Source organism: Prenolepis imparis, unplaced genomic scaffold (genome assembly GCF_030444845.1).
Source record: "Prenolepis imparis isolate NDT839.2.m4 unplaced genomic scaffold, iyPreImpa1.0 SCAF_3, whole genome shotgun sequence".
NCBI lineage: Eukaryota > Metazoa > Arthropoda > Insecta > Hymenoptera > Formicidae > Prenolepis > Prenolepis imparis.
In genome coordinates this window covers 806,995-876,889 of record NW_028141161.1, presented here as the reverse complement: position 1 = coordinate 876,889, position 69,895 = coordinate 806,995, and the positions used below count along the sequence as shown (strand labels likewise).

General features: G+C 41.7%; 8 protein-coding genes across 8 annotated transcripts; 4 read left to right on the top strand and 4 right to left on the bottom strand.

Annotated features, from left to right (window-relative positions):
• Positions 1-932: 932 nt before the first annotated feature.
• On the bottom strand, positions 933-2,138 carry LOC145933829 (uncharacterized). The gene has a single exon (XM_083033825.1). It carries the CDS (start codon positions 2,136-2,138, stop codon positions 933-935), a length of 1,206 nt encoding a protein of 401 aa, XP_082889951.1.
• Positions 2,139-3,569: 1,431 nt separating this feature from the next.
• On the bottom strand, positions 3,570-5,168 carry LOC145933826 (uncharacterized). The gene has a single exon (XM_083033824.1). It carries the CDS (start codon positions 5,166-5,168, stop codon positions 3,570-3,572), a length of 1,599 nt encoding a protein of 532 aa, XP_082889950.1.
• Positions 5,169-5,292: 124 nt separating this feature from the next.
• LOC145933825 (uncharacterized) lies at positions 5,293-5,811 on the bottom strand. Its single transcript, XM_083033823.1, has one exon. The coding sequence runs from the start codon at positions 5,809-5,811 to the stop codon at positions 5,293-5,295; it is 519 nt and encodes a 172-aa protein (XP_082889949.1).
• Positions 5,812-10,492: 4,681 nt separating this feature from the next.
• Positions 10,493-11,626, top strand: LOC145933824 (uncharacterized). Its single transcript, XM_083033821.1, has one exon. It carries the CDS (start codon positions 10,493-10,495, stop codon positions 11,624-11,626), a length of 1,134 nt encoding a protein of 377 aa, XP_082889947.1.
• A 17,050-nt stretch (positions 11,627-28,676) lies between these two features.
• On the top strand, positions 28,677-33,939 carry LOC145933822 (uncharacterized). Its single transcript, XM_083033819.1, has 2 exons — positions 28,677-29,197; positions 32,952-33,939. Exons 1-2 carry the CDS (start codon positions 28,677-28,679, stop codon positions 33,937-33,939), a joined length of 1,509 nt encoding a protein of 502 aa, XP_082889945.1.
• Positions 33,940-40,656: 6,717 nt separating this feature from the next.
• Positions 40,657-61,532, bottom strand: LOC145933819 (uncharacterized). The gene is made up of 2 exons (XM_083033816.1): positions 60,447-61,532; positions 40,657-40,752 (listed from the first exon to the last, which is right to left on the bottom strand). Exons 1-2 carry the CDS (start codon positions 61,530-61,532, stop codon positions 40,657-40,659), a joined length of 1,182 nt encoding a protein of 393 aa, XP_082889942.1.
• Positions 61,533-66,211: 4,679 nt separating this feature from the next.
• LOC145933818 (uncharacterized) lies at positions 66,212-66,730 on the top strand. The gene has a single exon (XM_083033814.1). It carries the CDS (start codon positions 66,212-66,214, stop codon positions 66,728-66,730), a length of 519 nt encoding a protein of 172 aa, XP_082889940.1.
• Positions 66,731-66,854: 124 nt separating this feature from the next.
• Positions 66,855-68,453, top strand: LOC145933817 (uncharacterized). Its single transcript, XM_083033813.1, has one exon. The coding sequence runs from the start codon at positions 66,855-66,857 to the stop codon at positions 68,451-68,453; it is 1,599 nt and encodes a 532-aa protein (XP_082889939.1).
• The last annotated feature ends 1,442 nt before the right edge of the window (positions 68,454-69,895 follow it).

Sequence of the window (69,895 nt, the reverse complement as noted above, 5' to 3'; positions counted from 1 at the left end):
AAGCAGTGGTATCAACGCAGAGTACTAGAGAGAGAGAGAGAGAGAGAGAGAGAGAGATAGAGAGTCCGCTGTAATCGCGTGGTTTACTGTCAATTCACTGTCCGTCGGCACGAGAGATATAATTGTTCTTTGTAGGCTGCAAACTCACTCGTGAAGCACTTAATCCGGCTCGAAGGACCAAACAATGTCCACGTGCCTTCGATATTTCGCGCGGACACCGCAATTATTTATTTATGAGCTGGATGCGGGAGTGTCGGTCAGAGGGAGTAACGGCAGTCGTAATAAGTTTAACAAGCGAATTTATTTTAATGAAAACGACGAACCAGTCACTGGACGCGATTATCTGAATCGATATCGTTCGACACGCGACTTATAATAATCTTGCTTTATATTCTTTATTCTCTCTCGAAAGAAGTCTTGTCTCACACTGAAGGTAAAACTTTCGCTCTCGCCGCTATCACGCAAAATTGGGGGCGAAACAAAAAGTCTCCTGATTGGTAGCAGCGATCGCGAGATCGATGCTTGCCAATCAGAAACGGCCACGAGGGATGCCAAAAAACCTCGAAAAACGCTTGGCTGTTTGTGTCGAAGGTGACAAAAAACGCGAAAGACCGGAGCTCGCGACGCAAACACCTTTTGTTCGGTTAAGCAAATATTTTATAATTTAACATTTAGGAACAAATAAGCCAGTCGTTCGAATCTTGGCGTTAAATGTTTTTTGACCTTTCTTTTCGCGATATTTCGGTAACGATCTTGACGGTAGATTTCTAAACATACCGCCCGTCTCGTATTCGCGACGTATACGAAACTAATGATGTAGTCCAGTGCTGGTCATTTACAAGAAGAAAAAATACTTACTTACTAAAGCACATTTACAATAAGTGATCTATTGAACATAAAATAGTACTCAACAATAATCTTCGAGATTCGCATTAATGTGACGCCGTCGTTTTTGGCGGCGCGTTCTCGAGAGCGATAGGCAGTCGGCAGATCTGAGCTATCGGACGTTTGTAGGTCGATCGTGTAGTTTGAAGCGTAACCACTCGAACGTGGCCGTCCGCTCCCGGGTGAGTTTCTTTCACGCGAGCTAGTTCCCACTTCGAAGGAGGAAGCAAATGATTTTTTATCAGAACTAGTTCGTTTGTTTTGATATCCGGTTCGCGCTTAGACCACTTAAAACGATTTTGTAATGAATGTAGGTAGTCTTTCGTCCAAGAGCGCCAGATCTTCTCCTGCATCGCGCGCACAAGCTGCCAACGCGATAAACGATTCGGATCGATCTCGAGAACGGATTCTTCCGGGGTCGAAACTATCGGACGGCCGATAAGGAAATGACCCGGCGTGAGACTCGAGAAGTCAGTCGGATCATCGTTTAGAGCGGCGATTGGACGCGAATTCAAACACGCTTCCGTCTTACAAAGCAAAGTCATGAATTCGGCTTTCGAAAGCGTACGTGGTCCCACTACGCGTTTGAAGTGATGTTTAAAACTTTTCACGCCCGCCTCCCAGAGGCCGCCGAAATGAGGAGCCGCAGCCGGTATGAAATGCCATTGAACGCCGTCGTTCGCTAATATTTCGCGTAACTCGAGATCCGTGCGTAAGGCGGTAAAACTTCGCTGAAGTTCACGATCGGCGCCTTGGAAGTTTGTACCGTTGTCGCTGTACATGTGCGACGGTAACCCACGGCGACTCGCGAAGCGTTGGAACGCGGCGAGAAAACCATTGGTGGAGTAGTCGTCCACAGCCTCTAAATGAATGGCCTTCGTAGACAGGCAGACAAACAAAGCGACATAATTCTTGAAGGCCTTTTGTCCGCGGCCCACATAGGGGGTGATATTAAACGGTCCAGCATAGTCAACTCCGGTATGCGAGAACGGAGGAGATGGCGTGACGCGAGAAGCGGGAAGATCTCCCATAAGTTGTGTCGGCACGATAGCTGAGTGACGAGTACAGATCACGCATTTGCGGATATTTGTTTTCACAAGATTGCGAGCGCTTAGTATCCAGTAACGCTGGCGGAGCGTACGCAGCGTTAGTTGAGTGCCACCATGAAGCGTAGCTTTATGCGCGAGATCAATAAGAAGTTCCGATATTCGATTTTTCGGTAATATAATCGGATGTTGCTCTGAGTAGCACATAGTCGAGTTCTTTAACCGCCCGCCAAGGCGGAGTAAATTGTCAGTAGTGATACTAGGCGGGTTCTAACGCAGTTTAGGTTAGGTTCCGCAGCCGCGGGGGAATGACGTCACGCGGGAGGGGGAATGACGTCACGCGGGGAGGGGGAATGACGTCACGCGGGAGGCGTCCGCGATGTACCGCGATGTAACGCGAGGGGGTCGCGGGGAGGGGGAAGCGTCCGCGATTTTGGTACCGGGTCCGCGAGGGGTCCGCGGGGAGGGGGAAGCGTCCGCGATTTTGGAGCCGGGTCTGCGAAGGGTCCGCGGGGAGGGGGGAACCGCGAAAGACCGCGTGTAGCTTTATGGGTGAGGGGTCCGCGGGGAGAGAGGAACGCGAAGGAGAGCGCGAGGCACGCGTGAGAGAGATGACGCAAGCGATGCGTATATGCAAGAGCGAGAGAGATAGTGCGAGATGGTTAGGTAGCGAGATGACGCGAAGGAGAGCGCGAGGCGCACGCGAGAGAGATGACGCAAGAGCGAGAGAGATAGCGCGAGATGACGAGGCGATGGAGAGCCCGAGAGCTGATGCAGCGAACGAGAACGCAAAGAGAGAGGCGTTCGTAAGAGAGACTTTTTTTAATAATATTTATAGTAATTTTTAATTAATATTTTTAATAGGAGGAAGGGGAGAGGACTTATTCTAAAATAAATACATTTTTTTTAATATTTAAAATAATGTTTATTTATAAAATGAGTATGTGTGTGTGTGTGTGTATTTACAAAATGTGTGTGTGTGTGAATTTAAAATTTAAAATATAATAATATAATATGAATATAATATAAAAATATAATAATATAATATGAATATATAAGAAAAAATACAAATAATAAGATAAACAATATAAAATGTAAAATATAAAATTTAAAATATAATACAATAATTATTGATAGGGGAGGGTATCGACAATTCTCCCCTTTGCAAAGGTTTAAGCGATAAAGCGAAATAAGCAAGGATAAGAGACAAAAATTAAATGAGCGCGATATTGCTTTTTTAGCATAAGAATTATGTTCTCATCTTCTGCAGGCTACGAGCCTCTTCCACTGAGTGCACGCTAGTGACTATATCGTCTACATAGAGGGAAGATGTTAACGCAACAGACGCCTTAGGATGGCTCTCTCTGCCGTCCTTTGCCAATTGGAGCAGGCAGCGAATCGCCAAATAAGGAGACGGAGCTATCCCGAAGGTGACCGTTTTTAGCCGGTAATCGGATATCGGGTCGTCTTCCGAGAAACGCCATACTATCCTTTGATAGTCGCACTGTTTAGGCTCGAGCCATATTTGTCGAAACATTTGCTTTACGTCAGCGGTCAGAGCCACGGATCCGATGCAGAAGCGAAGCAAAATTACCATTAAATCTTGCTGTAATTTCGGTCCACTTAACAAAGCTTGATTTAGCGAAGAACCATTAGTGCACCTTGACAAGGCAAGGAATCGAAAACCACGCGTAATTTGGTGGTTGCACTGTCAAGTTTTATCACCCCATGATGGGGTAAGTAATAAATTGATCCGTCTTGAGGATAGGGCTGCTTAATGAGCTCCATATGCCCACTGTCGAGATAATCCTGCATAAACGCGGAATAACTTGTTTTAAAGTCAACGTCCGTTTTGAAGCGACGTTCGAGCGAGCGAAATCTATTGAGAGCGATTTGACGAGAATCCACAAAACAAGGGAGATCCTTCGAAAAGGGATACGAGACAATGAAACGACCGGAATTCTCGCGACGAGTAGTCTGCTTGAACAATTCCTCGCAGCGCACGTCGTCTTCAGAACTCGAAGTAAGATCCGGAATTTCCTCTAATTGCCAGAATCTACTTACGGTGTCGTCAATCGATTCCATGGTGGTCACGAATGAGCGCAGGTTTCTCGGAGGATGCGAGGAAACCGCACCCATTAGGACCCACCCGAAGATAGTGTTGAAGGCATCGGGTGCTCCGAGGCCTCCTTTGCGACAACCATCACGAAGTATAGAGACAAAGACCTCAGCTGCCAGTAAAATGTCGATAGAGCAAGGAAGATAGTAGTCCGGGTCGGCCAATTGCAACCCTTCCAAATGCTCCCATGATTTTCTCTCGATTCTACTATTCGGTAAGGGAGAAGAGATACGCGACAACACTGTAGCTTCAACGGGCAGTCGAATATCCGTCCGATTAGCTACTTGAATAACAAAAGAGGTTCTACCCTTAGCGGTAGCAGCCTTGACGTCATTCACTCCTAGAATTATCATACGATGCTTGGTGCGATTGAACCCGCCTCGTCGCCAGCAACTCTCTGTAATGAAATTCGATTGGCTAGCGCTATCTAACAAAATACGAACCGGGAATGTATTACCGTGAACGTCAAGGATCTCGGCCTTTGCGGTAGACAGCAATACGACCGGGCTGGATTCTACCAAGCTAGTCATCGTGACGAGCGATTTACTAGTTGGCGCCGCGGGCGCCGACTCAGCTTCCTGTGGCGAAGAGGCCGGGCCTACCGGAGCGACCGTTGAGGACGGAGTAGAGTTTTGTTCGAAATGTAGAAGCGTGTGATGTTTTGATTGACACGAACGACACGTCCAAGTAGAAGGGCAGGCCTTTACATTATGGCCTAAACGAAGACAATTGATACACAATCTTAATTTCTTTGCGAGAGAAAATCTGTCCTTGGCCGCTGATTTTAAGAACTGAGGACATTTTGTAATGGCGTGTTGCTCCTTGCAAACAAGACAAGATGCCGTATTGGTCACAAACGATGCGACCGAAACATTATGTTTTGAACCCTGCGATTGGGATTTTGTGCCCTTTTCCACCTGCTTGCTCGCGACATCCGACGAATTTGACATAGAAGCGAAAACCTTGCAGTATTCCTGCAGAAATTTCGTTAACTGCTCGTAACGGGGAATCTCGATCTTCCTATGTTCCGCCTCAAACTTCTCGCGCAATGACGTGGTGAGCTTATCTAACAATACGTTAAGCAAAATGAAATCCCAGTGCTCCGTCGGAAAGCTCATCAATTGCAAGGCTCTAACGTTCTCATTGAACGTATCCAACAAGAGACGTAAGGAGTTTGCCGAATCTTGCTTGAGTGATTTCGCGTTGACGATGGAACTCCAATAATGGGTGGCTAACTTCCTCTTATTTTGATAGCGCCCCGTCAGTGTATCGTACGACATTAAGTGCTTCCCCTTTCAATGACGCTAACAAATATTGGTATTTTTCCATTGCGGAAATCTGCTGATTGTTATGAATGGATGTGTTGTAGAGAGCGATGAAGGAAGACCAGAGCGATAAATCTCCAGAGAATTGAGGTAGCGAGATCTTTGGCAATTTAATTGTCGAAGAAGCATTCGGGTTACGCGATCCCGACGTTTGAGGAAACGGATCAGTAAGCGCATAGTATTTAGCCTTTATCGCGTAATGCATAGTGTCGAATTGAGCTCTGACTTGATCCTCTTTATCGAAATCACTGGACGGATCTTGAAGCAATTTCAAATGCATATGTTCGAATTCCTCTATTATTTTTGTCAAACCAGGATAACGAGCGAGAAACAGCGATTTTTCCAGCGGACCGGACTCGGCTTTCAAAGAGGCTTCATGGATCTCCTTGACTCTCCTTATACACAGCTCTCGTCTTGCTTGAGAAACCTTCGCCATGATGAATCGCTAATGGCACAATAGAGCAAACGAAAGAGCAATCCAGAAAGAAGGGGAGTGAGTGAAAGCAAAAGGAGCCCAAGGGAAAGAAAAGGACGAATAAAGTAAGGCTCAAATAAGGCAACTAAAACGATGACCAAGCGATAGAGCGACAGAATAGAGGCAATGGACGGCGAATTCTCAAACCCGAGGAAATGATAAGGTTGCGAGATTTCAATTTAATGGTCTCACCGTATGTATGGCGATGATAACTGACAATGATTCCGAGTTTAAAGTAATGCGAAGTCAAATTTCGATACAACAGAAACGAAAGCGAATAATATAAATACGCGCGGCTCAACACCCGAAAAAACGTCCTTGTAAGAGAAAAAGACAACAACCCTTTTGCTACCGCCGACCGTAACCAACAACGTAGGGTTCAGCAACCCAATCCTTGTAATTCACCTTGCAATATAATAATACCTGAAAGTGTGTTTAGAACGTTCGGCTAACAATTAACTTAAGATCATTAACAGTAATCGATAATCGCAAGTAATAATCGCATAATAATAAACGCAAATGATAGTAGCAAAGGATGGCAAAATATAATAATAAGGAAATAAATAATCAATAGCAGTATCAACAAGCGCAAGCTAGTAATAGCAAATAGTAATCACATACAATTGTAATAATTGATAATAACAAGTAATAAATGAGAATAACAAACGGTATTATCAACTAAAGATAATAACTGATTAATTTTCAATTTAAATTGAATGCATAGAAAATAATAATAGCGAAAAATGCTAATGTCAGATTGTGTTATTAACTGCAAATATTAATTAATTAATGTTCGAAATTAAATAGAATTAACAAAAAATAATAATCGTGAAAATAATAGCAATAATGAGTGCGAAATAATGATTGCAAAATAACAAAAAATAATCACAAATAATAAATGCAAATTAACAGCGAAAATAATCGCAAAGTATGAGCGCAACTTAACAATAAAATAAGCGCAGACAATAAGGGCAATTAATAACTAAAATTAATCGCAAACAATAAGAGCCAATAATAAGAACAAAATATCTCAAATGTATAACAAACAAAATAATAATGAAGAATAATTGCAAATAATAAGTCGCAACTCGTACCGAAAATGATCGCAAGTACGAGCGAACGAAATAATAACAAATAAGATAGCAATAATAAGCGCAAATAATAGTGAGCGATAGCGACAATAAGCGCAAGGTTAAATAACAAAGGCAGCCAAGAGTTGTATTAAATGCAAAGAGTTATTTCAAACGCGATCAAGGTTAGCAAGATTTCAATGTTAGAGCGAATTGAGTATAGCGCTCACGAAATACCGGCGCGGAGACAAACAAGCAAAAAAGGGACTTTGGAATGTCCGCAAAAAACGAGAGAGAGAGAGAGAGAGAGAGCGAAAAGTAGCGAATATACGAGAGAGCAATATCGAATAACGAAAATTAATGCTCGAAATCTTGCCAACAATTGAATATTATTGCTAAATTATATATCCGGCTCGAAGGACCAATGATAGGGGAGGGTATCGACAATTCTCCCCTTTGCAAAGGTTTAAGCGATAAAGCGAAATAAGCAAGGATAAGAGACAAAAATTAAATGAGCGCGATATTGCTTTTTTAGCATAAGAATTATGTTCTCGCTAAAGCCGCGTGGATAGCGAAATTATAAAGAGAAGGCAATTATAATAAGCAGGCAATCGACTTACCGCGCAATACGTGCCTCGTGCTCCCAAAGCGTGGAGATCCTCCAATAAAAAACTTCCTTCATGCAGCCGTAGCAGAGAATGTTGCAAGCAAGCGATAGGATAGAAGGAGAGAGTGTAAGCAAGCGTGTCACGTCTAATCATGCAGAGTCTGATTGCGTGCAAATTCCGTCGTCCTCTCTTCTCCTGTCGTGGTCTGTCTCCCATGAGATATCCAGAGCAAGTGGTTGGGAGCCTTCTCTTCTGTAAAGCACGGCAGGCGAGTAGTCTGCTCCCACTTCCGATCAATAATTTTGATCGATGGATAGCGATGGCAGCACCGTTTAGTAAGTCGATTACCATTGAGCGCCAATTCGCTATCCGTCGGCAATGCGTTACAAGGAAAAGGCTCGATTGATACAATTAATAAGCTGCTAAATACAGAATAAATTTTATGTTACAAACAGCGACAACTATAAACTAACAACTAATCTAAAAACACGACAACATAGATGGTGAGCGCCAAACAATTATAATATATAAAAATATAAAATATATAAAGCAGCGCGATGGTGGCTGCGAGGTGGTGTCGGCGGTGGCTGTGAGGCGGCAGGGCGAGGTGGATGCGGTTTCTGCATAACAAAAAAAAAAAAAAAGTTTTTTTTTTATTAATTTAATAATTTTTAAATATTTTAATTTAGTTATTATAAAATTAATGAGACTTACCAAAACTCGTTTGCCATACAACCAGGATTGAGTTCTGTTATACAGAAATTTTGAACTCGCCAATCAAAATAGTCGAGTGGAGAATGATACAAATTATGCGTAAAAATGCAATCATACAGGTTTTTCGTGTGACGTTTTTTAAAACCTATTTCACGTCCGTGTATTGCCTGCACGATTGAATTTACTGGAGTGTTTGTCGATAGTGCTGGAACATTGGTATCTACGCTTAAGTAACGTCTGCGTAGCGATCTTCTTATTTCTTCAAGTCGCGCGATTCGAGCGGTCCGTGACTGCAAATTTCCAATTAATAATTTCTTTGGGTTGATTTTCATTACGAAAATTCTCATTAGTTCTTGTGGGCATTTTCCTTCTAACAAGTCGATACATCCATCGCACTCCAACTCCCATTTACTATAACTCACTTTATCACTTTCAGTTGGACGCACTGCAAAATTTTTTTTTTCAAACCGAGCAGCAAATTTTAACACATCTTTTTCCAGCGATGCAATGTATTCCTCCAGAGTTCACATCTTTACAACATGTTTTCCCTTCAATTAGAGTATATCTTACAGTTTCATGCAACCGCACAGCACGAGCATGTGAGTATAAGTCTGCTACTCTATGACACGACACATATATTATAATGTTGCTCCCCTCTTGATTTTAATTCTACATCTCTCTTCATCTCTCTGTTCTAACTGGAGTATCATCTAGCTCATCATTTTTTTTGAAGAGTTTTGCTGATAATGCATGTGCACATCATACTATTCATATACATATAGAACAGGGGCGGCAAAGAAATAATTAAACACAGTTTAACAGTAAAATAATTTATTTGTTGCAAGCATTATAAATAATTTTATTTATAGCACAAGTTATCAATTCACAATCTATAAGTGATTCGCTATTAAACATATTACTATCACGTATCGCCTTTGCGGCATTGCTCACATCGTGGATATTATCACATTGTAAAATATTTACAAATTGCTTAAATTTTTCATTAACACTATGAGTATTCTCACACAGCCAGGAATACATATGATCAATACATTTGTCGAAATCGAATAAATGTAGTAACGTTGATGGTTTCATGTACAAAGAATTATCAGATGAAGTAATTTTTATAATTTTTGAAGTATACATGTTAACCGCTTCGAGTGTTAGATCACTAATCCATAGCGGAGTTTCAGTTAGCTGCTCAATGTCTGCTCGTTTCCGCATTAGAGATTTCCATGTTTCAATGGGTAATATTATTTGATTGCCTCGATTATCACCGAGAGCCAATTCCACATAGGATATTATTCCGACGCTGATTCCTATTTCCAAATATTTGTATGATGTTGGGGTTAAGACGTATCTTCTTCCAAGTATACGAGCCGCACGATGAGATGAAGCGCTACAAAAATTTTATTGAAAATAATTATTTAACAACAAAAAAAAAGTTGTTTATTGAAAAATTCATTTAACAGATAATATTGAAACTTACTTGTCACATTTCTTCTTGTACAAAACATTGCTCTCTTGTACTGGAACGTAATAATTCATGCTGGTGGAGTACATTTTAAAAGAACATTTTCAATCGAGTGATTGATACAATACTAAATCATTATTACAAGTTTTTATTGATACAAAGCAATGGGGTGGGGATTATTGCTGACGCAAAATTATTTTCAACCAATCAAAGCGCCGATGCACAGCTGCTGCTATGACATCATCCTCAGATGAAATATTAGATGTAAAATAATGCAACATATCCAAAATTTCAAGCGCCAATGTACGGCTGCTATGATATCATACCCAGGTGTTCAAAACTTACGTAACAAAATCACAAGAAAATGCAACATAATTAAAATTTTCAAGCGCCAATATATGACCGCTCTCATCTTGAGATGAATCTCGCGAAATGTGCAAAAATGTATCAATTTCAAGTGCCAATGTACGGCTGCTATGATATCATCCCCAGGTGTTCAAAACGTATGTAACAAAATCACAAGAAAATGCAACATAATTAAAATTTTCGAGCGCCAATGTACGGCTACTCTCATCTTGAGATGAATCTCGCGAAATGTGCAAAAATGTATCAATTTCAAGGTCGATGCATCATTCGTACGTAACAAAATCACAAAGTTAAGTGCAACATACTTGAGTGCCAATGATCTCTACAATCAAATAAAAAGGATGGTAAAGAGGCATACTATGTCAGTATCTTTGTCAGAGGTTCAAGAAGTGCATCTCAAGTAAAGAAATATGGCACAATTGGAAGCAAGTTTGTTGGAGCAATCCGCAAGGATGAATTCGGTAGAAGAATATATTGTGTGGGAGCAGCAATGTGACGAATACATCGAATCACTGGAAGAACAAAGTCGAATAAAACGTCCACGATTACCGATCGGAGTTCGACAATCGCTTGTCTCCCAAATCGCGCGTCTCGAAGGGTTGAAGAATTCGGTACGCAGACGTTTTATACACGCAGGTGCTGGAAGCAGTTCGCGAGACGTCGGACTCATATGGCGAGAGATTGATACGGCGTTCGAGAGCCGCATCTTGACTGGTGCGGTGATAAACAGCAATCACATCGAACCTCGTCAATTTCTAGAGGAGGCCAAAGACATTGTGATCGGACACGTGCAAAAAGTATTGCAAAAACATACTAGTGTGAAAGTGAACACTATGTTTAATGGTGAGTTTGTGTCGGGTGATAAACGCGCTAATAAAACTATCAATACGAAAAACTGTGAAATCTTTCGCACGTCTGATTTGCGCGAATGGTACGATCAACGCGTTATGGAGCCCACGCTAGCATCTCTCGAAGAATTTCAGGAACGCGATAGTGGTTGGGCATTGTCGCGAATAATCAATTTAATTGTAAATATAAACAAGTATAATCCAATGCGTGCGGGATGTCACATTAAATTACCGCGAGAAATAATGATGAAGAGAGCAGTGATTAACGTGAAATCAAAAGACACTGCATGTTTTGCGTGGGCTGTGGTCGCTGCACTGTATCCCGCTGAAAGAGACGCGGATCGCAAATCTATGTATCCACATTACACAACAGTGCTGAATCTCCAGGACATTGAGTTTCCGATGACGTTGAATCAAATTAAAAAATTTGAACATCATAATGACATTTCGATAAATGTGTACAGTATCGAAGAAAAGAACATTGTCCCAATGCGTCTCAGCGAGCAGAAGAAAGTCAGACACGTCAACTTGCTGTACGTGGAAGACAGCAATAGCGTTGGACATTTCGCCTGGATAAAGAATCTCTCCCGGCTTGTCAGCTCGCAATTGAGCAAAGACAAATGTAGAAAATATATCTGTGATCGGTATGTATATTTATTGCAAATTATATTTATTGTAAATTATATATGTATATAAAATAAAATTGTTTATAATTGTAATTTTACAGATGTATGCATTATTTCGGGTCTGAGGACAAGTTGCAGTCACATATGGTAGACTGCGGAGAGATGAATGACTGCGCTATCCGGTTACCGAGCGATAAGGACAAGTGGCTCGCGTTCAACAACTTTAATCGCAAAGAACGACTTCCTTTTGTCGTATACGCAGACCTCGAATGTATGCTGACAATGACGAATAAGAAGGAAGAAGAAAAGAATTTATACCAACATCACCAAGTATTTAGTATAGCATATTATGTACATTGCTCATATGACGATTCGTTATCCGAATATTATTCTCGTCGTAGTGTAGATTGCGTTTCGTGGTTTTCCAAACAACTACAAAATTTAGCGATACGCGTAAAGAATATTTTAGCAACTAATGTCCCCATGGTAAATTTAACATCAGACGAGCGGGAAAAATTTCATAGCGCAACACATTGTCATATATGTGAGAAACCATTCATGCAAGATAACGATACACGCGTACGCGATCATTGCCATCTGACCGGGCGGTACAGAGGTCCCGCGCACTCAAATTGTAATCTAAATTTGTAACGATACCCCCGTTACCCGACCGAACACCGTGCGGAAGGCTGCGCCCGGCAAATACCGGCCGGGCGATGCAGCGGGCGCAATGCGCCATCATTTATTAAATACACACGAATCGGGCCAATTACTCAAAATCCGTACGGCGTACCGAAAACCACGACGTCACGAAAATACCCGAGCGCTACCGAAGACGCGCGGAAATTCCCGAACGCGAAGCCGGGACGCTTAAAAAGAGCGATTCGAGGCGAGAAAGCTCATTCCGGTCCCGATCCGCTCTCGAGCACACATCCCGAACCGATTCCAGTATAAAAACACGAGTAAGCCGCAAATAACGGGGGTCGGGTGTACTCTGCCTCCGGTGGGTGTTCCCACCTAGAAAGCGCTCTAGTGTCGTCCGTCTTCTCTCTCTGTAAGCGTACGACCAAAGGGGTCGGGTGTGCCCGGTCTCTACCGAGAGTTCTCGGTTAGCGGACAAACGCTGACGTCCTTCCGTACCCCGGTTCCGGCAATCAGTCACAAGGTAGGGAGTTCCCCGCCTTGGACGGGAGTTCCCGTCGCCGGTCACTATCCTCCGCGCAACTATATCCTTACACGCGAATCGCGATTCGCTAAAGAGCCCGCGTATAATCCCGCGCGGCTTTCGAGATATATCGAACGCTCTCTCGGGCGCGAGAGAGAGTCCGCGTAGAAAAACGCGCATTCCGGAGCCACGCGCTCGGCCCCGCCGCGCCCCGCTTCCTGCGCCGTCACTGTTCGCCACAATAACATAAACGCGCGTGAGCTAGTGGCCCTTTAAAGTATAGTTACCCGAGCCTAGGGGCAATAACCTCGCGATTGAAAACATATGATCGCGTCTCTCTGTATCGATATTATATCGCGGATTTTTGTATATTATTTAGCCGAAGCGTTTACAGCATTAATTTTGTTAATTGTATTATTGTTATATCGCGGATTTTGTATATTATTTAGCCGAAGCGTTTACCGCATTAATTCTGTTAATTGTATTATTGTTATATCGCGGATTTTTGTATATTATTTAGCCGAAGCGTTTACCGCATTAATTCTGTTCTTTTAATTGTAGTCTTGTTATATCGCGGATTTTTTACATTATGTTAATGGTATTATTATTATATCGCGAGTTGGTCTCTTATATGGACACCAAACGGACGAAACATTAATTTCTTTTGTGTCTTTTGAATAAACAGTTTATTAAGTTAAATATTAAATCATCGTCTTGTGTTTTCGCCTGAACCGTTTTCCCCGAACCTTGTGATCCCGACTGAGCGCAGTCCGGCCGTATCGGAAAGAAAACGGTACGTTACAAATTATAAAAACTCTTTTTGTATTCCAATAGTATTTCATAATTTATCCGGTTACGACTCACATTTCATAATTAAGGAAATAGCTACAGCGTTCGAAGGGGGAATCGAATTACTTCCAATAACTAAAGAAAAATATATATCATTTACAAAAAATGTTCAATTTGCAGAAGATAAATCCAGAAATATTAAATTACGTTTCATCGATTCATATAAATTTCTCACAACAAGTCTCGACAAATTGGCATCTTTTTTGAATAAAGACAAACTCAAAATTTTACAATCGGAATTTCAAAATTTATCTACCGAAAATTTCAATTTATTAACACGGAAAGGTGTCTTTCCGTATGAATACATCAACTGTTTTGAAAGGTTGCATGATACGTGTCTACCACCGCGCGAATCGTTTTATAGTTCCTTGACCGGTGACACTGTATCCGAGAACGATTACGCGCACGCCGAAAACGTATGGGTGCGGTTCTCCATTCGAACGCTGGGCGAATATAGCGATCTGTATTTAAAAACTGACGTCTTGTTATTAGCTGACATTTTTGAAAATTTCCGGGATAAATGTATCGAGAGTTATGGGCTCGACCCCGCGTATTACTATACTCTCCCCCGGTATACATGGGATGCCATGTTAAAACATACAAATATTACGTTCGAATTGCTTACCGATATCGACATGGTTATGTTTATAGAACGGGGTATACGCGGCGGTCTAAGTCAATGTTCAAACAGATATGCACACGCTAATAACAAGTACATGCAGTCGTACGATTCATCGAAACCATCTTCGTATCTAATGTATTTCGATGTAAATAATTTGTATGGATGAGCAATGTGTCAACCGTTGCCATATGCAGATTTTCGATGGGTCGACGACATGTCTAGTTTCAATTTATCATCTATCGCGCTCGATTCGCCTACAGGCTACATCCTTGAAGTAGATTTAGAATATCCACAATGTCTTCACAATGCGCACACTGACCTACCGTTTTGCTCGACACGCGACAAGCCACCAGGCAAGCGGGAAGATAAGCTGCTCGCGACATTATATGATAAAAAGCGTTACGTGATACACTTTTTTTTCGGCAACTGGGAAATGCATTTACGCATGTCCTCAACCTGGGGGGAGAGATGAGTGGTCTGCTGGACTCGTGGGACGACCAGAAGAGTCGCCCCCAGTAATACCAGCTAAAACCCAGTTGGTAGCCTTCCTCGCGCGCGTTTAAGAGTCCCCGGGGACCGCGTGTGCATAGCTTCCGGGGATCTGCGCGTTCGCAACGCGTCATCCCTGGTTAATCATTCATTTAAGGGAAGACAGGGCTACGCTGCCTCCCCTTCTTCGTCCCTGGGGTCTTTATGGAGTAAGAGGCACCCCCGTGTCCCCACCCCGGACCCCAGGGCGGAATACCGCGAACCGATATATCGCCCGACATGCCTCATACGCGGACAATGACTCAGCTTGAGCAAGGGGTCGGGGGAGACACTCGGCCCCTTCCCTCGGCTTCTTCCTGCCGCCATTCCATTTCTCTACATTTACACTCCGTCGACTGATACTCCGCTGTTTAGGACGCCTCCCCCATTACGTCATGGGGCCGCATGTCTCCTCCTCTTCCTTCCTCTACCTCGCTTTCGATCTTTCGTTCTCTCTCGCCCTCTCGGCTTCCTCTTTCCGCGTGAGGACACTCTCGCAAAAACGATTTACCGCAAGCCACTCTTTCTTTCCTCTAACCATCGCAAGAACAACCCTCGCTAAGATCAAGTTCTCACCTATCACGCTTCGGAGGATTGCTCGCTCCTCGCTCCACGCCGTGCACTCCTCTAGGGTGTGCTGCGCTGAGTCCTTCTCCTCGTCGCAATGATGGCACTCCTCCGAAGGCTCCTTACCTATACGACACAGATACTCTCCAAAGCATCCATGCCCAGAGAGTACCTGTGTCATTCTGTACGTTAGCTCTCCCCATTCTCTGTCTCGCCACTCTCCGAGAACAGGGAGGATCGCCTTGACAATACCTCGGCCATCCTCCCTGCTCTCTCTCAAACTCTCCTTCCATTCATCTACCAGTTCGCTACTCAAACGCCTCCTTAATACTTCCTTACCTCTCTTTGTGTAAGGGGTCCCATTTTCTTTGGCGTATTTGGTTTCCCTGTACATTTCGGCGTACATTCTCGCCAACGCGTCTAGTGGAGGGGAACCCGCCAGAACGTTTGCCGCTACAAACGATATCGTGCGGTACCCCCTAATCACACGTATCGTGCATCTCCCGGCTGTCCGCTTCAACATGGCGCTGGATCGCCTCGACCGTCCCACGTCCGCTGCCCACACAGGGGCCCCGTACAGGACAACCGAGTTGACCACTCCACGCAGGAGTCGCCTCGCCCTATCCCCCGGTCCCCCCAGATTCGGCAGTAATCTGCCCAGGGCCGACAATGTTTTGTTGGTCCTGCCGGCCAACCGCTCAAAATGCGCCGCAAAACTCCAGGAGCCGTCCAGCGTGAGTCCCAGATATCTCATCTGAGTTCCCACGCCGACCAGCTCCTGTCCTATTCTAATTTCAGTGTGTCGCGGCGGTCTTCTCCCTTTTGGGCTAAACCATAACACCTCGGTTTTATTTATGGCTACTCGCAGTCCGAGACCCTCAATCCTCCTTATGACTAACCCGATCGCCGCCTCCGCTTTCAGTCGCGCATCTACCCAGTCTTCCCCTGCTGTAATGACCAGCGTGTCATCCGCGTAACACACTAGGTCTATCCCCAATGGTAGCGCCGCGCGAATGACGCTGTCATACGCCAGGTTCCACAGGATCGGTCCAAGAACCGATCCCTGTGGAACCCCCGCCTCTATCTCCCTTCGCGCCACTACTCCCCCCGCAGTCGGATATTCCACCCATCGCGCGGAGAGGTAAGAGTCAATAATGGCCCTCACATATCGTGGGAACCCAAAAGTGCCCATTGCCTCCCTGACCTTAGCCCACGGCAGTGTGTTGAAGGCATTCCTAATGTCAATCGATATTGCCAGCGCTACACCTCCCTTTCTTGTTATCTCACCCGTGATCTCCCTAACCCTGTTGATCGCATCCGATGTAGATCTCCCTACTCTGAACCCGAATTGTCTTCCTGACAAGTTCGGTCCCGCTCGTCCCTTTGCTGCATGTATCCTCTCAACGATGATTCGCTCAAAGAGTTTACTCACCTCATTAACTAGACAGATGGGTCTGTATAAGGATGGGGAGTCCTCCGGTTTACCTTCCTTTCGCAGTAGGACCAGCCTTGCCCGTTTCCACTCTTGTGGGAAGTATCCTTCTTTGAGGCGTCGGTTGTAAACGTCTCTGAGGTCTTCTTCTATTACCCTGAGCGCTTCGGTCCAGGCTTTCCCCGGAACCCCATCTGGGCCGGGGACTGTATGCCTGGCCGCCATCCTTTTGACCGCCCTTCGCAGTTCCTCCTCCTTGACCTCCAATGCGTCCGTCCACCCTACTTCACTGTTCCTCAGTGTCGTGTTGTTTTCTTCTCCTTGTTTTTTCGGAAAGAGCTCCTCCAATGTTCTCTCCAGCGTCTCTGATTCCATTGTCTGTGTGACAGGCACACACCATGTCCTTAGTTTGCCCAACACCATCCTGTATGGCCTGCCCCACGGATCTCTGTCCAGCGTGGACAGTAATTCATTCCACGCTGTGGATTTTGCCCGTTGTATGGCCTTATGGAGATCTCTTCTTGTTTCTCTCAACTTCTCATGTGACTCCGCATCCGGTCCTCTTCTTCTTCTTCTTTCTCTGGTGTTTTTTCTCCTAGCAGCTACGCATTTGCGTCTCAATTCCGCTAGCTCCGATGACCACCAGTAGACTCTTCTCTTCCTTGGTGCTTTGGTTGACCTTGGCATTGAACCATCACAGGCCTTGGTCATCCGGAACCTTAGCCATTCCGCTGCCGTCTCTGCGTCCTGGGTCTTATCCCTGCTCCACTTCGCTGTTATCATGGAGGTCTTAAGTTCCTCTGGCTCCATGTTCTTGACTACCCATCTCGGAAACATCTCCTTGTCAGCATCGGGTCGTTGGGGGCCATGCAAATTTATCCGGATGTAGAGGTGGTCGAACAGCGTTTCCACCTCCGACACCACCCTCCACCCCGAGATCCTTCTCATGGCAGCCGGAGTTACAAAGGCCAGGTCAACTATAGAGCCTCCCTTTAGTCGTACGCACGTGTTAACTTTTCCCCTGTTTACTACTTCCAGTCCTAGATCGGTTGCCCAGTCTTCCAGGATCTCACCTTTTGCCTTTGTTTTAGGGGCCCCCCAGGTTACCGACTTTGCATTGAAATCACCCATTACGATGGTTTCCCTCGCTATCCTCGGTCTGAGTTGGGCTCCAATGGTCTCGATTATTTCCTCAAACTGTTCCGCGCTGCAGTTAGGAGAGATGTAGCATCCCACCACAATCATCCTATCCCACGCTGCTATAACGAACCCCTTGCCTTTGGCTAGCAGTCGGAGCATCCGTTGCTCCCCTGCAGGTCTGATGACTGCCACAAGACCGCCCTCGTCTCCTATCCAATCCGGGTGTTCTGGAATTCTGTGGGCTCCGCCGCTACTATTAGTCCCGCTTGCCCCTCAGCCGCGGTTTGCAGAACCAAGCCCTGCGCTCGCCCCGAGTGGTTAAGATTTGCCTGGAGGATGCACGTCATCAGTCCAATTGCAGTCTCTCGCCGTGTTCCTCCGTCTCCGGCCTTCCTTCCTTAGGTACCTTGTCCTCACTCAGGTGTCTCGGGTCATTCTTTTGCTGATTCCTCCTCGGTGATCTGTTGTCAGTCTTACCACCCGGGGGGGAGCACATTTATCGCTACCCAACCGGTGGAGATGCGGTCTCCCTAAATCTTGACAAAGCGGGCAGCTGATCGTGTCCACACAATCCCTTGCTAGATGCCCTGTGTTTCCGCATCTATAACATCTGTCACTTCTGTCGGTAGTTTCTTTGCAATTGGTTCTAACGTGCCCCGTCCGTAGGCACTTGTAGCATTGCAGCGGCCTAGGTTGTAATCTTTCCACAGTTGCCTTGGTCCATCCTACCTGGATCTTCCCCAGCTCCATCACCCTGTTCGCCATCCCGGCCGGACACAGCACCCACGCGGTGTTCACTCCCGCAGCTGACCTATTGATCCTGCCAACTTTCACGTCTCTTCGTTGGCCTCCTCCTGTGTTGGCAATCGCATTTTCCAACTCCTCCTCCGTGACCGAGTCCTCGAACCCTTTCGCCCGAAGCTCCGTCTTTTTCATGGGTCTGTTGACCCTTACCCCTCTGTCCTTGAAGGTATCCTCCAACCTTTCTGCGAGGAGATTCGCCTTCTCTTCTTTGCCTTCTCCCGAAATCTCCAAGATTATGGAGCCCGTGATTCCTCTTTTGTATGAGACCGAATCTATTCCAATCTCTTTAATATCTATCCTTTTCCTGGCTTCCGCCATCACCCCCGCATTATCCATACTGCTGCCTTCCGGTATTGTCATGGAGACTGCCGCAGTTCTGGGAACTGGATGGATGGATGGGCCTGTTCTATTCCTCGCCTCCTTTTTTTTTATTTTATTTCCCGTCCTCCTTCCGACGACAGTCGTCCATGCAGGCGGTTGTTCCTCCTTCTTCGGCGGATAGTTTTGCCGCTCTTGCTCCTCCTCCTTTGTCTCCTTTCTCTTCCTGGGGTCACTTCTTTTCTGCACATGTGTTAGGATCGGGGTGGCCCCCTCCAGTATCTTCTTCTTAGGCTTCTTCCTGGTGGATGTCATCTCCTTTCCTTCTGGTTCCTTTTTTCCTATAACTTCCGCCCTTAATCCCGCGATTTTATCCTCCATTATTTCCTCGATCCGAGCCAGGAATACGGACATCGTATCCTCCTTTTGTTTCTTGGCTAGCGGCAATGTTGGCGAGGATATGCTCTCCTCCTTATCCGGTGAGGGCAGCGTCGGCCAATTAATCTCTGCCAAAACCTCCTTTGCGTCAACAGCTAGTCTCCCTTTACGGGGAGTTCTCTGTGGGAGAGGTGCAGTTTCCCTTATGTTCCTGAGATACTCCACCTCTGCTTGCAGCCTTTCCACTTCTTTATTGAGGTCCTTATTTTTTCTCACCAATTCTTCCTCTCTTCCTCTCGATTCCTCTCCAAATGTCCCCCTGATCCTTCTCGACATCTCTTCCGTAGCGAGCTTGACCGTGGTAGTAGCTCTCCAGATGGGTCTCTTGAACGTGCTTTTAAGGCCCTCGGACCTCTTCGTTAGCCATTTCACCTCTGTCAGCTCTCTTCCTATTCTCTCCTGCAGTTCGTCCGTTGTCCATATCTGTAATAACGGCTCTATCTCTCTCCTTGTCGCTTTCTCCGCCTCCGCCTGAGTCCTGGTCACGGGGGGTTCAGCACCTTCCTTCATGCTCGCTAGCAGTTCCTTGTCCGGTTGGAGTTCCATCTCTAGCCCGGCGTATTGTGCCGTTGTGGAGGCTCGCCCCCGTTTCCTCTTTCCTGTTTCGACGGAGGATGTAGTCCTTCTCGAGGAGTCCGAATTACGTCCATCCTCGTCTGACTGTGCCAGATCCACCGCCATTCCTGCTGCCGTACCACCCATTGGAATTTCGTCCGACTGGCTCTTCACCCTCATCTTTATTGGGGGAATAACCTGTTCCATCCTTGTGATCTTCACCACTGGATTTTTACCTCGTTTACTCTCCTCTGTTGTTGGTCCCATCTTTTTTCCCCTTTCGTTATCCTCTATTTGCATAGAGGATCTTCTCTGGGCCGGAGGTGACCTCGCCACCGATCCTCTTCTTTCGAAGGGATTCTTTTCTTTCTCCTGTTTTTGTACGTTCGGAGGAGTGATCTTCTTTTTGAAGCTCTTCCATATAGAGCTCTCCTTGGCTGCCTCCTTATCCTCCTTAATGGGAGGTGTGCTCATACCCTTTCCCTCCATGTCCATCGCTAGATTGTAAGTGTATTCCATTTTTGTTTGCTCCCGGGTGCATTGCGGCTCCGTCCAGGGTATACCCTCACCGGTCGGGATCTGCCCCGAAACATGACCGGCCACAGATCCCTTCCGGGCCCCAAGTTCCCCCGGGGAGTGGACAAATGACTTGGGCCGGGGGGAATATGCGCACCCCGGCCATGTCTCCAGCCCCTTACCGGCCCGTGCGGGATTTTACTTCCGCACGGGCTTTCAGGGGTCCCGCGCCTCCGACAACGCGGGCACCGCAATACAGCTCGCCAGGCTTGGTTATCCCGGGAGTGGCCCCATGGACGGTTGGGATGAGGTCGCCGCTCCCCGGCCTCATCTTGCCCGCCATGGCGACCAGCCTTCCTCGATGACTTCCTCTGGAGATGTCTTCGTTGGCAGCGGTCCTATCTCCAGTCTGCTTCTGTAAAAAAGAAGCAGAATTCTGTTCCCAGAAGGGGAACGGTGTGCTCTTGGTCCAGCGACAGTTTACCCGGTGACCCGTCCGGTTTGGGAGACCCTACCAGGGACCGAAGTCCCCGCCGGCATGGCTCCCCGGGATCATCACTGTCGCCTTCAAGCCCTCTCACCACGACAAGGCGTCACACCACGAGAGAGACGTGATACACTACCGCAACCTGCAGCAATGTATGCGTCACAGTCTTCAAGTTACAAAAATACATCGCATATTACAATTCGTACAATCTCCATGGCTTCGAAATTATATCGAACTTTATACACAATTTAGAATGCAAGCAAAAAATGATTTCGAAAAAAATTTATACAAATTGATGAATAATGCAGTATTCGGCAAAACGATGGAAAATGTGCGTAATCGTGTTGATGTAAAACTCATCACACAATGGGAAGGGAGATACGGTGCAGAGGCAATGATTGCGAAACCAAATTTTCACAGCAGAAGCATCTTTTCGGAAAATTTAATTGCCATAGAATTACGTAAACTCGAAGTAAAATTTTATAAACCAATCTATGTCGGTATGTGCATACTCGACATTTCGAAGACATGTTTATACGAATTTCATCATGAATACATGTCACCACTGTATTGAAATAAATGTCGGGTAATGTACACCGACACAGACAGCCTAATATACCACATCGAATGCGAAGACGTATATGAGAATATAAAGCGCGACGTAAGCAAATTTGATACGAGCGATTACACTGCGGACAATGCGTACGGTATACCGCTTGTGAATAAAAAGGTGCCAGGTCTAATGAAAGATGAAAATAACGGTACGATAATGACTGAATTTGTAGGACTTAGAGCAAAAATATGCATTACGAGTGGATGGTAAGAAAGATACCAAAAAAGTAAAAGGTGTTAAGAGTAACGTTGTCGCGAGAACGATAACGTTTGATGATTACACGCGATGTTTGAATGAAGAGATTGAAATGACACGTAGTCAGTCATGTATAAGATCGAAATTGCATGAAGTATACACCATTCGCGAGACGAAAATTGCTCTAAGTCCTCACGATGACAAGCGGTATATCATACCTGAAACCACTGATACATTACCATGGGGACATTATAAAATACATTTGTAAATAATATTGTTGTAAAAACTATATATTATATTAAGTAACAATGTAGGCTCCCTGCATTAATAAATTAAAAATTCAAAAGGAGGCTATATGGAGCCACGCGTAGGGTGTAGGTACGCAAATATTAAAAACAAACTTGTTGGAATAACAAATTTATTGAATCTAAACGTTTCGGTCCTTTCTTTGGACCTTCTTCAGTAAATTTAATACAATAAATAATAATGGGGAATCTACATACTACCGCACGTAGCGCAAAAGCCGTGAGCCCCCCCTATCGATATCCCATTAGATAGACAAAGTGACATAATATGTCAGGTACTCAAAAGTGGACTCTAATGACGGGTATAGTGAGGAATTTCCGAAAGGGGGCTCACTCTTATTCACACACTCATCCATCGCACGTTCACACGACCGTACGCGGACGCGCCCGACGCACGAGTGAAGAAGATATTCGTTTTGATGCTATTTATAAGGCGCCCTACCACGGCTCATAGCCTGTTATCGAAGTCAATGTCAAACAATGTGTGGAATTTATTTCTCCTTCTCTCTCTCTCTCTCCCTCTCCCTAACCCTCTCCCTCTCCACTCTCTCTCTCTCTCTCCCTCTCTCGCCCCCTCTCTCACCCTTTCAGCCCCCTCCGTCTCTCTCTCTCTATCCCTGTACCCCTTTCCTCTCGCTTCCCCCCCTTCTCTATCTCCCTCTCTCAAACATACAATGTATGGAAATTAATGTTACAAATGATTTATGGCTCTATAAAGGAATTCGATAACAACTAAACGAAGACCGTCGTTCAGGAAATTTGAGGCATATTTGTCACAACAGATATATATGCTTGACTTAGACACTCTGTGTCTTCTTGTCGGTTTAGGCCATTTATCTAGCGCCTGATAAACAGCATCTCTGATACAAGTCTCTTTCTTAGAAACGGTTCCTCATCCAAGATCTCAACGTTATCCCAATCGAATTCGTGGTTATTCAGCCTGTGATCCGTGATCACGGATTTTTGTGTTTCTTTTTATGTGATTTCTGTGCTCCCTAATGCGTGTTCTCAACTGTCTGCTGGTCTGACCGACATAAGAGGCATTACAATTTTGACATGAAATTTTGTATACAACGTTATTATGCCAGTCTTTCTGCAGTGTATCTTTATGCACGCGGATAAACGAGCGTAACTTATTCAAACCTGTGTAGGACATTTTTACATCTAGATCACGGACCACATGGCTAAACCGCTCGGACAATTTGGGTATGTATGGGACATTAAAATATGCAACGCGAGCCGAATTAGTATCAGGTGTTCTGTTAGCGTCACCTGAATTATTATTTTTATTTCTTGCAAACAAAGTCCTAAGCCTTTCGTGCAATGTTTCAAAAATAAGTTGCAATGGATACCCATTATCACGTAACACCCCAATGACCAATTCGAGGTTCTTTTGGTGATATCTTGGGTGTGATAACCAGAAAGCCCTATCTATTAGGCCAAATATTGTGCCTCTCTTGTGGCAGAGAGGGTGACAGGAGTAATAATTCAGATATCTTCCCGAAAATGTTGGTTTATGGTACCAGTCGAATTCAACATATCCCCGGTTTAGAATGAATGTAACATCCAAAAAATCGAGTCTATTGCCCCCCCTTTCCAAAGTAAACTGTAATCTATTATGACACGCGTTAAACTGTCTTAGTATCTCCTGGTTCGTCCCGGGAGAGACGGCCAACGCGATATCATCAACATAGCGTACGTAGATCGGGAGTTCAAAAGGAAGGTCTCCTATCACCCTGCTCTCAAAATCGCGCATGGTTAAATCGGCTACTATGGGAGACAGCGGAGAGCCCATGGGCGCTCCGAAGGTTTGTTGATAGATTATGACATCAAAGGTGAAAAAAGTTGAGTGAAGAACAAGCCGGAATCCCCCCAAAAATTCCACGCGCGGTATCGTACAGTTATTCTCTATGAAATTCCACCTAGCGGCTATGCCGTCGACTGTCAAATCCAATGGGATGTTAGTGAATAGAGAGACCACATCCAGTGAAATAAGTTCACAATTGTCACCAATATAAGTTCCATCGAGTTTGTTGACCAGTCGAAAACTATTCTCCACATGACTGTCCGCCGCCGGGACCGACTTGTATATGATTTTGTGGAGGAACGTCGCAAGACGGTGACACATTGCCCATCCATACCAATTATTTACATCGAAATATATTAGATATGAAGATGGTTTCGATGAATCGTACGACTGCATGTACTTGTTATTAGCGTGTGCATATCTGTTTGAACATTGACTTAGACCGCCGCGTATACCCCGTTCTATAAACATAACCATGTCGATATCGGTAAGCAATTCGAACGTAATATTTGTTTTAACATGGCATCCCACGTATACCCGGGGAGAGTATAGTAATACGCGGAGTCGAGCCCATAACTCTCGATACATTTATCCCGGAAATTTTCAAAAATGTCAGCTAATAACAAGACGTCAGTTTTTAAATACAGATCGCTATATTCGCCCAGCGTTCGAATGGAGAACCTCTCCCATACGGTTTCGGCGTGCGCGTAATCGTTCTCGGATGCTGTGTCACCGGTCAAGGAACTGTAGAATGATTCGCGCGGTGGTAGACACGTATCATGCAACCTTTCAAAACAGTTGATGTATTCGTATGGAAAGACACCTTTCCACCGTTAATAAATTGAAATTTTCGGTTGATAAATTTTGAAATTTTGATTTAAAATTTTTGAGTTTATCTTTACTTAGAAATGATGCCAATTTGTCGAGACTAGTATTGAGAAATTTATATGAATCGATAAAACGTAATTTAATATTTCTGGATTTGTCTTCTGCAATTTGAACATTTCTTGTAAATGATATATATTTTTCTTTAGTTATTGGAAGTAATTCGATTCCCCCTTCGAACGCTATAGCTATTTCCTTAATTATGAAATGTGAGTCGTAACCGGATAAATTATGAAATACTATTGGAATATAAAAAGAGTTTTTATAATTTAAGTTGCAATTTGAGTGTGCTGGACCTCTGTACCGCCCGGTCAGATGGCAATGATCGCGTACGCGTGTATCATCTTCTGCAAACGGTTTTTCGCATATATGACAATACGTCGCGCTATGAAATTTTTCCCACTCGTCAGATGTTAAATTTACCATGGGGACGTTAGTTGCTAAAATATTCTTTACGCGTATCGCTAAATTTTTAAGTTGTTCGGAAAACCACGAAATGCAATCTACACTACGGCGAGAATAATACTCGGATAACGAATCGTCATATGAGCAATGTACATAATATGCTATACTAAATACTTGGTGATGTTGGTATAAATTCTTTTCTTCTTCCTTCTTATTCGTCTTTGTCAGCATACATTCGAGGTCTGCGTATACGACAAAAGGAAGTCGCTCTTTGCGATTAAAGTTGTTGAACGCGAGCCACTTGTCCTTATCGCTCGGTAATCGGATAGCGCAGTCATTCATCTCTCCGCAGTCTACCATATGTGACTGCAACTTGTCCTCAGACCCGAAATAATGCATACATCTGTAAAATTACAATTATAAACAATTTTATTTTATATACATATATAATTTACAATAAATATAATTTGCAATAAATATACATACCGATCACAGATATATTTTCTACATTTGTCTTTGCTCAATTGCGAGCTGACAAGCCGGGAGAGATTCTTTATCCAGGCGAAATGTCCAACGCTATTGCTGTCTTCCACGTACAGCAAGTTGACGTGTCTGACTTTCTTCTGCTCGCTGAGACGCATTGGGACAATGTTCTTTTCTTCGATACTGTACACATTTATCGAAATGTCATTATGATGTTCAAATTTTTTAATTTGATTCAACGTCATCGGAAACTCAATGTCCTGGAGATTCAGCACTGTTGTGTAATGTGGATACATAGATTTGCGATCCGCGTCTCTTTCAGCGGGATACAGTGCAGCGACCACAGCCCACGCAAAACATGCAGTGTCTTTTGATTTCACGTTAATCACTGCTCTCTTCATCATTATTTCTCGCGGTAATTTAATGTGACATCCCGCACGCATTGGATTATACTTGTTTATATTTACAATTAAATTGATTATTCGCGACAATGCCCAACCACTATCGCGTTCCTGAAATTCTTCGAGAGATGCTAGCGTGGGCTCCATAACGCGTTGATCGTACCATTCGCGCAAATCAGACGTGCGAAAGATTTCACAGTTTTTCGTATTGATAGTTTTATTAGCGCGTTTATCACCCGACACAAACTCACCATTAAACATAGTGTTCACTTTCACACTAGTATGTTTTTGCAACACTTTTTGCACGTGTCCGATCACAATGTCTTTGGCCTCCTCTAGAAATTGACGAGGTTCGATGTGATTGCTGTTTATCACCGCACCAGTCAAGATGCGGCTCTCGAACGCCGTATCAATCTCTCGCCATATGAGTCCGACGTCTCGCGAACTGCTTCCAGCACCTGCGTGTATAAAACGTCTGCGTACCGAATTCTTCAACCCTTCGAGACGCGCGATTTGGGAGACAAGCGATTGTCGAACTCCGATCGGTAATCGTGGACGTTTTATTCGACTTTGTTCTTCCAGTGATTCGATGTATTCGTCACATTGCTGCTCCCACACAATATATTCTTCTACCGAATTCATCCTTGCGGATTGCTCCAACAAACTTGCTTCCAATTGTGCCATATTTCTTTACTTGAGATGCACTTCTTGAACCTCTGACAAAGATACTGACATAGTATGCCTCTTTACCATCCTTTTTATTTGATTGTAGAGATCATTGGCACTCAAGTATGTTGCACTTAACTTTGTGATTTTGTTACGTACGAATGATGCATCGACCTTGAAATTGATACATTTTTGCACATTTCGCGAGATTCATCTCAAGATGAGAGTAGCCGTACATTGGCGCTCGAAAATTTTAATTATGTTGCATTTTCTTGTGATTTTGTGACATACGTTTTGAACACCTGGGTATGATATCATAGCAGCCGTACATTGGCGCTTGAAATTTTGGATATGTTGCATTATTTTACATCTAATATTTCATCTGAGGATGATGTCATAGCGGCCAAACATTGGCGCTTGTGTTACATTTTTGCAAATCGGTTAATTGTGATTTTGTCACATACGGATTACGCAATTGTATCAACGCTTGAAATTGATTTGCGGTTCGTATACTTGGAAGAAGATACGCCCTGACTGCTACGTCATACAAGTATTTGGAAATAGGAATCAGCGTTGGAGTTATATCTTATGTGGAATTGGCTATTGGCTATAATCGATGCAATCAAATAATATTGCCTATTGAAACATGGAAATCGCTAATGTAGAAACGAACTGATATTGAGCGGGTAACTGAAACTCCGCTATGGATTTGTGATCTGACACTTGAATTGGTTGACATGTCTACTTCAAAAATTATAAAGATTACATCATCTAATAATACTTTATACATGAAACCATCAACTTTATTATGTTTATTTAATTTTAAAAAATGTATAGATCATATGTATTCCTGGTTGTGTGAAAATCTGCATATTGTTACTGAAAAGTTTAAACAATTTGTAAATATTTTTAAAACTGTATAGATCATATGTATTCCTGGTTGTGTGAAAATCTGCATATTGTTACTGAAAAGTTTAAACAATTTGTAAATATTTTACAACTTGATAATATCTGCGATGTGAGCAATGCCGCAAAAATGATACGTGAAAGCCCTATGTTTGACAGCGATTCACTTATTGATTGTGAATTATTAGCTTGTGCTGTAAAAGATATTCTTCATAATGCTTGTAACAAATAAAAATTATTTTACTGTTAAACTGTATGTAATTATTTCTTTCCCAATAAGATATAGCTGACAAAATTATTTCTTCGCTCTCTGGTGATGTAAAAAGTGATGAGCTAGCCGAGACATGATACTCCAGTTAGAACAAGAGAGATGTAGAATTAAAATCATGAGGGGAGCAACATTATAATATGTGTACCGTCATAAAGTTTTTAGCATTTGACGAGTTAAAGTGTCCTGGACGAAGTGCAAGTGAGAAGAAACAAATGAATATAGAAGATTGTGATGAAGATGTGCTTATTGATGAAGACAATGATGAAGACATTAAAATAAATGTTGAAGAAGCGGACAATGAAGAGGAAGACATGGATATCGAAGAAGTGAACAATGCAGAATCATCCGATGATGACATAGGAATTTTAAAAGATTCTGATTATGATAGTGATTGCAGTGAGTGTGTTGATAAACGCGTGAAACGTTTAAAACCGACAGACATTAGAAACATTGATGAGCTACTGAAAATGTGTTGCATTTCTTTTTACTATAGAGTTTATAATGATAAATTTTGTACAGCGTGTTTCCTGCGAGTTAATGACTTGTACACGCATGCTTGTGCTGTGCGTGAACATGAAACTGAAAAATACGTTTATCTTTTGGGAGATAGATGTTGTGAGTGTAGAGGTTCAATATCCCAAATACTATCGTGCAATCTGTGTCCTATTTGCGCAAAATAAACTTGCATAAACTATTATAGTGAGTATATATATATATATATATATTAGTGATTAATTAAAAACATTCCATGTGTATCGAAAAATGGCGAACAATATGGGTGAAATCGAAGCATTAGAACGGCATCTGTGGAGTCATTTCCTTTGGGTGGATTCGAAAAGAGAATACGCTGTGTGGGAGGATCAATGTGACATGTGTATCGAGTTGTTGATGGAAGAGCAAAAACAAATTGATTGTGAACATTTGGAAGATTATTATTATGCATTGCTTCGCGCTCGAATTGCACGCCTCGAAGGTTTAAAGTACTCATTACGCAGACTTTTCGAACCTGGTGTCAGTGTTCCAGCGATATCGGGAAATAATCCAGTGAGTTCGATCGTGCAAGCGATACAAAGTCGAGAGATCGGTTTAAAAAATCTTATACAGAACATCTATACGCGCGCTGGGGACTTCATAATTTCTACGCAGCAGAATTCAACCTACCATCAACACCATCACCATCATCACCACCATCACCACCATCACCACCATCGCCACTATCACCACCATCACCGTCCGATGAACTTTTCGGACTCGTTCCCGAAGAATGATTGGTTATATTGTAAGTATATTTAATCTCTTTTTGTAATATATATTAAAATTAATAATAAAATTTTACTTTTGTTTCAGTAGACTGGTAGATAGAGACCATCGTATAATGGTTACCGTAAGAAGATGGAACCGCCGCCATCCCTAACATATATATTTTAATCTTAATCTTATATTTTATTATTAATATATCTCTTTTTATATCTTTTTATATTATATTCTTATATTCATTATATTCCTATATTCTGTATTATATATTCATATATTATATTTTTCTTTGTTGTTTTTCTTATATTTTATATATTTTCATTTTTATATTTTGAATTCACACACACACACACACATCACACGTGTATACACATACCTATTTTATAAATACTAGAACAACACAAGCGCGCGCTACGCGCGCGCCATTCTTTAATTTTATATTAAAAAGAATGATATTATAAAAATGATATTTTTATATCAAGTTTGTTTAAATTTGATTAACAATTTTTGACAGAACTCAGATAATTAAAGCGTTAATTTGCTAATTAAATTTTAAAATAAAAATATTTTATAAAAATTAAAAATATTATAAATAATATTACAAATAATATGTTTACTACTTAAAACTCGAATAAAATATTTTATTGTTTGCAGATAACTTTTATATATATAATACAATGTACTATCGAAATATACAAGCAATAAATTTTTGGCTATTCTTCGAATATCAAAAATCGATATACTTTGTAGCAGCGGATCCTATATGGCGCAAACTTTTATTATGTATATCAAATAAAAGAATTTGTATTGTTTGGTATAAAAATAATCTGCAAACAACGTACAATTGAAAAAAACAAGCGATAAGTTATTGGCTCTTTATATAAAATAAATACGAGCATGCAAATTATTTTATATAATATACATAATATAAGTCTGCGCAGTGTAGGGTTCATGTCTACAAAGTTTCAACTTTAAATATTCTAAAAAAAGCAAAAAATTCATCGCTTGTCTTTTGTTAACAGTACATTGTATGCAGATTACTTTTATACCAAACAGATTCGAGCGTACAAGTTTTTTTTATATAATACACATAATATAAGTCTGAGTTTTATAGGTCCGCGGCAATAAAGTATAGATTTTTAATATTTTAATAAGAGACAAAAATTCATCGCTTGTTCTTTTTAATAGTAACATTTTATGCAGATTACTTTTATACCAAATATATTCGAGCTTACAAATTTTTTCGTTTAATACACATAATATAATTCTGCTTTATATAGAGTCCGCGGTTATAAAGTATCGATTTTGAATATTCTAAAAAAGCCAAAAATTAATTGAATGTTTTTTTTAATAGTACATTTTATGCAGATCTCTCTTATACCAAACAAATTCAAGCGTAAAAATTTTTTTGTTTAATACATATAACATAATTCTGCTTTATATAGAGTCCGCGGTTATAAAGTATCGATTTTTAATATTTTAATAAAAGCCAAAAATAAATCGATTATTTTTTTAATAGTACATTTTATACAGATTACTTTTATACCAAACAGATTCAAGCGTACAAATTTTTTCGTTTAATATACATATAGTATAATTCTTCCTTATATAGGGTTCGCGTTAATAAAGTATCGATTTTTAATATTTAAAAAACAGCCAAAAATTAATTGATTGTTTTTCTTAATAGTACATTATATGCAGATTATTTCTGTACCAAATAGATTCGAGCCTACAAATTTTTTCATTTAATACACACAATATGAATCTGAGTTTTAATGGGTTCGCGGCTATAAAGTATCGATTTTTAATATTTTAAACAGAGCCAAAAATTAATCTTTCATATATTTTAACAGTACATTGTCTGCACATTATGATGGTACCATCAGAATACCAGCCTACAAACTTTTTGGTATAAAATACGAAATATAATTGTGCGCCGTATGAGATTCGCGACTTGAAATTTTAATTTTAAATATTTCAAAACGAGCCAAAAATTAATCTTTTATCCATTTCAACAGTACATTGTCTACACATTATGATGGTACCATCAGAATACCAGCCTACAAACTTTTTGATATAATATACGTAATATAATTGTGCGCCGTATGGGATTCAATCCTTAAAAGTTTTAATTTTCAATATTTTAAGACGCGCAAAAAATTATTCTTTCATATATGTTAACAGTACATTGTCTACACATTATGATGGTACCATCAGAATACCAGCCTACAAACTTTTTGATACAATATACGTAATATAATTGTGCGCCGTATGAGATTCGCGGCTTAAAAGTTTTAATTTTCAATATTTCAAGACGCGCCAAAAATTATTCTTTTATATATTTTAACAGTACATTGTCTACACATTATGATGGTACCATCAGAATACCAGCCTACAAACTTTTTGATTAAATATACGTAATATAATTGTGCGCCGTATGAGATTCGCGGCATAAAAGTTTTAATTTTCAATATTTTAAGACGCGCCAAAAATTATTCTTTCATATATTTTAACAGTACATTGTCTACACATTATGATGGTACCATCAGAATACCAGGGTACAAACTTTTTGATACTATATACGTAATATAATTGTGCGCCGTATGAGATTCGCGGCTTAAAAGTTTTAATTTTCAATATTTCAAGACGCGCCAAAAATTATTCTTTTATGTATTTTAACAGTACATTGTCTACACATTATGATGGTACCATCAGCATACCAGCCTACAAACTTTTTGGTATAAAATACGAAATATAATTGTGCGCCGTATGGGATCCGCGGTTTAAAAATATTAATTCTCAATATTTTAAAACGTGAGTAGATATACTATGCCGGTTCTAACCCTGGTCCTCTGAGGGGGGTGCGGGGCGCGGGAGGTTCTCCGTGGCGAGGGGTATGACGTCACGCGGGGTGGGGGTATCTCGGTGGCGCGGGGGCTGACGTCACGCGGGTGGAGGGGATGTTTCGACAAAGAAGGGGGAGTTTTCTGAGTGCAATATTTGTAGATGGTATCTTTACGACTTTTTTATGAGGTTTCTTAGACATTTTCCCCAAAAAGGTATAGAACAAGCGCCGATGATTAACAATTTTGTATCCTCGTTAGTATAATTTTATTACGGAAGCGCCGATGTCCGGCTGCTCGTCAACGGAGCGTTCTAGAATCCATTAAAACTATGTTTTTCATTTTATAGACATTTTATCATTAGGAAAGGAATGAAGATTTTAGGGCCGACGCTGCGACGAACATGTTGAAACGTGATTAGGTGCAAAAGCGTTGACGTTCGGCAGCTTTGTACCCTCGCGGAAAATCTCCCATAAAAACGAGAGCGAAACATTTTTCTTAATATTTTTTAAGGAAGAATGCAACGTATCGGCGCCAACGTTCGGCAGCTTGTGTCCTTACTCCTCTATCCATAAAACCGATATCTCGGGAAACTATCTTTTGAGATACGCCAAATGTTAGAAAAGGAGATAGAATTAGGTGAAATATATATAAGGAGGATGAGAGCGCGTCAAACCATAGTACGATTTGAAAGCGCATAGATGCAGCGGTGAAAAAAGTTTAGTGGTTACTTTCTTGTATTAGAAGTGTTAGTGGTATAATAGTGAATAAAAGAAATAATGGAAAACATCGAGCAGAACGAACGCGACCTGTTGGAGCGGTCCCGCCAAGTCACCACCTTGGGCGAATATTTTGAATGGGCGCTGCACTGCGAGGAATTTATCAAACTGCTCGAAGAACGCAGTCGTATCAAGCGTCCGCGACTCTCGATTGGATATAGACAATCTTTGGTTGCTAGAATCGCGCGACTCGAGGGTGCAAAGACTCGATTGCAGAGACAGTTTATACCCAGTGGTGGTAATTACAGTGGTGGTAATTACAGTGGCGATAATAACACGGGAAGACTCGTTTGGCGAGAGATCGATACCGCGTTCGAAAATCGGATACTGACAGGTGCGGTGATTAACGCAGACTATATCGAACCGCGACAATTTTTGGAAGATGCTAGTAGTGTAGTACTCGAGCAAGTGCAAGATGTTATAAAAATATACAACTGTGCAAAAGTAAATACCGTGTTCAACGGTGAGTTTGTTTCCGGTGATAAGCGCGCCAACAAAAGCATTAACACGAGAAATTATGAACTCTTTCGCACGTCCGATTTACGCGAGTGGTATGAGCGGCATGTCATCGAATCCACTTTGGCGTCTCTCGAAGAGTTTCAGGAACGTGATAGCGGATGGGCATTGTCACGAATCCTCGATCTTATGGTCAATGTCAACAAATGCAATCCTATGCGTGCGGGGTGTTATTTAAACTTGCCACGAGAAATTGTGACGAAGAGAGCAGTGGTGAACGTGCAGTCTAAAGACAATGCATGTTTCGCGTGGTCAGTGGTGGCCGCTCTGTACCCCGCAGAAAGACATGTGGAACGAGAATTTTCATATCCTCATTACACGACAGTGTTAAATCTTCAGGACATTGAGTTTCCGATGACGTTGAACCAAATAAAAAAATTTGAACATATAAACGATATCTCAATCAACGTCTACGGCATTGAGAGGAAGAAGGAACTATCAATTCTTCCGATACAGCTCACCGATCGGAAGAGAGAAAAACATGTAAATATGCTGTATGTGGAGGAGGACGACAGCGTTGGGCATTTCGCGTATATAAAAAATCTATCCCGGCTTGTCAGCACGCAACTGAGCAAACATGACCACAAGAAATATATCTGCGATCGGTATGTATATTTATTGCAAATTATATAATAATTGTAAATAAAATTGTAAATAAAATTTTAATTTTTTCTTTCATAGATGCTTGCACTTCTTTAATTTGAGCGAAAAATTGGAGGCTCACATTGCGGACTGTCGAGAAATGAACGACTGCGCTATCCGATTACCAACCGATAAAGACAAGTGGCTCGACTTCGACAACTACAACAGAAAGGAGCGACTTCCCTTCGTGGTGTACGCCGACTTGGAGTGTGTGCTGAAGAAGACGCCGGAACATGTGTCATACTCCCAACATCACGAGGTATTCAGCATCGCTTATTATATACATTGTTCGTACGACAACTCGTTATCCGCGTATAATTCTCGCCGTAGTATCGATTGCGTTTCATGGTTCGCCGAAGAACTTAAAAATTTAGCGCATCGCGTAAAGGGTATTTTGTCTGATAATGTCCCCATGACAAAATTAACGCAAGATGAATGGGAAAAATTTCATAGCGCCACGCATTGTCATATATGCGAGAAACTGTTCGTACAAGACGATACACGCGTACGCGATCATTGTCATCTGACCGGGCGATACAGGGGTCCCGCGCACTCAAACTGTAATATAAATTACAAAGACTCTTATGTCATTCCTGTAGTTTTCCATAATCTATCTGGCTATGACGCACATTTCATCATAAAAGAAATAGCTACCGCATATAAAGGACGCGTAGATGTGCTTCCAATAACAAAAGAAAAATACATTTCATTTACGAAGACTGTCAATAGTACCGACGACGACAAAGATTGGAAAACTTTCGTGAAATTACGATTCATCGATTCATACAAATTTCTCAGTGCTAGTCTTGACAAATTGGCATCCTTCCTCGATAAGGGTAAGTTAAAAATTTTGCGTTCCAATTTTTCCGCATTATCCGCTAACAATTTTGAATTATTAACGCGAAAAGGTGTCTTTCCGTACGAGTACATTGACTGCGTGGACAAGCTGCAGGACACGCGTTTACCACCACGCGAATCGTTTTACAGTTCTTTAACCGGTGACACTATATCCGAGAGCGACTACGCACACGCCGTCAACGTGTGGCAGCAGTTCTCCATTCAAACCTTGGGTGAATACAGCGATCTGTACTTAAAAACTGATGTCTTGTTGTTGGCTGATATATTTGAAAACTTTCGCGACACTTGCATCGCGAGTTATGGACTCGATCCTGCGTATTATTATACTCTTCCTGGGTATACATGGGACGCCATGTTAAAACATACATGCGTAAATTTCGAACTGCTTACCGATATCGATATGGTTATGTTTATTGAACGGGGTATACGCGGTGGTCTAAGTCAATGTTCAGGAAGATACGCCCATGCTAATAACAAGTACATGCAATCGTATGATCCGTCGAAACCATCGTCGTACCTTATGTATTTCGATGTAAATAATTTGTACGGATGGGCAATGTGCCAACCATTGCCATATGCCGATTTTCGATGGGTCGACGACATATCTAATTTTGAAATATCATCTATCACGCTCGATTCGCCTATAGGCTATATCCTCGAAGTAGATTTAGAATATCCGCAACATCTTCACGACATGCACACTGACCTACCGTTTTGCCCGACGCGCGACAAGCCGCCCGGCAAGCGGGAAGATAAGCTTCTCGCAACGCTATATGATAAGAAGCGTTACGTCATACACTACCGCAACCTGCAGCAGTGCACGCGCCACGGCCTTCGCGTTACAAAAATACATCGCGTATTACAATTTACTCAATCCGCATGGCTCCGCGATTATATTGAACTAAATACAAAATTTAGAACACAAGCGAAAAATGATTTTGAGAAAAATTTGTACAAATTGATGAACAACGCGGTATTCGGTAAAACGATGGAAAACGTTCGAAATCATGTAGATGTAAAATTATTGACAAAGTGGGACGGACGATACGGTGCAGAGGCGATGATTGCTAAACAAAATTTTCACAGTAGAAGCATCTTTTCGGAAAATTTAATTGCCGTAGAATTACGTAAACTCGAAGTAAAATTTAACAAACCAATCTATGTTGGTATGTGTATACTCGACATATCGAAAGTGTGTCTGTACGAATTTCACTACGAGTACATGTCACCGCTCTATCATGAAAGATGCCGGATAATGTACACTGACACCGACAGTTTAATATACCATATTAAATGCGCAGACGTGTATGAAAATATGAAACGCGATATCGCTAGATTCGATACGAGCGATTATCCAATTGACAACGCGTACGGTATAGCGCATGCAAACAAAAAGGTGCCAGGCTTGATGAAAGACGAGAATAACGGCGCGATAATGACCGAATTCGTCGGGCTCAGAGCAAAAATGTACGCTTTGCGAGTGGATGGCAAAAAGGACACTAAAAAAGCAAAAGGTGTCAAAAGTAACTTTGTCGCGAGAACGATAACATTCGACGATTATACGCGGTGTTTGAATGACGAAATTGAAATGACACGTCAGCAGTCATGTATAAGATCGAAATTGCATGAAGTGTATACCATCTGCGAGACAAAAATTGCTCTAAGTCCGTACGACGATAAGCGGTATATCATACCTGATTCGACCGACACATTATCATGGGGACATTACCAGATACCCTTATAAAATATAATGTAATATAATGTATGTGCGATATAATGTTATGTAACATATGTGTATGTATTGCATATATTGGAACGGAAAGGATGTATTAATAAAGATTTTGTATTTCACATATTTCATGTATATTGTAATATTTCAAATACTTTTATATGTTGTACACATTATATATTTTTTAATTTTTGAGTAATTAATAAATACAATTTGTATGAATTAAATTGCACTGTCCTTATGTATCCAAGAGTTGTGCGAATTGTCAAATCCCAGCCATTTTACGTAAACCTCGTCACCCCTCCTGCGCAGTACTTTCTCCACGAGATATACGTATAATTCGCGCTATGCAACTCGTGCTCGTAAAACGCTCCAGCGACAGATGTTTTGCGATAGTCCTCGAGTAGATAGGTTACGGGATTAGTACGCTGCACTTTAACAATTTTAAATACTTCGGTTGTCCAATTTGGTGTGTAACCCTTCTCAAAAAGTTTCTTGTACTTGCTAACGCGTACCGGGTAACCTACTTTGAACTTTGCCGGAGCGGCAATCTTTATGTTACTATATACTGTTTTTAAAAGTTTATCAGCGATCGCGGGGGTGACGTCGGCGGGTCGCATGCCGATCGTTCGATGCTTGCGCGCGTTGTAATCCGATACGAGTTCCGACAACGCTTCGATCCACTTGTAAGTTCCGTTCAGCGTAAACATCTTCCACATGTCGTTCTTCAGCGTGCGATTGAATCGCTCGATGACCGATGCCTTCATTACTGAATATGTAGAATAGTGATTGATGTTATGTTTCCGCATAAGACGTTGCACGTCGGCGTTGTAAAATTCCTCCCCGTTATCGATTTGCATGTTTCTCGGGCATCTCTTGCTATCTCGAATTATCTCGGCGATAGCGTCAGCCGTCTCGCTTCCACCTTTACTCTTGAGTGGTATGGCCCACGCGTACTTGCTCAACACATCGATGACGGTGAGTATGTAGTGATAACCTTTGTTGAAACGAGAATACGGACGCATCTCGACAATGTCAGCTTGCCACAGGTCATCGTATCCCCGCACTATGACGTGTCTTCGGGGAAAATTTTTCCTTGCCGGCGCGTGCAGTTCGTTCACCAACTGCCGTTTCTCCAAACTATGTTGTTTCTTCGCTTCGTCAGTTTTTCTCGATCGCCGTTTGTCGCTCGTTTTATGATTCATTTTCGTTTGTTGTTCTTCAATAGCCGTTCTTGAGCCGTTCCTGACCCGTTCGTAGCCGTTCCTGACCCGTTCTTGAGCCGTTCGTAGCCGTTCCTGACCCGTTCTTGAGCCATTCGTAGCCGTTCCTGACCCGTTCTTGAGCCGTTCCTGACCCGTTCGTAGCCGTTCCTGACCCGTTCTTGAGCCGTTCCTGACCCGTTCTTGAGCCGTTCTTGCGTTGTTTACTTCCGTTCTTGACCCATTCGAAAATCGTTCTTGATTCGTTCGCTGCCTTGTTCACAGTCGTTTCTAACCCGTTCGTAGCCTCTCCTGACCCGTTCGCAGCCCTGTTTGAGTTGTTTGTAGCCTTGCATGTAGCCTTTAAAGACTTGTTCGTAGCCTCGTTCGCAGCCCTGCTTGAGTTGTTGGTAGCCTCGTTCGCTGTTGCTAGGCCGTTCATAGCCTCGTTCGCAGCTGTTGCTAGGCCGTTCAATACCACTCATTGTAGTTAGATAGTAGTTCGATAATCCTTCGTAGCTGTTCGATAATTGTTCGTAGCCGTTCGATAACCCTTCGTAGATGTTCGATAACCGTTCGATAGCCGCTCCTAACCCGTTCACTGCTGCTCATTCAGGTTGATAGCCGTTTCTGAGTTAGCGTTAGCCGCGCGTTGAAGTTCGTTTATCACAATCTGTATTGCCCGCACATCCTTCTCGAACGAAGTCAGCTTCTCATCTGATTCTTTCTGTTGATTCATCAATCTTTTAACGCAGGATTCCACATACAGTTTGTTGACGGCATCGGTGTCAGCCTCAGGTTGCGCTACACGACGAATCTTCCGCGACCTTGCGTCATAGTCCGTAATGACGCGACACAGAGCGTTTTCGTGCACATAACTTTTCACCAATCTATCCCAAGAACCGCTTGTGCCGGTTGCATCATTTCTTGGTTCGAATAATCCAAATTTGTTGATAGGCATTTTTTTTTTCCCCGATACGAGTGACGCTGATCGACTGATTAGATTTGTCGAGACACCATTCAATTTATAATAATGCCTGCTTCGCGAAGTTCCTCGATGATCGACAGGATCTCATTGTCGTGAGCGTTGTGGCCAGCTCGGCGCGAAGCGTCCAGCAATCGTACCCGATCCACTAGCTCGTTGGGGTCATCCCAGTGTATGTAATTGATCTTATTGTCGGTTAGCGCCATCGCGTGAGGCATGAATACTCCCTTTCCAGATTTTTTCTTTTCAATCGATATCAATGGTGCGATTATATTGTTACGTTCGCGCGACAGTTTCGCGATAGCTCGAAGCTCGAAGCGCGCAACGCAACGTCACACTCTCACACACACTCGCGCCGGGAAATGAACCAGACAATATATAAAAGAATTCGATAACTTTAATGGAATTAGAATACAAGAGCACGTTAAATAAACGTAACAAGAGACCGCGCGACCGATCAGTTTGACAGCTGTCACTCAAGTCCAAATCATGGCGTCCAGAAACAATCTCGTGTCGGTTGTTAATAAATAATCTCCTTGACGATGTTATCTTGGAAACGCATAGGGGATGTAATCCAGGGACGTAACACTACCCCCCTTCTTCAAGATTGTCGTCCCGACAATCAACAATGGGGAGTCTCTTCTTCGCTGAATCTTTTCTTGTGCTCCAATGTCAACTCCAGGGCACCGACGAATTTCCCTGCTCTACCCTGGACTCCTGCCCAGGTTACCGAGCAATCCGCCAAACTGGTCCCAATTGACGAACACTTCCAAACGTCGACTCCAGGGCTCCGACGAATCTTCCTGCTCTACCCTGAGCTCCTGCCCAGGTTACCGAGCGATCCGCCATCCTGAACCCAATCGACTTTCAGCGACTTTCTCTTGACACGTCCTGGCATCCTTTGGCTGCGACTTCCGGCATCCTAGGGGTCTTCGAACAAGGGTGGGGTAACTTTTCCGTGGACCCATGCCCAAGTTCCTGCCTCGACATTTGCCCTACGATCCACGGGAAAACCACGGTCAAAAACCGTGGGTGAGACAGTCTTCTTATAATTTTCCCTTTTCCTTTTCGTTCAAATCATTCCTCCTCCAGTCTTCCTTTCCTTTTCGTCCAAAACTTCATAAATTAATAACTTTCCTTCGTCCTCTTTTTCAAATCCCTTGAAATTACAACAAAGATAAACGAGTAAACTAATAATATTCAATTACACTAAATTACACATAAAATTAAATAATAAACAAAATTGGATTTTGGATGCATTATTCATCCTCATTTTTATATTTCTCGTTAAAATCTCCCTGTCTTTCATAATTTTTTTCTTGAATGACTTTAATTGTCATCACTCTTTGTACGGCCACTTTCAAGGAAGTGATAGCCTCTAATTGAAGAGTCCTTCTCACAAGTCTATTCGAGATTGCAGAGATATATTGCGCACAAGCGATCTTATCGCGGATATGATGCGAATATTTGGGATACGCTAATTTTACCAATCTTTCAATTTCCGAACCCAAAGTAGCCTCATCCTCTCCCGCTTTTTGTTTTCTATTTGTAAACAAGGAATAATAAGACTGGGAAAGATGTCCTTCCCCAAATCTCAATTCTAATTTAGATTTTAATTCGTCGTAATTGAGATTTTCAGTATCATCTATGCACTCTAATATCGCGCGCGCTTTCCTTCTTAAGCATGAAATTAATCCCACATTCTTAGTTTCGTCATCCCAACGATTTGCTCGCGCAATCAACTCGAATTGTGAAAAGAATTCTCTTAAAGGGACTGTTCCGTCGAAGGTGTCAGGTTTTAATTTAAATCCTAAATTTCCCGTAATAATTGTCGCGCACGAATTGCTGCGATTTGGAACCATATCACGATCGCTCGCGCTCGCGGAAACCGGAATATTATTGGAACGACTTAGCTGATTTATTTGGACGATTTCCTATTCCAAACGTTGTAATATGTCGTCCCTTTTCTGCAGCTCTGTCTGCATCAACTGTCGCTCCGTTCTCTGCTCCTGTCGAAGCTGACTAAGCTCCTGAAGGATAGTTCACAGAGTCTCGGCTTGCAGAGTCTCCGTCGACGTTTGATCCGTCGACTCCTCGCTCGCAGTCGCTCGAGATGAAGCCTGCGATCGGGTAGCTCTCGGTGCGTGCGTCGTCGTCATAATGATTTCCTCGATGTCGTACAATCCCGGCTGAGCCCCCAAAATGTTACGTTCGCGCAACAGTTTCGCGATAGCTCGAAGCGCGCAACGCAACGTCACACTCTCACACACACTCGCGCCGGGAAATGAACCATATATAAAAGAATTCGATAACTTTAATGGAATTAGAATACAAGAGCACGTTAAATAAACGTAACAAGAGACCGCGCGACCGATCAGTTTGACAGCTGTCACACAAGTCCAAATCATGGCGTCCAGAAACAATCTCGTGTCGGTTGTTAATAAATAATCTCCTTGACGATGTTATCTTGGAAACGCATAGGGGATGTAATCCAGGGACGTAACAATATGTTTGTACTTGTATCCCCTGTTGCTTCGTAATTGGCCTTGTGTGTCATAATTGCGTTTATGCGCGTTCGTCGCCAATAATATGCTCTTGTACTTTTGCATATCATCCTCCGTGTAAATGTCATCATCGGGAATTCTCTTGAAGATCAATTCGTATAATCCTGGTGTACCAATGTACCTCACTTTGTCTATAATTATAGAGTCATATTTGTCAATTTCGAATCGTTTGTTACCGAGACGCATTTCATCCTTGTCGAAATAGACACCGTACACGTGATCGATTTTCCTTTCTTTGTCGCCACCGAGGAGAGTGCTCATGTACTCTTGTCCCAGTGGTCCCAAGTGCTTTCGCAACATTTCTTGACCTTCCAGCGTTTGTAATGTGTTTCGAACAAACGATGTTTCGAGCGTGCTGCTCGAGGTTTCGAAAACATTTTCATTTGCGAGTGTTTCGGGTATAGGTTGTACGATTCTCGTTGTCGCGAACGGTGTAGAGGTTATCATCGGTTCATCCAGTAAAGCATCCGATGTACGCGGTGTCGATGAGCCATTCGGGTTTGACCGTTTCCTCTTTTTCGGTGTCGCATCATCATCCTTCTCCTCTTCCTCCTCCTCCTCCTCCTTGTACCGCTTGATGGGTAAGATTTTAATTTTTGCGGTACTTTCCGGCTCGTTTTTCACCGCGATCGAGTTGTCGACAATCTTTTGTAGCGGCTCAATAATAGGTCTAAAATGGGTCTTGACCGCGATATCGTCATCGATCTTACCGGTCTTCAAAGCGCGATGTTTCTTGCGGATTGATTCACTCGTTTTCGCAATCTCCTTCGCTATCTTTTCACGCTCGCGAATATTATCGTTCTCAGCCACGTCGGTAGAGTGTCGAACGCTCGTGTTTCACCTCTCTCGACAGAACATCGGCAACGACTAATTGTTTTGCGGTATCGCGAACACGTTAAATCCGTTTCTGTATCGGCCGTTCGTAAGCGAGCTATCCTTATCTATCACTAGAAATCCATACTTTTGCTGCCAACAAGTACGACATAATTCACTGAAATCCTCGTATGACATGTCAGTATTCACGTGATCGTTGTACACATGTTTCAAGTTGGTACCGTCCTGTTTAAACAAGATTAGCAGGTTTGCGTTGTCGCGTATAAGATGTTTCGGTATTCTTGCGTATGTCTGACAGAGATAGAAGCAGTCGACGTTCGAGTGGCGTCCCATTGAAAAGTATTCTCTTATCGTATTTTGTTTGTCACACGCGACGTCATCGAAAACGAAAATCGAGTTTGGACATGCTTCGCTCGGTGGAATGACGTCACTGTTATTGGAGAATGTAAAATAGCCGATTTCATCGATCGACGTCAACAAATTCTCCAGATACTGATATTTTGGCTGTTGCAGTGACTTTGAGTACACGTACACGTTTTCAAAGCGGACGCCGTGCGGGCTTTCTATCAAACTAATCAACACGTTAGTTTTACCGCAATTCGAGGGGCCGCAAACGATCGCGCGTATAGTAGTCGGCAGTATCGTACCGTGTCTACGCATCTCCGCGTTGTCCCCCATCGATCGTAATCTGGCGTCGTAATTCGTCACGCGTATCGCGAAAGGTTGTCGCACGAATCTCATTTTCCCACTCCCCGATTGAATCGAACGCTTGCCTATTTATAGCTGCGCGGAACCACGAATCGCTCAGTAACGAAAAAATGTTTGTCTTGCTATCAAGTCCTTACGATATTTGTAATTTGAGCGCCGAACAGCTACAATTTGTGTCGAAAACAGTTTTATTGCGAATGTGTGGCAATTACGTCCACTGCGTGTGGGACAAGCTTCCGGAACATATAAAGGCGGATTTGGAGGTTCAAACTTATCGCCGCTGTTTCGAACATTACAATCGACCGTGGCAGCAAACGCACATCGACGGTCCAGCGCCGATGATAAAGGATTGCAGCGAATGTCAACGAAAATAGGTAGAGGCCTATTAAATCTCGCGATAAACGCACTTCCGATCGAATTCCATATCCCCGGCTATCAGTTTTGCGGTCCGGGCACGCGACTACAAAAGCGATTAGCCAGAGGCGATCGAGGTATCAACCCATTGGACGCAGCGTGCCGTGAACACGATATAGCGTACTCTCGAAGCAACGATCTCATCGAGAGACACGCGGCAGATAGGATACTCGCCAAGGAAGCGCAAACTCGCATCGTTGCGAGAGATTCGACTCTCGGTGAGAGAGCCGCCGCCACAGCTGTCTGGGCAGCGATGAAAGCCAAGACGAAGTTCGGTATGGGCCTGAAGACGACAAAGACGCAGACGAAGAAAAAGATGGCGAAGAAGCGAATACTTCCGGTAGCGAAACGTGGGGGTGTATTGCCGATTCTACCAATGTTGGGCGCGCTCGGATCTCTGGTCGGTGGAGCGGCTGGTGTAGCAAAGATGGTGAACGACGGAAAAGCTGCACAACGTCAGTTGCAAGAGATGCTACGTCACAATCGCGCCATGGAAGGTCACGGATTGTATCTCGCTCCATACAAACACGGACGAGGAGTTTCAACGAGAAAAAAGGGGGAAAAAAAACGTCAAAGAGACACTAAAAATGCCACAGGGCGTAACTACCAACATACAATTGCTACAACTGGCAAAACGTATGCACATTCCGTATTTTAGAGGTGTTTTCATGCGTGATTCATTACCGATCGGTGGTATATATCGAAACGAGAGCGGCATCGTAAATTTGGATAACGCTAAAGGATCGGGTACTCATTGGGTAGCGTATGCAAAGAGGGGGGATCGCGCTATATATTTTGACAGTTTCGGCAATCTTCGACCGCCGAATGAATTGGTGCGATATTTAAATGTAACAAAGATACAATACAATTACACACCTGTTCAAACTTACAATCAAAGCATCTGTGGACAATTGTGCTTACAGTTTCTCCGAGCGGTCGATGCATGTGAATTTAAAGACTGACATTGCGCTATTTAACTCAGTATTCGTTTAACAGTTTTGTCAACATGTCTTTGACATTCACACTGACCGGGAAGAGTAGTGTTCTCGCGGTAAACTACTTTCCCGCCGTAGATTTGAGCGACGATGAATACGAGCTAGGTCTAGCGGATTTTGAGACTTATCATACGATATCGAACGTGAATTCCTCGAATAATAAATTTTACTTTGGCAAAGATGACGCGGAAATTACGATTCCCGAGGGATCGTACGAGCTGCAAGCGATACATGAGTTTTTGAAACATGCAATTTCACGAAAACGTCCGCGACACGCTGTTCATGACGATGATAAAAAACACGCTGACACCACGCATATTCGGACGAATGACGACGGTGACTTTGAAGATGGAGAATATCCGATAGTGCTCCGCGCTAATTATAATACGATGAGGAGCGAGATCAAATGCGCCTACAGAATGAATTTTAGCAAGCCTAACAACATTGGATCGCTGCTGGGATTCTCGAACCGTATACTGCAGCCGCGAAAATGGTACAAGTCGGACATGCCGATTAATATTATCAACGTGAACATTATCCGCGTAGAATGTAATGTGACCGCGGGCGCGTACAGCAACGGCAAACTCGTTCATACGATACATGAATTTTCACCGAGGGTACCACCAGGATATAAGATATCGGAAACACCGGCGCACATCATTTACCTGCCGATCATCGTGCGGAGCATTACGGATTTAACGTTACGCGTTGTCGACCAGGACAGACGATTGCTCGATTTTCGAGGAGAAGAGATCACCATTAGATTGCACGTACGACGACGACAGCGATAACGTACGTGTGTGGTATATGAGATGCTCGTGTTGAACGGATCGAAAGACACGAGAGATAACACAATCTTTACGGAGCCAGCAACAAGAACAACAACGTCGACATTCACTAATATCCAATCATCCGGTTGCACTAAGAAAAAGAAACTGAACGCATCAAACGTTGCGTTTTTACAATCTTTGGGATTCGCGGTGCGAAACATCTGAACAATGACTGACATCCTCAACATTGGAGACGAGCCAATCTTCGACGATCGCATCGTCAAGATCGAGACTCACACGTACAACCCGTTCGCTAACACAACATTCGGACACAGTGATGAGATAAGAATACCCATACAACAACAGGATCTGTATACGTTGCCGTATGAAAGTTTCCTATACATCGAGGGAGAACTAAAGATAAATAAACCAGCCGAAGGATCTGCTGTGATACTGGGAAATAATTGTGTCGCATTCATGTTCGATGAGATTCGATACGAACTCGATGGCGTGGAGATTGATCGCAACAGAAACGTGGGAATAACAAGTTTGCTCAAAAACTATGTAACGATATCATCCGATAGAAGCGTGATTATGAGAAAAGCCGACTGGACTGATCCGACTACTGCAAATGGAAACTTCAATTTTTGCGTACCCTCTACATGTTATTGGGATTTTGCGAGGATTACAGACGAGTGGTGATTAACGCTCGTCATGAGTTAATCTTAATACGATCGCGCAACGACAACAATTGTCTGGTTGGAGATTCGACGCTGGAGCCTGTGATCAACATATTCAAGATACAATGGCGAATGCCACATGTGTTATTGAGCGAGATTAAGAAGCTGTCGATGCTGCGCGCTCTGGAAAGCGGACATTACCTCAGCATGGGTTTTCGCTCGTGGGATCTGTATGAGTATCCGCTATTGCAGCGTACAACCAAGCATTCATGGGCCATTAAGACAGCGACTCAGCTGGAGAAGCCACGATATGTTACCTTCGCTCTGCAGACAGGTCGGAAAAACATCATGTCTGAGGATATGAGTCGATTCGACGATTGCAAGATGACCAATGTGAAACTCTATCTGAACTCGGAATGTTATCCGTACGACGATATGAATCTGGATTTCGATAAAAACAGATGGTCGATTCTGTACGATACATATGCGCGTTTCTGCAAGAACTATTATGGATACGAGTATCTCGAGCCGAGTCTCACCGTCTCAATGTTTCTACGTAACGGTCCGTTCGTGATCATCGATTGTTCTCGACAAAACGAATCGGTCAAGAGCGCAACCGTGGATGTGAGATTGGAATTCGAGTGTAAGGAGAATGTGCCGATGAATACCACTGTGTACTGTCTCATCATACACGATCGCGTGATCCAGTACAACCCGTTGACCAACGTTGTGCGCAAAATCACCTAAACGCATCAACAATTTAGAGAGAGGGGGAAGCATAGCAGAATATAAATCAAAGTGTTATGAGATGGTTGTCATTCTTCTTTTTTAACTGATACATCGAAGAGAGAGAGAGATCTCATCATGTCCGTACCAACGTTTATGGATCTACAGGGGTTTATCCTCAATAAACAATTCATTGTAAAGGAAGCGGCAATCCTGAGAAGAGGATTTATTTTGTCACATTATTTTTTCGCATGTCCTGTACCATGGGGTGTGCTCATAAAATCGGAGAGACACCAAGCCTCATGGTTGACTCGAAATCATCATGGATTGCAATGGGAAGATGGAAACGTTCCATACAGCATGGCTCAGCGTTTGATTACAACAGCTATCGTTGGTGGACCACATGAAGAAGAAGAATCCATTCTCGTATATGTAAAAGGACTTGAGAAGCGAGAATGATTAGCCGATATATTGGATGATGCGGGAAACGGTTTCATTATTGAGACCTTGGATGCTGATTACGACGATATCGAGTCTCTAAATAATGTAGATGTTAAAAACACTATGCGATGTGGAAAACATGTTAAGAATTGCGCATTACAAAATGTATTCAAAATATTTAACTGGTGGTCGCAACGCCAGAAAGAATTGCAAGATTTGGAAAAATAAAATATTTAAACATTAATGTGTTTTATCGCTTATTCCCCTTCCCCAATCCTTTCCTCACGAATCGTTTCTAAGAATTCTTTTTATCCGAGCGCCGTTTCCCCTTCTCCTAAATTTCATAGCGCCAATAGTATTCTAGAATCTCCCACCACATTTACCCCACTACTTTTAAAAATAAGCGTCATGTACAACACTCGATTAATTTCTTTATACGATCAGTGTAGCGTTAACCGTTCGTGCTGGTGGTTCACTTTTAAAATCTGGAAATATGTACTACGCTGAAAGAAGCAGTGACTCCGGCAGACGTGTGAATAATTACGTACCGAGTCGTGATGAAACTCCATCGTTTGAGAACAAATGCGACAAGTAAGTTTAACTTTTTCTATTTTTCTATTTTTATGTCTTTATATTTTTACAAATTGTATTATTTTTCAAACTAATTTCATTTTTACAGCATTTCGTTGGAGCCTCATGCAGTTCGTATACTAGGTAGACGATATGCATTGACAGCTACGGAATTTAAATTCCTCGAAATTGGTATCAAAGTGGATCCACCGAATTACGTGGAAATCGCCATAGGAGATCATCGAGGAAAGGAACTGATACTATCTCTCGAAGCGTGGAAAGGACTCTACGAGCAACGTCACAATATTCAGAATCTGCTTCGAAACGATTCTAAAGATGCCTACAGTTTTATAAGCGTTGGACCGTTAACAGTGCGAGTTCGTACGATTAACGACGCCAAGTTAATAAGTCTTGAATCTTCAAATGTATGCATGATGATGATCGAATCGACGTTACACCGTATATTCAATCTCGATCCATGCATTGATGTAACTTTTGACCGATTGGTTAAAATTACCAATACAGTCGATATCAAGTTTACGGAATTTTCAAATATCGCGTCCAATGTAACGAATCCTAAAGAAGTATCAAATGTACGCGCTAGCGACGCCTTCAACAAGCATCAGCTCATCGATTGCGAGCTGGCAGCTTTAGTTTTTAGTCCATAATATGTAAGAAAAAAAAATATTTAAAAGAAGAATAAAGAGTTTTTAAGTCTAAATTATGATGTAATTTCTTTGCATGCATTTCCATTCTCCATCTTTCTCCCACCCGTAAGCAGTCCCAGCTCTCATACGTAGCTCGTTGCACGGTCCTTGCGGGGGATGACGTCATGCGGGGAAGGGGGAACGTCAGGGACCAAGAGGCTAGGGACCGAGAGGCTAGGGATCGCGAGGCTAGGGATCGCGAGGCTAGGGACTGCGAGGCTAGGGACCATGAGAGAGGTAGAGAGAGAGAGAGAGAGAGAGAGAGAGAGAGAGAGAGAGAGAGAGAGAGAGAGAGAGAGAGAGAGAGAGAGAGAGAGAGAGCGAGGTGAACGCGAGAGACAGAGATAGCGAGAGGCGCATGCGAGAGATGACGCAGTGAAGGAAAAGAAGAGGAATTTTTAAAATGAATATATTAATTTAATATTAATTATTTTTAATTATGAATAAATGTGTATTATACATTTATGTGTGTGTGTGTGTTTAAAAGAATATAAATGGATATAAATGTATATAAATGTATATAAATGTGAATATATAAATGTGAATATAAAATGGATATAAAATTTTTAAAAAAATATATAAATGAATATAAAGATAAGAATATAAAGATGAAAATATAAAGATGAAAATATAAATGAATATTATAATATATAAAAATTGTCGGTGGTGGAGGTGGCTATGGTGGAGCCGACGATTGTGGATGCGAGGCGGTGAGGCGGCCGGGCGGCTGTGCCGACGATGGTGGGGGTGGTAAGGCGACGGTGGGCGGTGGTGGTCCTGTGGGAATCTTTTATAACACAGAAGAAAAAAACATTAATAATCTTTAAATTTAAATATGTTTTTTATTTTTATATCGCTAGTAAATTAATCAATAGGGTAGTTAAATTAATCGACCACACTAGCCAATGAATTTGTCTAAGTTATTACTTTATCGACCATATGGTTGTCAATCTTTAAATTTTTTTTCAATTATTATAAATTTAAAGAGATAATTACAATTCCTACACATCGGACACCTAAAGATTCCACGTACGCATATACTTCCAATAAATTTTATCATGGTAGCGTCGCTTCGCCTCAGGACACGCTTGTGGATTCCGGTCCGGCAAACAGCATTTTTTACAAACGCACTCCCCTAGTGCAACGCATTCATGATTTCGTAGATGATAATGCAGAATCGCAGTTCGAGGATTTTGTCGACCAATTTCGCGATTTTTTACAAACTCCACAACCGAATTCACTGGCGGAAGGAAATTCCATGGTTCAACTTTATACCCCCATGCATCTTCTTTCTTTAAAACAGCCAATGTAAATGTTCTATATGTTTCAGACATGATTGTAGTACTTTTAGAATTCACGTAAATTATTGATTCACAACACTTTATTCACTTCGCTCGGTGACACTTTGCTCGGCGACTGTTCGAGACTTTTTGATGTGGAGACAGACTCTCTCTCCATAAGCTTCAACCCCCATCCCTCTCAAAATTATCGCAATTCTTCCTTAAAAGATATTTAGGAAAATGTTTCGCTCTCGTTTACGACCGATTTTCTGCTAGGGTACAAAACTGCCGAACGTTGGCGCCGATACGTTGCATTCTTCCTTAAAAAAATATTAAGGAAGATGTTTCGCTCTCGTTTACGACCGATTTTCCGCGAGGGTACAAAGCTGCCGAACGTCAACGCTTTTACATTTGCACCCCTATAAATAACGTTTGACATATTCGTCGCAGCGTCGGCCCTAAAATCTTCATTCCTTTCCTAATGATAAAATGTCCATAAAATAAAAAACATAGTTTTATGGCTTCGGGTAGCCATAAATCACAAAGATAATCAGTTGCCGAACATGCTTAGACCCCCCCTCCTTTGTAGAAACATCCCCCTCCACCCGCGTGACGTCAGCCACCGCGCCTCCGAGATACCCCCACCCCGCGTGACGTCATACCCCTCGCCCCGGAGAACCCCCCGCGCCCCGCACCGCCCTTCAGAGGACCTGGGTTAGAACCGGCATAGTATATCTACTAACGTGCCAAAAATTATTCTTTTACATATTTCAACACTACGTTGTCTGCACATTATGATGGTACGATCAGCATACCAGCCTACAAACTTTTTGGTATAATATACGAAAATTAAATCCGCGCCGTATGAGGTTCGCGGTCTATAAATTTTAATTTTCAATACTTTAAATCGAGCCAAAAATTAATCGTATATATATTTCAATAGTGTATTGTTTGCAGATTATTTTGGCACCATAAGCATACCAGCGTACTACCTTTTTGGTCTTATATACATAATATAATTCTGCACCGTATAGGATTCGCGGCTTAAAAATTTTAATTTTAAATTATTCAAAACGTGACAAAAATTAATCTTTTATATATTTGAACAGTATACTGTCCGCACATTATTATGAATTATGTGTGTCTATATACATAAGTTGCAATAATAGATGTCGAAACTCATTTTTACTATGCATTCGGAATTCGAATTATATTAAGATTATCGAAAAGTGTCGGTCAAAATATATTTGTGACTCTAATTAAGGAAATAATTATCTTCTATTAATAAAAATCATTGCTACGATACTTTAATTGTAAATTTGTATTTATGTCTCATTTCTATTCTTAACTTAATAAATATATTACTTTTTAATTAAATGAATATATTAAAAAATATTAATATATCGAGCTAATTACATTTTAAAATAATAATATGTTATAAAAATTAAAATAGCAATATATTGTAAATAATATGTTGTAATATCTTATCCTTGATTAATATTTTTGTTACAGAAATCAGCTGATTAAAACGTTAATTTGCTAATTAATTTTTAAAATAAGAATATGTTATAATATTTAAAATAATAATATGATTTAAATAATGTATTATAATTTCTTAAACTCGATTAATATTTATAACAGCTATCAGCTAATTTCTGTGAAAAAATATTAATCGCAGATAAGGAATTATAACATATTATTTATAACATTATTATTTTAATTTTTATAACATATTTTTATTTTAAAATTTAATTATCAATGTAATGCTTTAATCATCTGATTTCTGTCAAAAAATATTAATCAAGTTTAAACAAACTTTATATAAATACATCATACTTTTTTAAATAAAATCGAGGAATGGCATAACGCGCGCTTGTGTTATTCTAGTCTATTTCTAAAAAAGATATATTAAGTCGATTCTCGTAAGTATTGTTGCATCTTTTCCACGAAAATATTAATCAAAGTTTAAAGTATTATAACATATTATTTAAAACGTTATTATTTTATTTAATTTTATTTTGGACTAACTGTCAAACTGCTAATTGCTAACCCTCGCGATGACAGCCTCTTCATGCTACAAATATAACACACAATGCGAATGTCAAAAATATTAATCAAGTTTAAAGTATTATACCATATTATTTAAAACATATTATTATTTTATTATTTATTTATTTTATTTAATTTTTATAACATAATTTTATTTTAAAATTTAATTAACAAATTAACACTTTATTAATATTTTTTGACAGATTACAGCGTTAATTTGCTAATTAATTTTTTAAATAATATGATAAAAAATTAAAATAATAATATATTTTAAATAAAATGTTATAGTACTTTAAACTCAATTAATATTTTATGACAGTTATCAACTGATTTCTGTATCATATTCTTTTTAACATACGAGTGTGTTCAATTTCCAGGTATACTACAGAATTCTATCAGGTCATGTAATATCAATCGGGATAATTGTGCGAATAAATACGCGATATATTTTTTAACGATATGATTGATATAATACTTAATGATTTCATACGCTTAAACAAATAATTATCACTTTTAACGATTCTGGAATGAGTGTTGAGCTCATCATTGGACTATTAGACAATATTTTCTGTTATATATTAACTCTTTTGTGTAAAAATTTTCCTGATTGATATAGTACAATGATTGATGTATATATAAGAAAATTCATTATTATAGAAAGTTATCACATAATGCTTAATGTTAGCTTTTAAAAGAATTGGATCAAGTTTTGCACCAGTTAGTAATAAACATAGTTTGTTTAAATAAAAATGCTTATTTTAAAACAAATTATTTTTTAACAGTTTAATTATAAAATAAAATATTAAGTTTATAGCATCAATTGGTGTAATAAGATCTAGATTGAGTTATTTATATATTCGTATATTATTTACATATAATTCGTGTATTTATTTTAGATTTAATTTACAAAATTAACATTTATCGACGAAATATATAAAATAATATGCATAAATCTGAATATATATTAATAATTTGATGTTATTATTATAATATAATATATATTGTGACGTGGTCGTCCCGACTCACGTGCACTCCCTATCGCGGGGCGAAAGCCGAACGGCCGCGCCAAGAGAGCGAGCGAAAAACGAGCGAGAATGAGAACCCCGAGAGACTTAGCGCCTCGAAAAGTAATATCGTATTAACGAGTTTTTGTTTCTTTTATTTTTATATTTTTGGGAGCCTTGCCGAGTGACGAATATTATTATTGAGCGCTTAACCGAACCTGCAAACAATGATATAAAAACATTGAGGCGACAACAAAAGACCTGAGGAATTTAGACAAGGACGTGGAGAGCGGTCACGAGGCGAGAGGACCGGAGTTCACGTGGGCCCATCAGGGACGCGCCTGATAACCGGCGTCAAAGGAGCCCGGGGTCCCGCGGAGGATTTCCGCCCACCCGCACCCTCTCCGACGGATTCCGCCGGCCGCCAACTACAACGCGGAGATCCGCAGCGAGAGTCTATCAAAGACTCGGATTTTAATGAATAATCAGCGTCCGAATAATGGTTACGTAGATTGTCGCGAAGGGCACCGACGATGCCCTATCAATTTCGTCACTGTCGCGCGATCGGGGAAAATCGCGGAAAACCCTAATTGGCTAACGCGCCCCTACCCCCGACCAGCCGAATTCGCCCAGCCGCCGATAGCAAGCACGCAGTTTAGAGAGATTGGCGCGACCGCTCGACCCGGCTACACGTGTCTGAGAGGTTAAGAGAGTCTGAGGACTTAGAGAACCAGGGAAAAAGATATCGAGACTGACACATACCCAGGAGGGATTGTCCGGTGAGGCTACCCTTGCTCTTCTTGCGGTAAAGTAACTAAAACGTCCATCGTTTAATTCCTAGCCTCCGTCGTTCTAACCCGATCGCGAAGGTATTTAGTGTAATTAATTAATTTGCGTACGGGCGTTGCCCGCTTCTTCGAGAATATTAATTCTTTTGCGATTTCGTGCGAGCGATCGGGGCATGTGACGAGGATTGTCGCGATATTACGCGTCGTAATTAGCTTTCGCGAAACTTCGTCTCTCCGGGGCTCACTAGTCGTCGCGTCCTTCTCATACTTGTCGCGCATTATTCGTGTAATTGTAAACTGTAATTGAGTGTGCCGTATGGATGATTCGAGTGTGAAATAGTAGTGGCGTAATAGGGAATATTGTTGGTCGTGCGATTACGTTGGCGCGGAGATACGCAGGAAGTAAGAAGTTACGCGAACACGTACGAGAGCGTGAATCCGAGAGAGACAGAGAGTACGCGCGCGCGAGAGCGAGCGAGACGACGATAGGCGAGGTGTGCGGTTTCTCTCTCTGCTCTCTTCTCGCCGTAGCGGAAACCTCTCGCGTATATTGCGAACTGCCGATCGCGTGGAAATTCGCATAAAATATTCCGAGCCGCGAAATATACCGGATGGTATCTTTATCACCTTGATTGTCGCGTCTAAACCGTAACTCTTGTATTAGTTATATTTCGCGCTATCTTGTTCGTCGCTTTCTGTTCTTTGTACAGCGTACGTCGATTGCTGTACAGATATTATTTACTTTTTATATCCTGTTGTTAAGGTCAGATTTATCGGATCTTTCTTTATGACATTATTTAATTTCCTTTCAGAGCACTGTTTACTCGGAATATTATTCGATTTTATTTATATTTGCTAACTTCTCTCACAGTTGTTCTATTATAATAAATCTGATCACCTTTGTTTTTTTTGCTATTAATTACGCGCCTTCTGTTATTTCTGTGTTCCTTTTTTGTGATGTCGTATCTCGCTTCACGTTCGATCGAGTCATCAGTCTCGCGAAAATTTATTCTATCACGAGTTAGATCGTTCGAGCAATTAGTCGGTTCTCGCGGCAACCACACCCTGCCCCTCTACCGTTAGGCGAGCAGCCGGCCCGTCGCGGAACTTCCGGCCGAATTTTCGCGTTCGTATAATTATCGCGAATTGACACGTGAAAGACCGTGTCTGGCGCCCAATCCGAATATAACTTCGCGTATTCGTCGGCTGGCGTTCTGCTGCGACACGCGCGGAACGACCAAGACCCCTTGTTCCCGCGGAAATAATTTATTAAAGGACAATATTTCCTTTCTTTGTTTTTTTTGTCGACGGCCAATTCCTCCCGTCCTAGTGCTCCGAGGACGGAGAGTGAAAAACGTCACAATATACACTGAAAAAAAAATTATTTAATTCAACTAATATTTAGTTGAATACGTTCAAATAAATTATTTATTTGAAACAAATAAATATTTATTTGTTTTGAAAAGGAATTTCTTATATCAAATAAATATTTGTCATATCAAATCAATATTATTAAGTTTCAAATAAATGATTTATTTGAACGTATTCAACTAAAGATTAGTTGGATTAAATAATTTTTTTTTCAGTGTACAGTCCCGTAGCCCACATTTTTACAATCAATGTAACAATAATACGTTTTTATTTAAGCAAATTTTCAACTTTTGAGTCGTTGGCTAAAAGCCTGATATAATCCAAACCATTTATTAACCGTATTAACTCTGACATTCACAAACTGTCAAACAGTTAACCTTTGCGTCAGCCGCTCGATGCCGCGAACATAACGTACTACGTGCATCGAGACAACCAATCAGCATCACGGAAAAGCGGCAACAATACATGCGAGTTATCGATTTAACATGCCTTTTTTAGAAAGGGAAACATTATTTTAAATATTAATTAAAAATATTAAATAAATGTATTTATTTTAGAATATGTCCTCTCTCCTTTCCTCCTATTAAAATCTTATTAATTTAAAAAAATATTAAAAGAAAAAAATATTAATTAAAAAAAAATAAAGTCTCTTGCGTACGCCTCTCGCGCTCTCCTTCGCGAACGCCTCGCGTCATCTTGTCGCTGCGCTACCTCGCACTATCTCGCGACCGCTATCTCTCTCGCTCTTGCATATACGCCTCGCTGCATCATCTCGCGACCGCTATCTCTCTTTCGCGAACGTCTCTCTCGCGACATCTCTCTCTCTCGCGTTCGCCTCGCGCTCTCCTTCGCGTTCCTCTCTCCCCGCGGACCCCTCGCGGACCAGCCTCCAAAATCGCGGGCGCCACCCCCTCCCCGCGGACCCCTCGCGGTACATCGCGGACGCTTCCCCCTCCCGCGGCCTCCTCGCGGACTCTAACCTCGCGGACGCCTCCCCCTCCCCGCGGACCCCTCGCGATACATCGCGGACGCTTCCCCCTCCCCGTGGCCCCCTCGCGGACCATAACCTCGCGGACGCCTCCCCCTCCCCGCGTGACGTCATTTCCCCGCGCCTACGGGACCTAACCTAACTGCGTTAGAACCGGCCCTGTATCACTACTAACATCAATCATTACTCGACGTATTCTGTTATGAAAGCCTCAGTAGTGGAACGATTTAATCGTACTTTAAAGAACAATATGTGGAAAATGTTTACACTTAATGGTAATTACAAGTGGATCGACGCGCTGTCCCGACTCGTTGCAGAGTACAATGCGCGAAAACATCGCACTATCGGTATGAAACCTATCGATGTTACTCTGGAGATTGCGAAAAACTTTTAAATACGGTATACAGTAACATAAAAATTGCTGCTCCGGCAAGATTTAAAGTAGGCTGTCAGGTACGCGTGAGTAAATTCAAGACCGTCTTCGAAAAAGGTTTTACACCAAATTGGACTACTGAAATATTTAAAATTATCAAAGTGCAGAAAACTAATCCTGCGACATATATACTTGAAGATTTGCGCGGAAATTCCGTCGCCGGAGGATTCTACGAGTTACATCATGTTGCAAATCCCGATGTATATCTCGTGGAAAAGGTTTTGCGGAAAAAAGGCGATGATGTTTATGTGAAATGGTTGGGACTGGATAAATCTCACAACTCATGGATTCATAAAAATAATTTATTATAAACATTTATTTAAAATATTTGTACACTGTTTATTTTACAATATATTTATCTAATAATTTTATAAATACAAATATACATATAATATACATATTTATACAAAATATATTACAACAAATATTATTTACAAAGGTATTTTATAATGTCCCCATGGCAATGTATCAGTGGTTTCAGGTATGATATACCGCTTGTCATCGTGAGGACTTAGAGCAATTTTCGTCTCGCGAATGGTGTATACTTCATGCAATTTCGATCTTATACATGACTGACTACGTGTCATTTCAATCTCTTCATTCAAACACCACGTGTAATCATCAAACGTTATCGTTCTCGCGACAACGTTATTCTTAACACCTTTTACTTTTTTGGTATCTTTCTTACCATCCACTCGTAATGCATACATTTTTGCTCTAAGTCCTACAAATTCAGTCATTATCGTACCGTTATTTTCATCTTTCATTAGACCTGGCACCTTTTTATTCACAAGCGGTATACCGTACGCATTGTCCGCAGTGTAATCGCTCGTATCAAATTTGCTTACGTCGCGCTTTATATTCTCATATACGTCTTCGCATTCGATGTGGTATATTAGGCTGTCTGTGTCGGTGTACATTACCCGACATTTATTTCGATACAGTGGTGACATGTATTCATGATGAAATTCGTATAAACATGTCTTCGAAATGTCGAGTATGCACATACCGACATAGATTGGTTTATAAAATTTTACTTCGAGTTTACGTAATTCTATGGCAACTAAATTTTCCGAAAAGATGCTTCTGCTGTGAAAATTTGGTTTCGCAATCATTGCCTCTGCACCGTATCTCCCTTCCCATTGTGTGATGAGTTTTACATCAACACGAATACGCACATTTTCCATCGTTTTGCCGAATACTGCATTATTCATCAATTTGTATAAATTTTTTTCGAAATCATTTTTTGCTTGCATTCTATATTGTGTATTAAGTTCGATATAATTTCGAAGCCGTGGAGATTGTGCGAATTGTAATATGCGATGTATTTTAGTAACTTGAAGACCGTGACGCATACATTGCTGCAGGTTGCGGTAGTGTATCACGTAACGCTTTTTATCATATAATGTCGCGAGCAGCTTATCTTCCCGCATGCCTGGTGGCTTGTCGCGTGTCGGGCAAAACGGTAGGTCAGTGTGCGCATTGTGAAGACATTGTGGATATTCTAAATCTACTTCAAGGATGTAGCCTGTAGGCGAATCGAGCGCGATAGATGATAAATTGAAACTAGACATGTCGTCGACCCATCGAAAATCTGCATATGGCAACGGTTGACACATTGCCCATCCATACAAATTATTTACATCGAAATACATTAGATACGAAGATGGTTTCGATGAATCGTACGACTGCATGTACTTGTTATTAGCGTGTGCATATCTGTTTGAACATTGACTTAGACCGCCGCGTATACCCCGTTCTATAAACATAACCATGTCGATATCGGTAAGCAATTCGAACGTAATATTTGTATGTTTTAACATGGCATCCCATGTATACCGGGGGAGAGTATAGTAATACGCGGGGTCGAGCCCATAACTCTCGATACATTTATCCCGGAAATTTTCAAAAATGTCAGCTAATAACAAGACGTCAGTTTTTAAATACAGATCGCTATATTCGCCCAGCGTTCGAATGGAGAACCGCACCCATACGTTTTCGGCGTGCGCGTAATCGTTCTCGGATACAGTGTCACCGGTCAAGGAACTATAAAACGATTCGCGCGGTGGTAGACACGTATCATGCAACCTTTCAAAACAGTTGATGTATTCATACGGAAAGACACCTTTCCGTGTTAATAAATTGAAATTTTCGGTAGATAAATTTTGAAATTCCGATTGTAAAATTTTGAGTTTGTCTTTATTCAAAAAAGATGCCAATTTGTCGAGACTTGTTGTGAGCAATTTATATGAATCGATGAAACGTAATTTAATATTTCTGGATTTATCTTCTGCAAATTGAACATTTTTTGTAAATGATATATATTTTTCTTTAGTTATTGGAAGTAATTCGATTCCCCCTTCGAACGCTGTAGCTATTTCCTTAATTATGAAATGTGAGTCGTAACCGGATAAATTATGAAATACTATTGGAATACAAAAAGAGTTTTTATAATTTGTAACGTACCGTTTTCTTTCCGATACGGCCGGACTGCGCTCAGTCGGGATCACAAGGTTCGGGGAAAACGGTTCAGGCGAAAACACAAGACGATGATTTAATATTTAACTTAATAAACTGTTTATTCAAAAGACACAAAAGAAATTAATGTTTCGTCCGTTTGGTGTCCATATAAGAGACCAACTCGCGATATAATAATAATACCATTAACATAATGTAAAAAATCCGCGATATAACAAGACTACAATTAAAAGAACAGAATTAATGCGGTAAACGCTTCGGCTAAATAATATACAAAAATCCGCGATATAACAATAATACAATTAACAGAATTAATGCGGTAAACGCTTCGGCTAAATAATATACAAAATCCGCGATATAACAATAATACAATTAACAAAATTAATGCTGTAAACGCTTCGGCTAAATAATATACAAAAATCCGCGATATAATATCGATACAGAGAGACGCGATCATATGTTTTCAATCGCGAGGTTATTGCCCCTAGGCTCGGGTAACTATACTTTAAAGGGCCACTAGCTCACGCGCGTTTATGTTATTGTGGCGAACAGTGACGGCGCAGGAAGCGGGGCGCGGCGGGGCCGAGCGCGTGGCTCCGGAATGCGCGTTTTTCTACGCGGACTCTCTCTCGCGCCCGAGAGAGCGTTCGATATATCTCGAAAGCCGCGCGGGATTATACGCGGGCTCTTTAGCGAATCGCGATTCGCGTGTAAGGATATAGTTGCGCGGAGGATAGTGACCGGCGACGGGAACTCCCGTCCAAGGCGGGGAACTCCCTACCTTGTGACTGATTGCCGGAACCGGGGTACGGAAGGACGTCAGCGTTTGTCCGCTAACCGAGAACTCTCGGTAGAGACCGGGCACACCCGACCCCTTTGGTCGTACGCTTACAGAGAGAGAAGACGGACGACACTAGAGCGCTTTCTAGGTGGGAACACCCACCGGAGGCAGAGTACACCCGACCCCCGTTATTTGCGGCTTACTCGTGTTTTTATACTGGAATCGGTTCGGGATGTGTGCTCGAGAGCGGATCGGGACCGGAATGAGCTTTCTCGCCTCGAATCGCTCTTTTTAAGCGTCCCGGCTTCGCGTTCGGGAATTTCCGCGCGTCTTCGGTAGCGCTCGGGTATTTTCGTGACGTCGTGGTTTTCGGTACGCCGTACGGATTTTGAGTAATTGGCCCGATTCGTGTGTATTTAATAAATGATGGCGCATTGCGCCCGCTGCATCGCCCGGCCGGTATTTGCCGGGCGCAGCCTTCCGCACGGTGTTCGGTCGGGTAACGGGGGTATCGTTACAAATTTAGATTACAATTTGAGTGCGCGGGACCTCTGTACCGCCCGGTCAGATGGCAATGATCGCGTACGCGTGTATCGTTATCTTGCATGAATGGTTTCTCACATATATGACAATGTGTTGCGCTATGAAATTTTTCCCGCTCGTCTGATGTTAAATTTACCATGGGGACATTAGTTGCTAAAATATTCTTTACGCGTATCGCTAAATTTTGTAGTTGTTTGGAAAACCACGAAACGCAATCTACACTACGACGAGAATAATATTCGGATAACGAATCGTCATATGAGCAATGTACATAATATGCTATACTAAATACTTGGTGATGTTGGTATAAATTCTTTTCTTCTTCCTTCTTATTCGTCATTGTCAGCATACATTCGAGGTCTGCGTATACGACAAAAGGAAGTCGTTCTTTGCGATTAAAGTTGTTGAACGCGAGCCACTTGTCCTTATCGCTCGGTAACCGGATAGCGCAGTCATTCATCTCTCCGCAGTCTACCATATGTGACTGCAACTTGTCCTCAGACCCGAAATAATGCATACATCTGTAAAATTACAATTATAAACAATTTTATTTTATATACATATATAATTTACAATAAATATAATTTGCAATAAATATACATACCGATCACAGATATATTTTCTACATTTGTCTTTGCTCAATTGCGAGCTGACAAGCCGGGAGAGATTCTTTATCCAGGCGAAATGTCCAACGCTATTGCTGTCTTCCACGTACAGCAAGTTGACGTGTCTGACTTTCTTCTGCTCGCTGAGACGCATTGGGACAATGTTCTTTTCTTCGATACTGTACACATTTATCGAAATGTCATTATGATGTTCAAATTTTTTAATTTGATTCAACGTCATCGGAAACTCAATGTCCTGGAGATTCAGCACTGTTGTGTAATGTGGATACATAGATTTGCGATCCGCGTCTCTTTCAGCGGGATACAGTGCAGCGACCACAGCCCACGCAAAACATGCAGTGTCTTTTGATTTCACGTTAATCACTGCTCTCTTCATCATTATTTCTCGCGGTAATTTAATGTGACATCCCGCACGCATTGGATTATACTTGTTTATATTTACAATTAAATTGATTATTCGCGACAATGCCCAACCACTATCGCGTTCCTGAAATTCTTCGAGAGATGCTAGCGTGGGCTCCATAACGCGTTGATCGTACCATTCGCGCAAATCAGACGTGCGAAAGATTTCACAGTTTTTCGTATTGATAGTTTTATTAGCGCGTTTATCACCCGACACAAACTCACCATTAAACATAGTGTTCACTTTCACACTAGTATGTTTTTGCAATACTTTTTGCACGTGTCCGATCACAATGTCTTTGGCCTCCTCTAGAAATTGACGAGGTTCGATGTGATTGCTGTTTATCACCGCACCAGTCAAGATGCGGCTCTCGAACGCCGTATCAATCTCTCGCCATATGAGTCCGACGTCTCGCGAACTGCTTCCAGCACCTGCGTGTATAAAACGTCTGCGTACCGAATTCTTCAACCCTTCGAGACGCGCGATTTGGGAGACAAGCGATTGTCGAACTCCGATCGGTAATCGTGGACGTTTTATTCGACTTTGTTCTTCCAGTGATTCGATGTATTCGTCACATTGCTGCTCCCACACAATATATTCTTCTACCGAATTCATCCTTGCGGATTGCTCCAACAAACTTGCTTCCAATTGTGCCATATTTCTTTACTTGAGATGCACTTCTTGAACCTCTGACAAAGATACTGACATAGTATGCCTCTTTACCATCCTTTTTATTTGATTGTAGAGATCATTGGCACTCAAGTATGTTGCACTTAACTTTGTGATTTTGTTACGTACGAATGATGCATCGACCTTGAAATTGATACATTTTTGCACATTTCGCGAGATTCATCTCAAGATGAGAGTAGCCGTACATTGGCGCTCGAAAATTTTAATTATGTTGCATTTTCTTGTGATTTTGTTACATACGTTTTGAACACCTGGGGATGATATCATAGCAGCCGTACATTGGCACTTGAAATTGATACATTTTTGCACATTTCGCGAGATTCATCTCAAGATGAGAGCGGTCATATTGGCGCTTGAAAATTTTAATTATGTTGCATTTTCTTGTGATTTTGTTACGTAAGTTTTGAACACCTGGGTATGATATCATAGCAGCCGTACATTGGCGCTTGAAATTTTGGATATGTTGCATTATTTTACATCTAATATTTCATCTGAGGATGATGTCATAGCAGCAGCTGTGCATCGGCGCTTTGATTGGTTGAAAATAATTTTGCGTCAGCAATAATCCCCACCCCATTGCTTTGTATCAATAAAAACTTGTAATAATGATTTAGTATTGTATCAATCACTCGATTGAAAATGTTCTTTTAAAATGTACTCCACCAGCATGAATTATTACGTTCCAGTACAAGAGAGCAATGTTTTGTACAAGAAGAAATGTGACAAGTAAGTTTCAATATTATCTGTTAAATGAATTTTTCAATAAACAACTTTTTTTTTGTTGTTAAATAATTATTTTCAATAAAATTTTTGTAGCGCTTCATCTCATCGTGCGGCTCGTATACTTGGAAGAAGATACGTCTTAACCCCAACATCATACAAATATTTGGAAATAGGAATCAGCGTCGGAATAATATCCTATGTGGAATTGGCTCTCGGTGATAATCGAGGCAATCAAATAATATTACCCATTGAAACATGGAAATCTCTAATGCGGAAACGAGCAGACATTGAGCAGCTAACTGAAACTCCGCTATGGATTAGTGATCTAACACTCGAAGCGGTTAACATGTATACTTCAAAAATTATAAAAATTACTTCATCTGATAATTCTTTGTACATGAAACCATCAACGTTACTACATTTATTCGATTTCGACAAATGTATTGATCATATGTATTCCTGGCTGTGTGAGAATACTCATAGTGTTAATGAAAAATTTAAGCAATTTGTAAATATTTTACAATGTGATAATATCCACGATGTGAGCAATGCCGCAAAGGCGATACGTGATAGTAATATGTTTAATAGCGAATCACTTATAGATTGTGAATTGATAACTTGTGCTATAAATGAAATTATTTATAATGCTTGCAACAAATAAATTATTTTACTGTTAAACTGTGTTTAATTATTTCTTTGCCGCCCCTGTTCTATATGTATATGAATAGTATGATGTGCACATGCATTATCAGCAAAACTCTTCAAAAAAAATGATGAGCTAGATGATACTCCAGTTAGAACAGAGAGATGAAGAGAGATGTAGAATTAAAATCAAGAGGGGAGCAACATTATAATATATGTGTCGTGTCATAGAGTAGCAGACTTATACTCACATGCTCGTGCTGTGCGGTTGCATGAAACTGTAAGATATACTCTAATTGAAGGGAAAACATGTTGTAAAGATGTGAACTCTGGAGGAATACATTGCATCGCTGGAAAAAGATGTGTTAAAATATGCTGCTCGGTTTGAAAAAAAAAATTTTGCAGTGCGTCCAACTGAAAGTGATAAAGTGAGTTATAGTAAATGGGAGTTGGAGTGCGATGGATGTATCGACTTGTTAGAAGGAAAATGCCCACAAGAACTAATGAGAATTTTCGTAATGAAAATCAACCCAAAGAAATTATTAATTGGAAATTTGCAGTCACGGACCGCTCGAATCGCGCGACTTGAAGAAATAAGAAGATCGCTACGCAGACGTTACTTAAGCGTAGATACCAATGTTCCAGCACTATCGACAAACACTCCAGTAAATTCAATCGTGCAGGCAATACACGGACGTGAAATAGGTTTTAAAAAACGTCACACGAAAAACCTGTATGATTGCATTTTTACGCATAATTTGTATCATTCTCCACTCGACTATTTTGATTGGCGAGTTCAAAATTTCTGTATAACAGAACTCAATCCTGGTTGTATGGCAAACGAGTTTTGGTAAGTCTCATTAATTTTATAATAACTAAATTAAAATATTTAAAAATTATTAAATTAATAAAAAAAAAACTTTTTTTTTTTTTTTGTTATGCAGAAACCGCATCCACCTCGCCCTGCCGCCTCACAGCCACCGCCGACACCACCTCGCAGCCACCATCGCGCTGCTTTATATATTTTATATTTTTATATATTATAATTGTTTGGCGCTCACCATCTATGTTGTCGTGTTTTTAGATTAGTTGTTAGTTTATAGTTGTCGCTGTTTGTAACATAAAATTTATTCTGTATTTAGCAGCTTATTAATTGTATCAATCGAGCCTTTTCCTTGTAACGCATTGCCAACGGATAGCGAATTGGCGCTCAATGGTAATCGACTTACTAAACGGTGCTGCCATCGCTATCCATCGATCAAAATTATTGATCGGAAGTGGGAGCAGACTACTCGCCTGCCGTGCTTTACAGAAGAGAAGGCTCCCAACCACTTGCTCTGGATATCTCATGGGAGACAGACCACGACAGGAGAAGAGAGGACGACGGAATTTGCACGCAATCAGACTCTGCATGATTAGACGTGACACGCTTGCTTACACTCTCTCCTTCTATCCTATCGCTTGCTTGCAACATTCTCTGCTACGGCTGCATGAAGGAAGTTTTTTATTGGAGGATCTCCACGCTTTGGGAGCACGAGGCACGTATTGCGCGGTAAGTCGATTGCCTGCTTATTATAATTGCCTTCTCTTTATAATTTCGCTATCCACGCGGCTTTAGCGAGAACATAATTCTTATGCTAAAAAAGCAATATCGCGCTCATTTAATTTTTGTCTCTTATCCTTGCTTATTTCGCTTTATCGCTTAAACCTTTGCAAAGGGGAGAATTGTCGATACCCTCCCCTATCATTGGTCCTTCGAGCCGGATATATAATTTAGCAATAATATTCAATTGTTGGCAAGATTTCGAGCATTAATTTTCGTTATTCGATATTGCTCTCTCGTATATTCGCTACTTTTCGCTCTCTCTCTCTCTCTCTCTCTCGTTTTTTGCGGACATTCCAAAGTCCCTTTTTTGCTTGTTTGTCTCCGCGCCGGTATTTCGTGAGCGCTATACTCAATTCGCTCTAACATTGAAATCTTGCTAACCTTGATCGCGTTTGAAATAACTCTTTGCATTTAATACAACTCTTGGCTGCCTTTGTTATTTAACCTTGCGCTTATTGTCGCTATCGCTCACTATTATTTGCGCTTATTATTGCTATCTTATTTGTTATTATTTCGTTCGCTCGTACTTGCGATCATTTTCGGTACGAGTTGCGACTTATTATTTGCAATTATTCTTCATTATTATTTTGTTTGTTATACATTTGAGATATTTTGTTCTTATTATTGGCTCTTATTGTTTGCGATTAATTTTAGTTATTAATTGCCCTTATTGTCTGCGCTTATTTTATTGTTAAGTTGCGCTCATACTTTGCGATTATTTTCGCTGTTAATTTGCATTTATTATTTGTGATTATTTTTTGTTATTTTGCAATCATTATTTCGCACTCATTATTGCTATTATTTTCACGATTATTATTTTTTGTTAATTCTATTTAATTTCGAACATTAATTAATTAATATTTGCAGTTAATAACACAATCTGACATTAGCATTTTTCGCTATTATTATTTTCTATGCATTCAATTTAAATTGAAAATTAATCAGTTATTATCTTTAGTTGATAATACCGTTTGTTATTCTCATTTATTACTTGTTATTATCAATTATTACAATTGTATGTGATTACTATTTGCTATTACTAGCTTGCGCTTGTTGATACTGCTATTGATTATTTATTTCCTTATTATTATATTTTGCCATCCTTTGCTACTATCATTTGCGTTTATTATTATGCGATTATTACTTGCGATTATCGATTACTGTTAATGATCTTAAGTTAATTGTTAGCCGAACGTTCTAAACACACTTTCAGGTATTATTATATTGCAAGGTGAATTACAAGGATTGGGTTGCTGAACCCTACGTTGTTGGTTACGGTCGGCGGTAGCAAAAGGGTTGTTGTCTTTTTCTCTTACAAGGACGTTTTTTCGGGTGTTGAGCCGCGCGTATTTATATTATTCGCTTTCGTTTCTGTTGTATCGAAATTTGACTTCGCATTACTTTAAACTCGGAATCATTGTCAGTTATCATCGCCATACATACGGTGAGACCATTAAATTGAAATCTCGCAACCTTATCATTTCCTCGGGTTTGAGAATTCGCCGTCCATTGCCTCTATTCTGTCGCTCTATCGCTTGGTCATCGTTTTAGTTGCCTTATTTGAGCCTTACTTTATTCGTCCTTTTCTTTCCCTTGGGCTCCTTTTGCTTTCACTCACTCCCCTTCTTTCTGGATTGCTCTTTCGTTTGCTCTATTGTGCCATTAGCGATTCATCATGGCGAAGGTTTCTCAAGCAAGACGAGAGCTGTGTATAAGGAGAGTCAAGGAGATCCATGAAGCCTCTTTGAAAGCCGAGTCCGGTCCGCTGGAAAAATCGCTGTTTCTCGCTCGTTATCCTGGTTTGACAAAAATAATAGAGGAATTCGAACATATGCATTTGAAATTGCTTCAAGATCCGTCCAGTGATTTCGATAAAGAGGATCAAGTCAGAGCTCAATTCGACACTATGCATTACGCGATAAAGGCTAAATACTATGCGCTTACTGATCCGTTTCCTCAAACGTCGGGATCGCGTAACCCGAATGCTTCTTCGACAATTAAATTGCCAAAGATCTCGCTACCTCAATTCTCTGGAGATTTATCGCTCTGGTCTTCCTTCATCGCTCTCTACAACACATCCATTCATAACAATCAGCAGATTTCCGCAATGGAAAAATACCAATATTTGTTAGCGTCATTGAAAGGGGAAGCACTTAATGTCGTACGATACACTGACGGGGCGCTATCAAAATAAGAGGAAGTTAGCCACCCATTATTGGAGTTCCATCGTCAACGCGAAATCACTCAAGCAAGATTCGGCAAACTCCTTACGTCTCTTGTTGGATACGTTCAATGAGAACGTTAGAGCCTTGCAATTGATGAGCTTTCCGACGGAGCACTGGGATTTCATTTTGCTTAACGTATTGTTAGATAAGCTCACCACGTCATTGCGCGAGAAGTTTGAGGCGGAACATAGGAAGATCGAGATTCCCCGTTACGAGCAGTTAACGAAATTTCTGCAGGAATACTGCAAGGTTTTCGCTTCTATGTCAAATTCGTCGGATGTCGCGAGCAAGCAGGTGGAAAAGGGCACAAAATCCCAATCGCAGGGTTCAAAACATAATGTTTCGGTCGCATCGTTTGTGACCAATACGGCATCTTGTCTTGTTTGCAAGGAGCAACACGCCATTACAAAATGTCCTCAGTTCTTAAAATCAGCGGCCAAGGACAGATTTTCTCTCGCAAAGAAATTAAGATTGTGTATCAATTGTCTTCGTTTAGGCCATAATGTAAAGGCCTGCCCTTCTACTTGGACGTGTCGTTCGTGTCAATCAAAACATCACACGCTTCTACATTTCGAACAAAACTCTACTCCGTCCTCAACGGTCGCTCCGGTAGGCCCGGCCTCTTCGCCACAGGAAGCTGAGTCGGCGCCCGCGGCGCCAACTAGTAAATCGCTCGTCACGATGACTAGCTTGGTAGAATCCAGCCCGGTCGTATTGCTGTCTACCGCAAAGGCCGAGATCCTTGACGTTCACGGTAATACATTCCCGGTTCGTATTTTGTTAGATAGCGCTAGCCAATCGAATTTCATTACAGAGAGTTGCTGGCGACGAGGCGGGTTCAATCGCACCAAGCATCGTATGATAATTCTAGGAGTGAATGACGTCAAGGCTGCTACCGCTAAGGGTAGAACCTCTTTCGTTATTCAAGTAGCTAATCGGACGGATATTCGACTGCCCGTTGAAGCTACAGTGTTGTCGCGTATCTCTTCTCCCTTACCGAATAGTAGAATCGAGAGAAAATCATGGGAGCATTTGGAAGGGTTGCAATTGGCCGACCCGGACTACTATCTTCCTTGCTCTATCGACATTTTACTGGCAGCTGAGGTCTTTGTCTCTATACTTCGTGATGGTTGTCGCAAAGGAGGCCTCGGAGCACCCGATGCCTTCAACACTATCTTCGGGTGGGTCCTAATGGGTGCGGTTTCCTCGCATCCTCCGAGAAACCTGCGCTCATTCGTGACCACCATGGAATCGATTGACGACACCGTAAGTAGATTCTGGCAATTAGAGGAAATTCCGGATCTTACTTCGAGTTCTGAAGACGACGTGCGCTGCGAGGAATTGTTCAAGCAGACTACTCGTCGCGAGAATTCCGGTCGTTTCATTGTCTCGTATCCCTTTTCGAAGGATCTCCCTTGTTTTGTGGATTCTCGTCAAATCGCTCTCAATAGATTTCGCTCGCTCGAACGTCGCTTCAAAACGGACGTTGACTTTAAAACAAGTTATTCCGCGTTTATGCAGGATTATCTCGACAGTGGGCATATGGAGCTCATTAAGCAGCCCTATCCTCAAGACGGATCAATTTATTACTTACCCCATCATGGGGTGATAAAACTTGACAGTGCAACCACCAAATTACGCGTGGTTTTCGATTCCTTGCCTTGTCAAGGTGCACTAATGGTTCTTCGCTAAATCAAGCTTTGTTAAGTGGACCGAAATTACAGCAAGATTTAATGGTAATTTTGCTTCGCTTCTGCATCGGATCCGTGGCTCTGACCGCTGACGTAAAGCAAATGTTTCGACAAATATGGCTCGAGCCTAAACAGTGCGACTATCAAAGGATAGTATGGCGTTTCTCGGAAGACGACCCGATATCCGATTACCGGCTAAAAACGGTCACCTTCGGGATAGCTCCGTCTCCTTATTTGGCGATTCGCTGCCTGCTCCAATTGGCAAAGGACGGCAGAGAGAGCCATCCTAAGGCGTCTGTTGCGTTAACATCTTCCCTCTATGTAGACGATATAGTCACTAGCGTGCACTCAGTGGAAGAGGCTCGTAGCCTGCAGAAGATGAGAACATAATTCTTATGCTAAAAAAGCAATATCGCGCTCATTTAATTTTTGTCTCTTATCCTTGCTTATTTCGCTTTATCGCTTAAACCTTTGCAAAGGGGAGAATTGTCGATACCCTCCCCTATCAATAATTATTGTATTATATTTTAAATTTTATATTTTACATTTTATATTGTTTATCTTATTATTTGTATTTTTTCTTATATATTCATATTATATTATTATATTTTTATATTATATTCATATTATATTATTATATTTTAAATTTTAAATTCACACACACACACATTTTGTAAATACACACACACACACACATACTCATTTTATAAATAAACATTATTTTAAATATTAAAAAAAATGTATTTATTTTAGAATAAGTCCTCTCCCCTTCCTCCTATTAAAAATATTAATTAAAAATTACTATAAATATTATTAAAAAAAGTCTCTCTTACGAACGCCTCTCTCTTTGCGTTCTCGTTCGCTGCATCAGCTCTCGGGCTCTCCATCGCCTCGTCATCTCGCGCTATCTCTCTCGCTCTTGCGTCATCTCTCTCGCGTGCGCCTCGCGCTCTCCTTCGCGTCATCTCGCTACCTAACCATCTCGCACTATCTCTCTCGCTCTTGCATATACGCATCGCTTGCGTCATCTCTCTCACGCGTGCCTCGCGCTCTCCTTCGCGTTCCTCTCTCCCCGCGGACCCCTCACCCATAAAGCTACACGCGGTCTTTCGCGGTTCCCCCCTCCCCGCGGACCCTTCGCAGACCCGGCTCCAAAATCGCGGACGCTTCCCCCTCCCCGCGGACCCCTCGCGGACCCGGTACCAAAATCGCGGACGCTTCCCCCTCCCCGCGACCCCCTCGCGTTACATCGCGGTACATCGCGGACGCCTCCCGCGTGACGTCATTCCCCCTCCCCGCGTGACGTCATTCCCCCTCCCGCGTGACGTCATTCCCCCGCGGCTGCGGAACCTAACCTAAACTGCGTTAGAACCCGCCTAGTATCACTACTGACAATTTACTCCGCCTTGGCGGGCGGTTAAAGAACTCGACTATGTGCTACTC

What these genes read in the sequence shown, in the direction of transcription:
- LOC145933822 (XM_083033819.1), top strand. Translation starts at nt 28,677, where the DNA reads ATGGCGAACAATATGGGTGAAATCGAAGCATTAGAACGGCATCTGTGG. An exon ending in AATGATTGGTTATATTGTAA is followed by an intron (nt 29,198 to 32,951) that starts GTATATTTAATC and finishes GATTGGATATAG; the next exon opens with ACAATCTTTGGTTGCTAGAA.
- LOC145933825 (XM_083033823.1), bottom strand. Translation starts at nt 5,811, where the DNA reads ATGGCGAAGGTTTCTCAAGCAAGACGAGAGCTGTGTATAAGGAGAGTC.
- LOC145933819 (XM_083033816.1), bottom strand. Translation starts at nt 61,532, where the DNA reads ATGGCACAATTGGAAGCAAGTTTGTTGGAGCAATCCGCAAGGATGAAT. An exon ending in AATATATCTGTGATCGGTAT is followed by an intron (nt 40,753 to 60,446) that starts GTATATTTATTG and finishes ACTATCCTTCAG; the next exon opens with GAGCTTAGTCAGCTTCGACA.
- LOC145933817 (XM_083033813.1), top strand. Translation starts at nt 66,855, where the DNA reads ATGAGCTTTCCGACGGAGCACTGGGATTTCATTTTGCTTAACGTATTG.
- LOC145933829 (XM_083033825.1), bottom strand. Translation starts at nt 2,138, where the DNA reads ATGTGCTACTCAGAGCAACATCCGATTATATTACCGAAAAATCGAATA.
- LOC145933824 (XM_083033821.1), top strand. Translation starts at nt 10,493, where the DNA reads ATGGCACAATTGGAAGCAAGTTTGTTGGAGCAATCCGCAAGGATGAAT.
- LOC145933818 (XM_083033814.1), top strand. Translation starts at nt 66,212, where the DNA reads ATGGCGAAGGTTTCTCAAGCAAGACGAGAGCTGTGTATAAGGAGAGTC.
- LOC145933826 (XM_083033824.1), bottom strand. Translation starts at nt 5,168, where the DNA reads ATGAGCTTTCCGACGGAGCACTGGGATTTCATTTTGCTTAACGTATTG.